Source organism: Sparus aurata, unplaced genomic scaffold (assembly GCF_900880675.1).
Source record: "Sparus aurata unplaced genomic scaffold, fSpaAur1.1, whole genome shotgun sequence".
In the NCBI taxonomy this organism is placed as follows: domain Eukaryota; kingdom Metazoa; phylum Chordata; class Actinopteri; order Spariformes; family Sparidae; genus Sparus; species Sparus aurata.
The window spans coordinates 54,898-126,986 of record NW_022045100.1 but is presented as its reverse complement, the minus strand read 5'-3'; the positions used below and the strand labels follow the sequence as shown (position 1 = coordinate 126,986).

Genomic DNA, 72,089 nt, shown 5'->3' with positions numbered 1-72,089 from the left:
ATAGTGGTGAAAATAATATTTTAGTCATCTTCAGCATTAGTTAATATTGATTTTCAAAGTGCAACTGGTCATTTATCATCTGTTAGCCAACTCAAAAAGTATCAATTAGACTTAGACCATGATAATAATAACAAGGTTAATAACCTTGATACATTTATCCCATTGAAACGTGTATTTAAATGAATACATTAGCTGGAATTTAAATCGATATACTGAATATGATATGATGTAACATCATTTTTGTACTGTAGTTTTGTTACTGTTCTGTTCTAAACAAAAACGTTTGATAATGAAGTTTTTTTTCGATTTACTTATAAACTTTGCTCAAATTCTGTCCTGGTTTTAAACTTATTAATAATTTAAAGGAACAATCACAAAAACACTTCATGAAAATTCATTCAGATTTAGCAATTTGATTTGACTTAGCAGGTAGTCCTCCACAGAAAAACTATAGGGACCAAAGGCCATGTATTATTTATGTTTTGTGGCCTTTAGTGAAGGTCTTTTTTTTTGATTAAGGTAATAAATGCCTCCCTATATTACCACAGATGAACTGTTCCTGTTGCCATATCTTTTGAAATAACAATGCAGAATACAAAGTAATCTAAAAGGAATGGGGAGATGATCAAATCAAATCAAATTCAGTGTATTGCCTAATAGAAGAAGAAAAAAGAAATGGGAACGGGAGTCATTTTACCAGGAGTGGGACGGGACAGGAATCGTTTTCAACTCTGGCCCCGGGATTGGGAAGGGACAAGATTTTTTCTGTGGGAGTGGGACGGGACAGGAGTGAAAATCTACTCCAGTGTCACCCTCTACTTTGTATTGTGTCCCGGTCGTGCCGCTAACATTATGTCCTACAGCAGGATGAACGAAATGAAAACTATGAATTATCTTTCTGACTGCTTCTCTCTGATTTCACCGAACAGTTATTTTTTCTTTTAGAAATGTGCTTATATTTCCTTTGAAACCGATTCCAATATCGCTGAAAACTCCATATTTCTTGTCCGAGCATGGCTGGCAGTGAAAGCTGTAAAATACATAGAAGTATTTTTCGTTTACGGTTGTATAAATGTGAGAATGAAATTTGGGAACTGTTATTGGACCAACCTGCTGTCAATCTTGTATTCTGGTTGCTGATTGGTAAGGGAGGACGTCCTCCCTTAGCGCGTCATTTTACGTGTCTTAGCCAATCATAGATCAGCATGAAAAAATCCTGAATGCATTAAGTGAATGGAAGGAGATCCCTCCCACGGAGGACAGAAGCCCTCCGTCCTCCTCTAGCCCCCACCTTCCTGCTCCCTGCTCCTCTCACAGACTGCTCTGTCTCCTCCGTCTGCAGCTGTCGAAATGTTTTAAGTGGATTTTCTTCCAAAGAAGAAACTTTTTTTTATGATATAATATATATATAATATTTTATAAATGATACTGAGATTTGGTAATGATTTATTTCAACCAGTTACTCTTTCTTGAAAAAAATAATTGATCTTCCTCTTGCCTCTCAAAAATAGAGGAGGACCAACCTCCTCTGCCTCTATGGACGAGCCTCCTGTATGTACATATATATATATATATATATATATATATATATATATATATATATATTATATATTAGGGCTGCATGATTCTGGAAAAAATGTGAATCACGATTTTTTTGCTTAGAATTGAGATCACGATTCTCTGGCACGATTTCTTTCACAAAATGTTTATTGCACTGATGAACTTGAACAAAACAAAAAAAAACATTGTAGTATGGCAGAGGCGTACTACAATGCCTCTGCCAAAGCAATGTTTTTTTGTTTTTTTTGTTGAAGTTCTATCATTGGATGAGAAATTATTTTTACAAAAGTAAAAAAAAAAAAGTTAGTCTCCAAGATGAGAGGGCATCCTTTAATCCCTCATGTTGTACAGTGTTTATTGGGGCTGCATCCTTGACTAGGTGATATGTGATAGCTGCTGTGGTCGGCTTTCCAAAACGGAGGCGTAATATTCCTCCTTTTCCAAAAGCCGCCTCTGAGGTCGGCGTAAACATGTGACGTGACGTGAAGCTCGAAGTTGGGCTGTGAACAATTGACAACAAATTTGTCTCAAAATAAGAGCTTTTACATTGCACCCCACTGGAGTTTAGAACTGTGTTCTTAGCGGGGGGCTTTTAATTTGAAAGTAGCGACCGTTCCTAGCTTGCGCTACAACAACAAGCTAGATATCCAGAAGACGCTAGCATCTCCCGGATCTCAGCGGCTGTCCAGTTTCCCATCTAGCAGGCGAGGTGGAAATAAGTGTACCCTCAGAGGCGGCAAATCGGCGGACCAAAACAGACCCTCAATTATCCGCCCTCTGTCTAAAACCGCGGACCTAGCCGCTAAGAGGACGGGCAGATTGGCGGCTTGCTGCCCCGTCTAAAAACGGCCTCTCAATCTCACTCCTTCCAAACACTCAACTGCAGGCGGGCTTCCTCCACTGAATCAAGGGCTGCGTTTGGGGGCGCTTCAAAAAATCCGGGAGGAAATTAGGAGCATTTGTTTGTGATTCAGCTTGAGATATAAACAGGATTCGTACGGGTGCTTGAAATCCGTGAAAGTGCTTGAATTTCAATGTTGTGTTTTCAAGGTCTGAAAAGTGCTTGGATTTTAGTTTAAGTGCTTGAAAGTGCTTGACATTATGTCTATGCTAATGTCATATACTATATGTCTTTCACAAAATTGGGATCAGACTGGATAGTTTGCTTATTACAAGGAGAAATTAAATCGGTAAGAGATCCGTATGTGGAGATGTTTCCTCCTGGGCTCCACTGAGCCTGTCTGCTCCTCTCCGCGGCCTGCCGGTCTGTGTGTGACCCCGCCCCCCTTTCGAAGAGAGACAGCAGGAGATGACAAAATGCCGGGAAGCTATTGTTTTAACAAGCGTTGACTTGAAAATGATAACTACAAACTATGGTTAAGATGAGGACCGAATCAAAGAGTGGCATCATGCAAGGGCTGCAAAAAAGATTTGCAGATGTGTGCAATGGGAGAGTCTGCGCTCCAGTCACATGAAATGTAAGTTAAGACTTTTAGAGTAACTTAGGCCAACACTGCACATTAACAATTTATGTAAACTGCTAATGTTAGCTAAACCATAACACGCTAAATAATAATTAACCCGCCATTAATCACGTTAAGTGACCTCGTTAAGTTAGCGCCTGATTGTCCGTGTGTCGTTACACATGCAGACTGGTAGCAATAGAGAAGGATGGCTGAAGAGAAGGTCGAATTTGATGCACCAGAGCTGAAAGTGCCAGAGTCAGAAACGGGACTGTTCAGTTTATCTCTGTAACGTCACACCAGGCACTAACATACGTAAGAGCTTTAAGTGTGAAAAGGAAATGTTCACTTTTCTCCCATTTTCATGACTTACTTCTAATAAAGTAAGATTAGCCTACATTGTAAAGGCCCTTTAGCTAATGTTTATGAAGTTTGTTTTATCTGGATACAGACTGACGTGAAACAGATTGACGTTATGTCGCTGTTCTATTGGCTGATATATTATAGTCAGTAGCCCAGCAGAACTAAGCTGTTGAGGCAATGATAGCTTACCTTGTCATTGCTAGCCTGGAAGCGAATCTTGCTCACAATTTTTCTAAAAGACGGAGAATCCACTGTTGAAAGTGGCAGCGTATCTTTTGGTTTTGCACACAAAGTGCACGTAACTATAATGTTCTTATAGTTAGGATGTGCCTTGTCTCTGAGGAACTGAAAATAATGAGCGTATGTCCATCTCTCAAGTGTAGATTCCAACTTGTTTGCTGCTGCAGTCATCTTCTCCTCAATCAATAGTTTTGTAATGCCTTGCATTACTGCGTTACAGCAAAAAGTAATGCATTACAGTAATTGCATTACTTTTGTAATGCGTTACTCCCAACACTGCATTTTGAAACATACAAATTTGAAGAACGCCAAGTGGCTTCCATTTTTTTTAGATAAAACTTTGTGTTCTCCTTTAATTTCTAAACTTTTTGCTATTATGAAACATAATTTTAGATGTTTACAGCATAATACAATGTACATAATTGTGATAAAAAGTGAAAAAATGAATAAAAATGAGTGTATATATTCCTGTAGATATGTATTTTACCCCAGCGATAAGGTGCTGGAAAAATTTGAAAAAGACCGTTAAAAGTGCTTGAAAAGTACTTGAATTTGACCTTGAAAAATGTGTACGAACCCTGTATAAAATGCTTCAGAATCGCTGTGTGTAGAAATGAGATCACGTGTATGTGTGAATTGAGATCGCGATTTTTTAACGATTTTTCGTGCAGCCCTAATATATATTATATATGTATATGTGTGTGTGTGTATATGTGTGTGTGTGTATATATATATATATATATATATATATATATATATATATATATATATATAAATCCTGAAATGCGTCACAAAACATAAACAGATTTCTGTAACATTAGTTATTTGTAGTTGCTTATGAGTCCTCACTGAAATAATATGATAATGCAGTTTGAAAATAAACTTGTTTGTTTTATTGTCACACCAGAACAGAGGACCATCAAAATATATCATAGGGTTTGTGGTGTTGTAGAGCAGGGTGCACACACTGTTTTAACTTGTGAGCTACTTCAAAAATGACCAGGTCGAAATGATCTACCTACATAAAAAATACTAAACATCTCTTAATTTATACATACACTGAGTATACTTTATATAACACCATGCATAACTGATATTGAGAGAGTAATGTAACCCTTGGTGCTGCACATAAACATTGACAGCAGTAATGCACATAGGTGACAAACAGCCGTCAATACTGCACAGTTTACACACCAGGAGCTGCTGCTGGTTTTCTCCTGAAAGTTTTTGAATGACTGAAAAATGTTCTCTCCCCACGTGTGTTCTTTCATGAGCAGTAATGTTAACAGCTCCTCTTTTACAGTCATATCTGTAAACATCATCCCAATAAAAATGCACATCTGGGCTGTATCGCTGGTGTCTGTAGACACAGGCGGTGAATAACCCGAGGTTTGTTACCCTTTACCATTTACAATAACTTCAGCAAAATAAATGAATCTATTAAACATTTTTTTACTGTCTTACTGAGTAAAGCTTTAAGCTTCTTGGGGTCCAGAGGCTGCGTCTCTCTGCAGATGGACCGACCTTGTTGACCCCTCCCGTCAGGTTGGACTTCAGTAGGACATCAGTGCTGAACAGGCCCAGCAGAAGGGTGCGGGCCTTTCCTTTCACTGTGGGTTGTGCTTTTGCAGTCTCCCAACAATGAGCAGACACTCCGGTGGAGTCTCATTCCCTAGTTGCACTTAATTAATTGTAGGAAGGAAAGAAACACAGGAATAAAAACAAAGAAAATCACCAGTGACAGAATGTTTTATGTTTTTAATTGATCATTACAAAAATGTACTTTGTTGGTTTGGGAGATGTGGGTTAAGGAGGTGGTGATTGTAGAGCAACACTGGCCTCATATTCACTTTCACCTTCATAGCCTGAGCTCTCTGTGACCTTATCTGAAATGAGGGTCTTCACAGCTGCAAAGAGTGATGGAATTTCTGGAAAATATGGCCCACCGAATTTACCACAACAGGACTCCAAACAAGTTGTAAACACATAACATGTAAACAAAAATAGACAAAATACACCTGCACTCATTTTTGGTGTTTCAAAGTGTAACAAAATGTGTGAGGGGTTCTGAAGTAGCTAGCTAGCTAACGGCCGTTAGTCACTTGACTCCTGCTTCATTAGCTAACGCTAACGTTAGCTAGCTAGCTAAAAGTTCAAATGAAGAAGGACTCGTGTGACTCATGTTAGCTAGCCAGCTAACGTTAGCGGCCTTTTGCGCGCTAGCTAACGGTCGCTAACGTTAACTACGTTAGCGGCCGTTAGCGCGCTAGCTAAGGGTCGCTAACGATAGCTAGCTGGCTAAACGCGGATAACATAGCTAACATTAGCGACCGTTAGCTAGCGCGCTTAACGGCCGCTGATGTTAGCCAACAGCCGTTAGTCACGTGAGTCCCCCTTCATTTGAACTTTTAGCTAGCTAGCTAACGTTAGCTAACATGTCTGGAGACCTGTGAACCACAGACAGACAGAAAGAAAGACAGATTCCTGGCTTCATAGTCAGATGTTCCTCTGGTCACATCTGGACACATCATGTTCACCACAGCAGATTTCGGACTAAGAGACATTTTCTGTCATTGTTTCTGCTTTTAATGGCATCAAACATGACATGAAGTTCTCCTCACAGTAACTATTACTGCTGTAATATACATCAGATATCAATCCAGCACCAAACTATAGTAACATGAACATGTCAACACATGAAACCATGAAACTGTTTCTATCACAAACAGCTTCAGTGACACTTGTGAGGTTCTGGAGGGAAACAGTCTGGGAGTCTCTGTCACTTGGTTCTGTGGCAGAGGTCGGGAACCAACGTCCAATGTTTTCTGATTGATTTATTACGTGTAAATTGTATTTGTTTCTTTGCACAGTAAAACAAAGCAGCAGAAACACAGCAAGAACAAAAAGCAGACTGTGCAGCTGAGATTCAGAAAAGCCCTCCAAGCTTCAAACAGGAATCGGACCTCAAAAGTTCTGACGTCCAAATACAAAAGTTCTATAATATAGAAACATAAGTACAAGTTGACATTGGATCAAACAGCAAGCGTAAGGTCGCCCACAGGAAACAGCAACAACATCCAATAAAATAAAGATGAAGTGATAAATCCAACAGGAGGTTTGTGTGTGTTCTCAGATGTTGTCGTCCTCTTTCACACACACCAACATCCTGTGGCTCACTCTCAGTGTGTGAGGAGAGTGGCAGAGGTGAAGAGGTTCAGGGAGAACAGGGAGAAGCAGCCTGATGGACAGATTGTGTTTCTGTGTATGAGAGTCATGTCATGTCCATGTTTGCATGCTGAAAGAGGATGTGCTGCTCTGACCCCCCTCCTCCTTTCAGGGTGGAGCCTGCTGGAGTCCGATGGTTGACACCAGGTCCGTGGAGATGTGAGTGTCTTTTTACTTTCAGTCATGAAAACACTGTGACATCACTCATTCACATCTGTGATGTCATCATCACACTGATGACACATTAATAACTGCAGCTGTGTTGTGTCTTTTTCTCTCCATCAGATTCCTGTGAGCTCACAGTCGACACAAACACAGTCAGCAGATACATCAAACTGTCTGACAACAACAGGAAGATGACACGTGTGAAGGAGGATCAGTCATATCCTGATCATCCAGAGAGGTTTGAGTGGTGTCCTCAGCTGCTGTGTAGAACTGGTCTGACTGGTCGCTGTTACTGGGAGGTCGAGTGGAGAGGAAGAGTTTCTATATCAGTGAGTTACAGAAGAATCAGAAGGAAAGGAGGCAGTGAAGACTGTTGGTTTGGATGGAATGATCAGTCCTGGAGTCTGTGGTGCTTTGATGATGGTTGTTACTCTGTCTGGCACAATAACAGACGAACAGACATCTCCTCCTCCTCCTCCTCCTCCTCCTCCTCCTCCATCTCCCCCTCCTCCTCCTCCCCCTCCTCCTCCTCCTCCTCCTCCTCCTCCTCTGGTAGAGTAGCAGTGTATGTGGACTGTCCTGCTGGCACTCTGTCCTTCTACAGAGTCTCCTCTGACTCACTGATCCACCTCCACACCTTCAACACCACATTCACTGAACCTCTTTATCCTGGATTTGGGCTCTGGTCCAGTTCTGGTTCCTCAGTGTGTCTGTGTGGTGTTTAGTGTGCAGAGTCTCCTCCTGTCACAGAAACATTGTCAGTGCTGAACAGTTGAGTCTGTACAGGATCACAGTCACATCAATCTTTCAGCTTCTTGTAATAAATTCATCAGTCAACTTTGTACAAAATGATTCAAACTGATTGAAAAGATTCTTCATTTACATTTTAAACTTCTTCCATTAAATTGTGTAAATTGCGTTGACTTGTACTTTCTGTCATGTGTTGTTTTGAATTCTGGCTCTTGTTCCAATAAAATCCACAACTATTAGTGAAATGTAAGAAACAGAAAACATTGACTCGTCTGCAGCTTTAATTGTAAAGAATCATTGTGAACAAAGTTGTGAATGGACAGTAAAATCTGATCAAATGTACTCGACACTCCGCCTGAAACACTCTGACTTGTTTCATGTGTTTCTAATGATGAAACTAAAAGTTTGATGGTGTTGGTTAACACATGTAATTATGTCCGTAGTGACGTGATAAACTGCACAACATCTGTTCATTTCTGTCTGATTATTATATGAGAAGAAAACACATTTGAATGACAATCATTGTGTTTCTCTCAGTGTTTTGTGGCTGTTGAAGTCCGGCTGTATTTTCAGGATGTTTGTTGGATTTGAATCTGGTCCGTCAAACTAAACAGCTGTGAGAAAAGTCTTTCTCTGTCTGAGCCGGTTGGCTGAAGATGTTTGGAAGTCTGAGAGCCGGATGAAATACTGAAACACTTTCAGAGATCACAAACTAAACTGTCCTGATGACGTTTTTAAACAAGTGCTGAAGAGATTTGAGCTCATGTTTGATGCTTCTGAACGTTGATGTTCAGAGCAAAGAGTCCAAAACTTGTACAAATTGTTCCTTTTTGTTTAAATCTGACTTTGTTTGTGAAACGATCAGCTGACGAGTTTATAATCAGACTGAAAGATGTCGCACAGCATCACTGAAATGTTTCTCCTCTGCTAAAGTAGCTCAATGTAAGAAAATCAAATATTTACAATATTAATGAGGTAATAAGACATTTTTTTCCAACAGAACACTGTTTGAAGCCAGAGAGGTGGCAGGGTCCGCCACATATAAACACAGTGAAACAGTATAAAGTTTATTTAGTTTGTTGATCAGCTGATGAAGATCTTTGTCTGCTTGTTGTTGTTTCTTCAACTAAACTACAGACTGCTCCTTTAAACTTTCTTTCCTGGCATCAGAAATCGAGTGAAGAACAAAAACTTTGACTTGATTTTAGAAAATATCTGAAACAAGTATTATTCTGTCTGATTGCAGCACAGCGAGCACAACTTAAACTCCTCTTTTTATTTTATTATTCTGACTTGTTTCAGGATAAAAGATGTTTTTAAAAACAGATTTTTAATATTCTTAAAGCTTAAACATGTTTTCTTTTAGAGAAGGAACAAATCAATAATAAAAGCAAAACAGAATGAGTGTAAAAGTTTGCTGAGACATGAATTGATGATGAAATGAAAGCAGGTGGCAGCACAGAATCAGTGGGACTCAGAGATCTTCTGTCCTGACGACTCTCATCAATCTGTATGTGACTCATTTGTTTAACACTCACATTCAATCATTCATTTTCTCTTCAGTTCTTTTGTTAAACGCTTTAAGTTCTCACCAAATATGTTCAATGCTTCAACATGTGTGTGAATCAATAAGTCATGTAGTGATTATGGGTCGTTCCAACCAGCCAACTCACCCACAATCCAGAACTTTTCCTGCTTCTCCAGAACACTTCATGTAGAAACTTAAATGAACTGAATGTGATCATGCAGCTGAACTCCAAATACTTTTTAACTTGTGGATTTTTCAACTTTGACTCTCTAAACTCAATTTCAGGATTTTGGTGAATTTGAGACAAAACAACTATTTGGATTTTACAAGTTGTCATGAATTGAACAAAAGTTTCAACACAAATGTCTTTAAAAAGAATGTGTGACATGAGCTGGCAGGTCCTGGGTCAGTCGGTGTGGAGCGACCCGTATCTACAGAACATCTAAATATCTTATTTCACTCTGTCGTTTACTGATGTTCTGAAAATAACACGTGTCATACTTTCCATACGACTTCAGTTTTTATATTTCAACACTTTCACCTGAAAAACATTCAGGACGTAAAATCAAACGTCTCTAAAGCTTTATTTAACAAGATGTGTGTCACTCACATGTTGATGTTTCTGCTTGTTTTATGTGTTTTTATAATGATGAGAAGAAAAAAAAACCTGTGATCGTGTTCATAAACTCATCTGATGGTTTCCATGGTGACATAATAAACAGATGGATGTAAAAACAGGTTGTTTATCAGGATGTTTTATTACAAAAACAGAATATTAACAGTTGATTAGAATACAACACAAACAAACAAGTCTGTATTATTATGTATATTCATTAAAATGTCTCATTGTGCTGACGTGGTGTTTTTCTACTGTTAACTTCCTGTTATTTATTGTTTTAAGTGTTTTTTACCGTTCTGACAACAGATGTGACATGTTAAACCAGAGTTTGATCACTTTTACTTTGAAAATACTCACGATGGAAGACTGAAAGAGGTGGAAACCTTTTAGAAACAGGTGAGCATCATCAAAGATTGTATAGTCTGAGGGTCTTAGCAGGAAGTAGACGGAGCCGGAATGATCTCCTCTGTCAGTAGAAACCCCTGGTTTCACCTTTTAGAAACAGGTGAGCATCATCAAAGATCGTCTAGAGTCTAGACAATCTTTGATGATACTCACCTGACGGTTGCTGTGTCGGCTGACATCACATCACACCTTCATGAGCTCAAGTTAAAGCTGCAGGACCGGAAACATTCAGTGGTTCATTGGATGAAAGCTGTCAGATGTTTCCACAGGAAGCTGCACATTTTCACAGCAGATGTTGAAGGAGAGTGAACACACTTCCCAAAGCTGCAGAACACACTCAGTCTGAGAGAGATGTTCCTCCCCGTGTTGACTTCATACACAAGCTGAGTGGAAACTTCAGTAAAAGCTTTGACAGCTTCAGCCTCGGGCAGCAGCTCCTCCTGCTGACCCACAATCCTCTCCTCATCACAGAACTTTTCACAGGAGGTGACACAGACGTTGAGGTGGGCTCATGTGGGATCTCTGCAGCTGGAGCTCATTGATCTGTGAGGAAGTGATGCATGAAGAGCATTTAGAGGCCACTGACCTGCTGCTTTCTGGCTGCTGCACAATGTTTTCATGGTCTAACCAAAGCAGCACTGCACACCTGGACCACGTTTGGACCCGCTGACGGCTGTGAGTCGGCTTTTTCCACCGTCAACAACATGAAAAACAAGTCTGGTTCCAGGCTCACAGGTGAACACCTACAGATCTGCATGAGAACGGCACCGACTCCATTCAGCCAAGATTGAAATCAGTGGCAGGACCATCACATGCCCATTCCTCTCAGGAAGACAAGTCAAAGAAAAGAAGCAGATATTCAAAGAGAAAAGGCTGTTTGCACTTTTTATTGACTGTTTTCTGAATACGTTGACGTGTTTTCTCTTGAAATGTCTAATTGAAGCGTAAAAAAGGTTATTCTGAGCTCTGTTTGCACTTTTTATTGCTTTTATACTGAGGCCTCTGTTTTCTTTAACTTGAAATAAAGGTCTTAAATTCATTCGCCTGTGACAACTTTTATTTTTGGTAAAATATCTGGTTAATGACTGTACAAGTGTTGAACATTGAATGTGGGGAAGACTGTAAGACACAAGCTGGACTTTGTGAGGTTCAGACCTTTTACTGGGAGGAAATTTTAGTAACTTTAAAATCTTTGATTGATTTATTGAATCAATGAATTGAGGCATTGGAACTGGATTTGTTCAAAGAGAATCAGACTCCCCCACAGAAATGGTACATTCCGGGGGCGGGGCCACTGCAGTGCACCTGATCAGCCACCTGTAGCCTATAAAGCTGAGCTGCTGCCACACAGACGGTCTTTTGTTCCTCAGTGTGACATTCGTAGTGATGTGTCTTCTGTGTCGAGTAGTCCAGGAAGATATTTGTGAAGCGCGTATCGAGGTTTGTTCGAAGCCTCACGAGCCGGCCGTACCACGTGACTGATTCAGGAACTGTTTTGTGGTTTTGGCGTTCAATTCGAAATTTAAGGGGCAACAAAATGCAATGGAGGTCCCCCGTTACCTCACATTTTGTGTAGTTTCTGTTTTTTCTTTGTGATCTATTCGAGTGTCATTTGACTTTACGATGGAACCTGCGAGAAAGAAAAGATTTTCCCTGTCTGGGAACAATTTGAGCTGATCTCCCATAATAATGTATACACATAGTAATTACTAGTGTGACATAAATGTGGCAACACAGCATATCCCTTGTTCTGATTTCTTTCTTCTTATGTCTGGTATTTTAAAAGGTGAAGTGTCTGTGTTCCAGAGAACTTGGATACAACAACACCTCCTCTATGCTGAGGCATTATAGGGCCTTACATGGGAACAAGGAGACCAACCAAGGTGGACCAAGCTCAGGTAAGACATTTTAGGATGCAATGATAAGACAGCATACAAACATACAACTACAACATTAATCTATCTTTTAAATGTGACTAATGGCAACTGTAATTGAATACTGCATTTTTTTGTCATCAGGAGGGAAGACTGATGTGGATGAGGCATGGTCACCATGGTTACTGAGGATTCCCAGCCCTTCACTAATGTGGAAGACAAATGGTTCAGAAAGCTTGTGAAATCTTTGAACTCTCCCCATGTTCTCCCCACAAGGCAGGTGCTTATGTGAGCACATGAAGCATTTTTCCCCATTTCCAAATATTTGCCATTACAAGAATGTTCTCTTTTCTTTAGACTTTGAAAGCTGTGGTGGAGGACAGATATAAGGAATCCAGGGACAAAGCCAAAGTCCTTGTGTCCCAGGCATCTGCAGTCAGCCTGACTTCAGATTTGTGGACCTCAATTAATACTGATGCGTATCTGGCTGTGATTTGCTATTTTGTAGATGCAAGCACCTCATTACAATCCATTGTTTTGGGGGTGCTGCATTTCCCTGAGGCCCACACTGTCGAGGATCTGGCTAGGATGAAAGCAGCACCTTTGTCAGAGTGGAGAATCACCCACAAAGTCACGTGCCTCGTGACTGATGGTGCAGCAAATAGGGGTGCTTGTGCCAAGGAGCTCTGTTTGCATCACACAGTTTGTGTGGCACATATGTTAAATCTATTGATTAAAAAGGCTCTTGGACAAAACACTGTGCTGTCTGACATCAGGGTAAAAGCAAGAAAGATGGTGGGCTATTTCAAGAGCAGCACCACTGCAAAGGTGAGTTCCTTTATTTCATTGCAATATTCTAAATCACTCTGTTTTCTTTAAGTTGCTGCTGCAGTAGTGACACTTGAATTAATCACTTTTTGTTGGCAAATTTTATAGGAGAGGCTGACAAAGGTTCAGGAGCAAATGGGACGACCTTCTCTAAAGCTCATTCAAGAGGTGGAAACACGTTGGAACACATTTCCTCCAGCGGGTTCACAAACTAAGGGAACCTGTAGGAGCGGCTCTGGCAGGTCTGGTGGAAACTGACACGTTTTACAAATAAACATCCTGATGTTTTGCATTTTAAAGCCGAATTTACAAGAAGTCACCAATGATTAAGGATTTGTCGTAGCTGTTTCACAAAGTCTATAAAGTTTCTTCTCACTCAACAACTCTTATATGTGCCGTATTTAATAATGAATCATGTCCACATCAGCTGTGAAAACATTCTGCCAAGACTTCTGATGTGATCTTTACTTTTCTTTACTTCCACACTGAATATTCAGCATTATTTCACATCAGTAACAGTTTGGCTGTGGAAGAAGAAACGCCTTGTTTCAGCTCAGTGTCTTCTCTTTGTCTCACAGGACACTCACAGATCAACGACCAACACATTCTACTCTTGATTGGAACTTCAATACCCAGAAATCCTCTGTGGTGACCACACCAACAGTGTGAACATGTCAACCCCCAGACTCCCTGATGAAATGTCTCCATTTAGTGAGTTTTTGAGTTAGGAGACACTTTATAACCTCCTGAAACACTTTTTGTGACGGATTCTTCATTATCTGGGCTTTCTTGTAAATTCGGCATGTGTTCGGCTCCTTGTGGGTCGTGTTGCAGCTAGTGTTGTGACGTTCACTAACGAACCGATTCTATTGAACTGCTCGTTAACATGAACGATGGGAACCGAGTCGCAGCTGGGAACCGTTCTTTTTTCTTTCTTTTTTTTTTTTATATCACTGTGTGCTCCTCCTTTGCTCCTCCCCTGAGTGGGACAGAGAAGTTACATGGGGAGGAGCGCAGCCCAGCTGCACAGTGCTTAATAGATATGCAAATGTAGCATGATGCCATCTGAGTTGTGCACGCTGCCTTTGCATAAAAAGACAAACAAAAAAAATAGAAACACGTCACTGGCCTGCCTCGGAGAGTGCATTGCAGAGTTTATATTAGTAGTAATAGTGGGCTTTATGTTCATATTTTCCTCTTATTTATTCTAGTTTTATCTATTTTTCTAATTATTGAAATATTTTTTGTAATTGAAGTACCATGTTGCAAGTTGTTTTCTAACTTTTTCGAACAAAAATAATAACTGTATAGAATTTGCACTGATGCTCAGGTATAGGCTGCTACTCACCCAAGGACAGTTCAGGAGTCCTCCTCAGGGTTTCACTTTTTTTTTTTTTTTTTTTTTACAACGCAGCAAAATGCACCCCAGGACAGTCCACCAGTATATGCAGATTTTATATTTATAGTAATAGTGGGCTGTATGTAAATATTTTCCTCTTATTTGTTGTAGTTTTATCTATTTTTCTAATAGGCCTACTTGAAGTATTTTGTTGTAAAATGCTTTTTTGTTTTTCTATCAAAATATTCTTGTGTGAAATGTTTAATCTTATAATAAGCCTTTGTTAAAGTAGTGTAAAATTGTGTGGAAATGTTTGCGCTAAAAGCTGCTTTGCACGATTCATTGTAGCCTGCTTTGTTTTTTAATGTTTTTTTTGTGAGTGTTAAGGTCACAGTGTTGCATGAATAACAAGTCATGGTAGCTTTACACACATACAAACAATTTGTACAAAGGGTAAATCCAAAATAGTGATGTCACTGTGAAGGCAGAGTGATATGGCGCAACCTTGTGGAATATTTACAATGAATCCAGATCAGACTTTGAAATCTAGTCCACACATGTCAAATGAGTTTATAATCAATATTTAAGTATAATTCAAACTCAGATATTGGTGGGATATCTAATTTTGTATTATTTTGTTACAAATCTCACCCCATCATACCTCCCAGTGATTATTTCCAAGATAAAATGAGTTGCCACCAGGCACGCCTCTCTGGCTGTTTCCTCCTCAGAGTTTACTTTCACTTTCTCTGATAGATGTGTTGCGCACCCGTATTGGCCGTATGAACCTCCAGCTGAAGGTAATGTAATGAATCTGACATGTTCGACTCGCGAACACAAGCTCTACTTTTCATTGTTACACCGGAAACAGCACAAAAAGTGAAGCTCGGTTGTTTATTTCTCGACGAACTCGTTTAAGTTTAAACTCGGGACGACGGAGGAGAAACAACTGCCGATAAGAATATCCACCATTTTGTGCCGATACCTGCTTACTTACTGAAACACAGCCAACACAGACTGACGACAGTTTAACTACCCTGGTTAAGCATCTTTGATCATTTAGAGTTTCACTGTAGAAGCTTAACTTCTTATCATTATTCATATTATTACTCCACGGTGTGTTACGTCATGTGACGTCAGACCTCAGTTACGTCACACGGGTGAAGCACACTCGCAACCATAAAGTAAACAAGTGTAATGTTCGTGACATAGGTCTATATTATATATTATGTTATATTGTTGAGCTTGTAACACATTTAGTCACACACGAGACAGTTTCTTAGAGCCAAACGTTGTTTAGAATAATATTTTCAACCACAGTTTGTAGAAACTGTCAGCTGACTGTATTTGTCTTTAGTCACTGTTGGTGTGTGTGTGTGTGTGTGTGTGTGTGTGTTGCTGAGTAATTTTTGCTTCACGCCTCTTGAATTTAGTCCATTAAACCAGCAATAACATTACTGACACAGACACAACATTACAACATGTAAAATGCTGTTTACTGACATTTGCAGTGCAAATCAATCAACTTGTGAGCAAAAGATATTTTCAGCTGCTGCAGAAACTGTTTGACCAATCAGGAGCTGCGCTGTGTAATTCTGCTGCTCATCTTAGTTTTTAATGTTTTCATTTTATTTGTTGACTGTGTCAAACATTTTGTCCTTTCTCTCTTTTTCAAAGGTCACTTTATGCTTCTTGTTGTGAAATAATTGTTTTATGTTCAAATGTTCATGGTTGAAATGAATAATAGTCAATTAATGTTCAGTTGATGTGCAGATGAATGATTTGTGTTTCCTCTCCAGATGAAAGTGTGTGTGAGATGAGCAGCATGAATCAGTGTGAGGACAGAGAGGAGGGAGGCCCTCCCTCTAAAACCACTGGACCTGGATCTGGACCTGGACCTGGACCTGGACCTGAGCCCAGCTGTGTTTCCTTCAAGAGTGACTGGTCAAATGATCGTTTAATTGATTTTAAAGAACAACCAGCTCCTGCTGTAAAGAGGTGAGCTGTTAATAACATTAATATGTGACTGATTCATGTTTTAACTGTGGAGAAAGATGTTTTTTGAAACCTGATGTATATTTTCAGCTTCGTTCTTCTTCACTTAAATTTATCTTCTCACTTTAGAAAGCTGCTCAATAGAACCAGTCTTCAACTCTTCATTTCACTTTATTGAATTAGTTTGGTCCAATATTCTCTGAAGGTTTATTCCTGATGTTTTCCACTATTTTATGGACAGAAGCTTCTGTGTCTGAAGACTAGAAAGTGAACTAACATCTCTGGTGGTCTTCTTCTCTGTCCAACAGGAGACCAGCCTCTACTGGACCTGAACCTGGACCTGGACCTGGACCTGAGCCCAGCTGTGTTTCCCTCAAGAGTGTCTGGTCAAAGGATGCAGACATTAATTTCAAACAAGCACATTCCTCAGACAGACAGTAAGTTGTCGTCCTGTTGCTCTCTGTTGATGTTTGTCCTCATTAAATCCAGTCTGACCAGTTGTCCTGATGGTCTTCATGTTCTCAGAGTGATGATGGAGGTCAGAGCAGGATTAGTATTAAAGGACAGGTTCACATTTCTTCATGTCCGTCCCTAAACAACTCTGACAGGACAGTGTTCCTCCTGTGGACAAACAGCAGTGACTCACCTCCTGCTGAAATCTGAGCCTGCTGCTGAGGAGAGGAAGGGCTGTGTGTTATATCTGATGTTACAAAGGCCCGACCCAACCGGACTTCATGGGGCCGGTACTGAAACCCATATGAAGAGTAAAAAACTGTTATAACTGATACATCGGCTAATTAGATATAAAATATATAAAAACAAATAACCTGTTTTCTGATCTCTTAAATATAGTTCAAACACTTGAGACAAAGATATGAACTGAAGATGGAACATTTTACTGTTTTACAATATTTATTAAATATGCAAAAATAATGAAGTTATACAAACAGGTCTAAAATCACATGGAGCATTTTTAAACTCAGAATTTAAGTATTTTTTCTTACTACAAGTCATGTCTCCATGAATATTGCTTATATTTACAAATGATGAATTCATTAGTTTCTTTATATTTAGGCGGTTGTGTCATTAATCACCCAAAAGCAACACACAAAATATTCAATAAATGACTTTCGGGTCACAAATCAGACAAATTAAACATCAAAATCAAGTTTGTACGAAAAACAAACCAGTAATTTAGTTTTTTGGTATCAGATTCAAAGTTTTACAGACACAATGTGACTGATTCTTCATGATTCCTCCACAGAGTCGACCAGGAGAGCTCAGAGGTTCCCAGAGGTCCGTCTGTCCAGCAGCATCAGACACACCTGGACTCCATATTTATGGTCTGTACATGAACAACAACTACTTTTACATCCAGTCTGTTCACAATAATCTCCATGCTGCACTTTACAGACCAGTGGTGAATCTGTCCAACATGGATCTGATGTTAAATGTTGTCATTCACATAATATTCTGTTTCAGCTGCTGGAGGAGAACATTGTGACTTTTGTGAAGAACGAGCTGAAGAAGGTCCAGAAGGTTCTGAGTTCAGATCACTCTGAATCCTCAGAAAGTCAATGTGATGATGAGGAGGTGTTGGGTGGTGAGGATGAAGAACAGAGGAGGAGCAGCAGAAAGGCATTTCTGAAGATCACACTTCACTTCCTGAGGAGAATGAAGCAGGAGGAGCTGGCTGACCGTCTGCAGAGCAGTAAGAGGATTTCACTAAATGTTGGATCAATGAGACAATTTGTAATATCTCAACAGATGAAGGAAAAACATGGAAAACATGTTTATATGTGCTATTTTAGGGGAAGGAAATTGTCATATTTTCTTTATAAATGTCTTGATCTTTTTTGTTGTGTGTTCATTTAGAACATCTTGCTGCAGTTTGTCGGTGTGAACTTAAATCTAACCTTCAGAAGAAGTTCCAGTGTGTGTTTGAGGGGATCGCTAAAGCAGGAAACCCAACCCTTCTGAATCAGATCTACACAGAGCTCTACATCACAGAGGGAGGGACTGCAGAGGTCAATCATGAACATGAGGTCAGACAGATTGAAACAGCATCCAGGAAACCACACAGACCAGAAACAACAATCAGACAAGAAGACATCTTTAAAGCCTCACCTGGAAGAGATGAACCAATCAGAACAGTGATGACAAAGGGAGTGGCTGGCATCGGGAAAACAGTCTTGACACAGAAGTTCACTCTGGACTGGGCTGAAGACAAAGACAACCAGGACATACAGTTCACATTTCCATTCACTTTCAGAGAGCTGAATGTGCTGAAAGAGAAAAAGTTCAGCTTGGTGGAACTTGTTCATCACTTCTTCACTGAAACCAAAGAAATCTGCAGCTTTGAAGAGTTCCAGGTTGTTTTCATCTTTGACGGTCTGGATGAGTGTCGACTTCCTCTGGACTTCCACAACACTGAGATCCTGACTGATGTTACAGAGTCCACCTCAGTGGATGTGCTGCTGACAAACCTCATCAGGGGGAAACTGCTTCCCTCTGCTCGCCTCTGGATAACCACACGACCTGCAGCAGCCAATCAGATCCCTCCTGGGTGTGTTGACATGGTGACAGAGGTCAGAGGGTTCACTGACCCACAGAAGGAGGAGTACTTCAGGAAGAGATTCAGAGATGAGGAGCAGGCCAGCAGAATCATCTCCCACATCAAGACATCACGAAGCCTCCACATCATGTGCCACATCCCAGTCTTCTGCTGGATCACTGCTACAGTTCTGGAGGATGTGTTGAAGACCAGAGAAGGAGGAGAGCTGCCCAAGACCCTGACTGAGATGTACATCCACTTCCTGGTGGTTCAGGCCAAAGTGAAGAAGGTCAAGTATGATGGAGGAGCTGAGACAGATCCACACTGGACTCCAGAGAGCAGGAAGATGATTGAGTCTCTGGGAAAACTGGCTTTTGATCAGCTGCAGAAAGGAAACCTGATCTTCTATGAATCAGACCTGACAGAGTGTGGCATCGATATCAGAGCAGCCTCAGTGTACTCAGGTGTGTTCACACAGATCTTTAAAGAGGAGAGAGGACTGTACCAGGACAAGGTGTTCTGCTTCATCCATCTGAGTGTTCAGGAGTTTCTGGCTGCTCTTCATGTCCATCTGACATTCATCAACTCTAGAGTCAATCTACTGGCAGAGGAACAAACAACAGACCATCAAACTGCAGAGACACATTTCTACCAGAGTGCTGTGGACGAGGCCTTACAGAGTCCAAATGGACATCTGGACTTGTTCCTCCGCTTCCTCCTCGGTCTTTCACTGCAGACCAATCAGTCTCTCCTACGAGGTCTGCAGACACAGACAGGAAGTATCTCACAGACAAATCAGGAAACAGTCGGTTACATCAAGAAGAAGTTCGAAGGGACTCTGTCTCCAGAGAGAAACATCAATCTGTTCCACTGTCTGAATGAACTGAACGATTGTTCTCTAGTGGAGGAGATCCAACAGTACCTGAGATCAGGACGTCTCTCCACAGATGAACTGTCTCCTGCTCAGTGGTCAGCTCTGGTCTTCATCTTACTGTCATCAGATGAAGATCTGGACGTGTTTGACCTGAAGAAATACTCTGCTTCAGAGGAGGCTCTTCTGAGGCTGCTGCCAGTGGTCAAAGCCTCCAACAAAGCTCTGTAAGTGTGGAGAAGGTTCTTTAGAATGCAGTAAATGTGCTGTGATTGACCCACATAGAAATAATTGTCTTGTTCTGCTTATTATTCTTTATCCAGACTGAGTGGCTGTAACCTCTCAGAGAGAAGCTGTGAAGCTCTGTCCTCAGTTCTCAGCTCCCAGTCCTCTAGTCTGAGAGAACTGGACCTGAGTAACAACAACCTGCAGGATTCAGGAGTGAAGCTACTTTCTGCTGAACTGAAGAGTCCACACTGTGTCCTTGAAACTCTCAGGTCAGGATTCATCTTTTATTTCATTATTTCATGTAATTTTACAATTGGAGCAGGTCTTGATCATACTCCTAATATAATTCAATTGATTTGAGAGGCCCAACATTTCCCCCATGGGCAAGCACTTGACACAGAGGTCAGAAAAAAAAGCCACACTACACTGCCTCTTCAAGGCAGGAATCTCGCGTCCATATTCCACCTCACTGTAGGTGTGAAAGTTACAAAGGTGGAATGAAGGTACGTTTTCATTCTGCCTTTGATCCTCGAACAGAGCCACAACAGGAGTGTGATGTATTGATAGTGTTCACAGTCTGACAACTTTTCAGATCCTTCACTCATCAAAGTAATAATACAAAACCAATTTTCATCTAATGCCATCATCAGGACATCATTTTAATCTGTACAATATGTTGGTTCATGACCAAATAATTACAAAACTAATGGAATTTCCATCAGCTTCAGTTAGACTCTGTGTTCATTGCTGATTAGTAAATTATTGAAAACTAAGATGATGAATATGATAAACATTAAATCCCTTAAAAACAGATGTGCACTGAATTATCAGGACCCTCAGCTGATGTGTGATGTGTGTTGTTTTGTGTGTCTGCAGGCTGTCAGGCTGTCTGATCACAGAGGAAGGCTGTACTTCTCTGGCCTCAGCTCTGGACTCCAACCCCTCCCATCTGAGAGAGCTGGGCCTGAGCTACAATCATCCAGGAGACTCAGGAGTGAAGCAGCTATCTGCTCGACTGGAGGATCCAGGCTGGAGACTGGACACTCTCAGGTATGTAGAGTCCTGCTGCAGCCACAGACAGTCAGTAGCCCAATTCACACCGCCTCCGCTTCTGTTTGAATTTCTCAGAGGCGGCGAGAGGTGAAATTTCGCTCTGGCACTGATCTGCCTCTGGAGGTAGTATCAGGGGCGCACTACTGGCAAACTGAACCAGTGTGAATAAATAAGCCAGCTGTGCGTATTGAGGGCGTGTCATTCTTACAGTCTGATAACAACATCGGTCCTTCACTCAATCAAATAAAGAGAAATGTCCCACAAACCAAAGTTACAGGACCAAACAAAAGCTTATATGAGGAAAAAAATACAGCAGATACACGTGAAGCATTTGTCCTTCCGTCTGTCCTCCCGTCCATCCCCTCCGGACTATATCACATTTCTGCCCAAAAAACAGCGTCTGTCACAGACAAAAACTTTAACTCACCAAGTGTTTGTGTTGAAAAATAAATCTCCGTGACGGTCAGCCCTCCAGACTGAGACTTAAGTGAATTTTTTCCCCCCAGAAAACAGTCTCCGTCCCCCTGAGTGAGTCAGACAGCATCGAGTTTACTGATGGTAATTATATAATTAAGATCCTGACCCACCAAACATTCTTGAAAGTGACAAAGTTGCGTTTTTAGCTCTAAATCACTACACATTATAACAGCATCCATATGATTATAAACTATTCAAGGGTTTAGATTGACAGAATGAAAACGGGGAAACACCTTAAAAACACACGGACGTCATCATCATGATGTGTAGGTCACGCCTCTATAGGAGCCGCAGCGTCGGCTTTCTGTGTGAATTACAGGTCAGTTTGTAATCAAGGCGGAGCTGCTTGACTCTGTGTGAGCGACCAACAGCAGAGAATTGGTGAACCGCTGCTGCGTTTGGGTAGTTATCATTATAACAGCCTGCAGGGGCAGGAAAGTTTCAGTGTTTTGCACCACCAGCTAAATCAAATGACAGAAGAAAACATTCAGTGATCAATCATCTGCTTCATTGATTAACATGATATGTGACCTGTGCAGAGCTGCAGCTCTCTACAGTAGTTGGTGGACCTCTGGTTTAATGCTGCTGTAATTTACTTCAGCCTGGCTCGTAGCTGCTGACTCAGTTTCACTCTCAGCTGTTCTGGAGTCTGTTAAAGTGCAGCTGGTGGAAATCCAATTTTTCCTGATATTTTTTTTGCTAAAATAAAAGTTTTAAAATAACTGCATCATGCAGGACTTTTATTGTGAATGATTTATAGGAAGTGTTAAATGCAGGAAGATGGCGTGACGACATTTCATGAATGGACTTTTAATTTCTCTTCTGTGGCAGCAAACAACACATGGTTTCAGTCACTAACTGAGTCTATCCACACACTTTATGTCCGACTACAGTAATAACAGCAACACTTTACTGTGACTGCAGCAACGTGCTCGTAGCTCTGTCACATACCAGAGAGACTCACTCCCTACCAACACAACACAGAGTAGTGTTTGTTGTCACAAGTTATAGAGCTGCAACTAACAACTATTTTCATAACCCATTAATCACATCAAATCACAAAAGCAGACTTTTAGTTTTTTACATTTCCAGCATTTTATTAAAAGAATAAAAAAAATCTCTTACATTTTTTTCTTTAGTGTTGTTCAGTTCAACTTCAAATTGTAAAAGCAACATAAATGTATTAGAGGTGATGAAATGTCTCCATTATAAGATGCATCATGATGCAGAGACAGAGCATCATCAAGAATCTGCAGCTCATGTTGATTTTTGATTTTTCGGCCTCAGCTGGACAATAAAGTATCATCACAATGTTGCTCCCATGCTTTGAACTGTGGGAGGACTTCCGGCTGAAGTTACTGATGTAGGAGGGATGTCTGAGGGAGGCAGAGATCATCTGAGAGAGATTAAAAAAGAGTGTCTGAGGAGGTGCTGTCAACTCTGCTGTCCAACTCTGAGAGAGGTGTGTGCAGCAGAGTCAGTAAATGTTGGATCTTAAAGCTGCCATGTGAAAACTAGATTATTGTAGACAAACATGAAAGACGCTGCAGATGGATACAGGTTTTGTTTGATGATTGAAAAAATGCAGCTTTTATTTTGTAGACTGCTGTAGTCTGCAAAATGCATTGGAGGGACTTTCAGAATAAAAGATGAATTTAAATGATGAACAGTAGCCGTGTGCAGTGATATAGATCATTGAGGATGACGAACACTGAGATGCATCGAGAATCGTTGACAGCTGAATCGTAATGGAATCGTGAGGCCAGTGAAGATTCACACCTCTAAAATGTTTGTTACATGAAAAATGCAAAAGTAAAATCTAGTTTGTTTTCTAAAGTGCACATAGCACTCCTTCATCCTCCACCATTGATAGTGGCCTCATGTGTGTAAGCAGCATACTGAGGATACCATCAGTCAGAACAGCTGCTGGCTGTGGTGTCATGGGGCGTCCTTCCTCACAACGTAGTCACCACGTTGACTTGTTTCTTTGTCAGGTGACAGACACAATATTATATGATATCAGTTTGCATAGTAGCACAATTCACATGAAGCTCAGTGAACTCAGTACACGCCTTGTTGTTTTAGTTCATATCTGCTGATGTAAAGAGCAAATACAGATCAGGCCTGTACAATAAAACACAACAACAACAGAGCAGCACTTCCTCACAACATGTGAAAAGTATAAACATATTAGAGAAACACATGTTAAACATGTAATAGATTACATGTTAAACATGTAATAGATTACAAAGGGTTTGTTGAGCCAGTAGATGCAGAAACATGAACAGTCCTACTAGGGGAGAACCCAAAGAGCTGTGATCCAGCAGCAGTCTATGTTCTGCTGCCACAAACTGAGGGACAGTGAGTGACAGTCAGCTGACAGTTGTTCATCTTATATGTGATGACACGTATTATTTAGTGTTGTGCTGTTATTGTCAGCTTTGGTTACAGTTATATCTATGTTGTGTTTGATCTACTGTACTAATTTTTCCACTACAATGTTCTTCTTCTTTTCTTGCTTTGGCCACATGTTTGTGTTACATCGTGCCAATAAAGACATTTGGAATTTGGATTTGAATTTAGAAAAAGAAATAAAAAGATAAATGTATGTTTTGAATGCAGCCTGAGCCATGCACTGAGAATAAAAAGACATGTAATATATATTTTAACACAACAGATGTGCTCAAGTTTCTATGTGAAGAAATAAAGACTTCACTTCAGGTGATCTCTGACTATGACATGAAATATTCTAAAACCTCCTCTGATGTCCTCCAGTGTCTCTGACCGTACTGCAGCTAATTACCCACCAGGGGGCGACACTGATCCATCACAGACCTGAGAGCACAGACGGAAGCTGTTTCTGTCTTAAACGTTGGTTGTTAAACTGAAACCTGTAATGTAGCTGGGCCCTAATCTTGTGTTTGCAGGAACAACAGGTTTACTAATGGATGAAGTGGATCAGGTCCAAAAGTTCATCCTGTCCAAACTTTTGTCAGTCAGCCTGTCCAACAAACAAATCCTGCTGCTCATTAACACACTGAACAATAAGTGACTAAAGGGACAGACACTACGGATCAGTGAGACAGGTTCTGGGTTTGAAACCTTTACTAAGTCACTGTGCCGAGTCACCTTCACTCGTAGTGGCTCCGACCTGCTTTCTCTTCAGGTCTCAGTGATGTGGTGCTACCGGGCCATGTGAGATCAGCTCTGCACATTTGTAGCTGTTTTCTTTCAACACTTTAATATGAAGTGCTGCCACACTTTTGATGACTTGGCTCGTACACTTTTCTCTTCTATAATGTTTGTAGTTTCTGTTGCCTCAGTGGCCTCCACTATGTTGCAAATGTGGAACTGAGCCGATTCAGAAAGGAGACGGCAGAACTCAGAGCAGCTTCCTGTTTAATCACCTGAGCTACACGAGGTGTGCCATTGGCTGGCTTGCTGCTCCCCACCGTAGGAGACAAGAATTGCAGCACTGAATTGTTTTCCAGATGTAATTTCCGCTCTACGTCTTTGACTATGAAGTAGGGCTGGACGAAATGGCTGAAAAATGTATCACAATATAAGTGTTTCATATCAGTCGATATCAATAATTATTGATATTTTTTTTTTACCCATTTGAAATAAGACAAATTTGAAAAATAAACATTTAAATGGTGACTACAGGTGACATTTTTGAAGAAGAATTTTATTTCAAGATTTCAGAATCAGAATCTAAGACAAAATAGTGTAGAAACTGACATTGCTGCTTGACAATATGTTAAAGGGATAGTTCGGGTTTTTTGAAGTGGGGTCATATGAAGTACATAGCTGTAGTCGATCTGTTCCCTTCCGTAATCACCAATCAGCGCAGCCACAGTTTGGAGGAGCAGAGAGCCGCTCCTGCCCAGACGCTCAGCTTTGTACTGCAGTGAACGGAGTCCAGATGCAAAGCGAATTTTAACCACCTAAAACAAGGCCCACCTAAAAAAGTCTATATTATTGCATTGTACGTTGTATAGAGAAAATTCACAACGCTTTACATCGCCGTCAGACCGCCCTTTCTTTTGGCACTACATTTTCTCAACCCTAGAACCTCCGTATCCATATATATATATATATATATATATATATATATATATATATATATATATATATATATATATATATATATATATATATATATATATATATATATATATATATATATATATATATATATAGAGGCTCCACGGTCTGTGTCTGAAATTGTCAAGTTTGTTTTCATCGAAAGTAAAGACAGTTGCATGCATAATCCTCTTGTCCACCAACTGGGCCTGACACTGTATTTCGCTGCTCGCAGATCACCTGTTTCTAACGGAGTTCAGTTAAATTATCGAACGTTCTATCGAACATATTTTCTATTGATCACTTGTTTATCGCGTAGATATCATTATTGTTTTATCGCCCAGCCCTACTATGAAGTGAAGTAGCTCGCTCCGTGTCAAAGCATCTGCATCACAACATAAACCAACTAATCCGCGATGAAACTGGTTGGCAACTATTTTTATAATTGATTTAATGGGTTAGTTGATGCAGCCCTAAAAACTTCTACTATTGAATTCAAGTTGAACACTGCACTTCTTTGAGTCCTCAGCAACAAACCTGCCAAGTATAAAGTAGATTGGATGAACGGTTCTGGAGACATGTGAACCACAGACAGACAGAAAGAAGGACAGATTCCTGGCTTCATATTCAGTTGTTCCTCTGGTCACATCTGGCAGTGTTTCCCATTAATTACTTAGACTGTGGCGGCCCGCCATGGTCTAATTTGTCCCGCCACAGTCTCAGAGTGAACCGAAAAAATTCTTACACTTCTCATAATAACATAAAAGATCTGTAACTTGGGTTTCGCGCTTCAGCAAAGCATCTCTCACTCCAGGTCAGTCGGCTCTGCCCGTTACCGTTACCGACTATAAAATGTAACGCGCTACAAATTGAAGTTTCTCATTGAAGTCATCCGACTCGGCTCTCAGCCACCGGAGCAGCAGGGCTGCTTTATTTTTCTCCGGTGAGGCAGGAGGGAGGGGCGGGACAAGGTGGAGGTGATGATTGGCTCTTTAAGGTAGAGTGAGAGTTCGTAAGCCAATCCCAGGCTGTGTTCGGTTTACACACAAACCACACAGCCTCGCACACACAAACTAGCAGAGGTGAGCTGCAGAAATGGCGAGTCCAGAGGGAAAGTTTACGTTTTCAAAGTGGAAGTACAGACACTACTTTAATCTCCTTTGTCCACGTCCGTTTTAAGCAACTCTGATCTAATGAAGCATCTCTCAACTGCACACGCTTCTACAACACTAGTGGCCAAAAACTCTGTTGTTGACACTGTTGATGATGACAGCAGGTGTGGCTAACGTGAGCTCCGCTAACACAGAAGGACACGGAGCCCTACGAGCAGCTACAGCTGGATGTTTCTGCTCCAGCTTCACTGAAACTTGTGACACAGACTGAACTGAATGCAATGATAGGCAGGTATGTTGTTGAGAACATGCTCCCGTTATCAACAGCTGACCCAGACTCCTTCATTGGCTAAATACCAGGGAGAGCAGGAGCCGGTCCGCCATCCAGAAAGACATTTTCTAAATACGTAGATGCAGAGTACATTAAAATCAATGTCGAGCTCAAAAGGGGAAGAAAAGAAAGTAACGCAAGAGTTATTTTTCCTGGTAACTAATTACATTTATATTGGAGTAATTCCATTACTAACTCAGTTACTTTTTGGGAGAAGTAACTAGTAACTATAACTAATTACTATTTAAAAGTAACGTGACCAACACTGCTCAGGGATATGGTGCTACCGGGCCATGTCAGATCAACTCTGCACATCTTGTAGCTGTTTTCTTTGAAGACTTTAATATAAAGTGCTGCCACACTTGCTCGTACACTTTTCTCTTCAGTAACATTTGTAGTTTCCGTGGCCTCCGCTATGTTGCAAATGCGTAACGGAGCCGATTCAGAAAGGAGACAGCGAAACTCTGAGTGGCTTCCTGTTTCACCACCTAAGCTACATGAGGCGCCATCTGGCTTACTGCTCCCACCGTAGGAGGCAAGAACTGCTGCACTGAATGTGTTTTCCTGACATATCTTCCGCTCTACGTCTTTGACTACGAAGTGAAGCAGCTCGCTCTGTGCCACAGCGCCTGCATCGTAAAGTAAACCAACTAATCCATGAAGAAACTGGTCGGCAACTATTTTTATAATTGATTTATTGGGTTAGTTGTCATGGCCCTACAAAGTTCAGATATTGATTTCAAATTGAACACTGCACTTCTTTGAGTCCTCAACAACAAACCTGCCAAGTATAAAGTAGACTAGATGAACGGTTCAGGAGACATGTGAACCACAGACAGACAGAAAGAAAGACAGATTCCTGGCTTCATAGTCAGATGTTCCTCTGGTCACATCTGCACACATCATGTTCACCACAGCAGATTTCAGACTGAGAGACATTTTCTGTCATTGTTTCTGCTTTTAATGGCATCAAACATGACATGAAGTTCTCCTCACAGTAACTATTACTGCTGTAATATACATCAAATATCAATCCAGCACCAAACTATAGTAACATGAACACGTCAACACATGAAACCATGAAACTGTTTCTATCACAAACAGGTTCAGTGACACTTGTGAGGTTCTGGAGGGAAACAGTCTGGGAGTCTCTGTCACTTGGTTTTGTGGCAGAGGTCGGGAACCAACGTCCAATGTTTTCTGATTGATTTATTACGTATAAATTGTATTTGTTTCTTTGCACAGTAAAACAAAGCAGCAGAAACACAGCAAGAACAAAAAGCAGACTGTGCAGCTGAGATTCAGAAAAGCCCTCCAAGCTTCAAACAGGAATCGGACCTCAAAAGTTCTGACGTCCAAATACAAAAGTCCTATAATATAGAAACATAAGCACAAGTTGACATTGGATCAAACAGCAAGCGTAAGGTCGCCCACAGGAAACAGCAACAACATCCAATAAAATAAAGATGAAGTGATAAATCCAACAGGAGGTTTGTGTGTGTTCTCAGATGTTGTGGTCCTCTTTCACACACACCAACATCCTGTGGCTCACTCTCAGTGTGTGAGGAGAGTGGCAGAGGTGAAGAGGTTCAGGGAGAACAGGGAGAAGCAGCCTGATGGACAGATTGTGTTTCTGTGTATGAGAGTCATGTCATGTCCATGTTTGCATGCTGAAAGAGGATGTGCTGCTCTGACCCCCCTCCTCCTTTCAGGGTGGAGCCTGCTGGAGTCCGATGGTTGACACCAGGTCTGAGGAAGTGTGAGTGTCTTTTTACTTTCATTCATGAAAACACTGTGACATCACTCATTCACATCTGTGATGTCATCATCACACTGATGACACATTAATAACTGCAGCTGTGTTGTGTCTTTTTCTCTCCGTCAGATTCCTGTGAGCTCACAGTCGACACAAACACAGTTGACAGAAGGATTAAACTGTCTGACAACAACAGGAAGATGACACGTGTGGAGGAGGATCAGTCATATCCTGATCATCCAGAGAGGTTTGAGTCCTACTGGTGTCAGCTGCTGTGTAGAACTGGTCTGACTGGTCGCTGTTACTGGGAGGTCGAGTGGAGAGGAAGAGTTTCTATATCAGTGAGTTACAGAAGAATCAGAAGGAGAGGAGACAGTGAAGACTGTGTGTTTGGATTCAATGATCAGTCCTGGAGACTGTGGTGCTCTGATGATGGTCGTTACTCTGTCTGTCACAATAACAGACACACATTCATCTCCTCCTCCTCCTCCTCCTCCTCCTCCTCCTCCTCCTCCTCCTCTGGTAGAGTAGCAGTGTATGTGGACTGTCCTGCTGGCACTCTGTCCTTCTACAGAGTCTCCTCTGACTCACTGATCCACCTCCACACCTTCAACACCACATTCACTGAACCTCTTTATCCTGGATTTGGGTTCTTCAGGTCCAGTTCTGGTTCCTCAGTGAGTCTGTGTGATGTTTAGTGTGCAGAGTCTCCTCCTGTCACAGAAACATTGTCAGTGCTGAACAGTTGAGTCTGTACAGGATCACAGTCACATCAATCTTTCAGCTTCTTGGAATAAATTCATCAGTCAACTTTGTACAAAATGATTCAAACTGATTGAAAAGATTCTTCATTTACATTTTAAACTTCTTCCATTAAATTGTGTAAATTGCGTTGACTTGTACTTTCTGTCATGTGTTGTTTTGAATTCTGGCTCTTGTTCCAATAAAATCCAGAACTATTAGTGAAATGTAAGAAACAGAAAACATTGACTCATCTGCAGCTTTAATTGTAAAGAATCATTGTGAACAAAGTTGTGAATGGACAGTAAAATCTGATCAAATGTACTCGACACTCCACCTGAAACACTCTGACTTGTTTCATGTGTTTCTAATGATGAAACTAAAAGTTTGATGGTGTTGGTTAACACATGTAATTATGTCTGTAGTGACGTGATAAACTGCACAACATCTGTTCATTTCTGTCTGATTATTATATGAGAAGAAAACACATTTGAATGACAATCATTGTGTTTCTCTCAGTGTTTTGTGGCTGTTGAAGTCCGGCTGTATTTTCAGGACGTTTGTTGGATTTGAATCTCGTCCGTCAAACTAAACAGCTGTGAGAAAAGTCTTTCTCTGTCTGAGCCGGTTGGCTGAAGATGTTTGGAAGTCTGAGAGCCGGATGAAATACTGAAACACTTTCAGAGATCACAAACTAAACTGTCCTGATGAAGTTTTTAAACAAGTGCTGAAGAGATTTGAGCTCATGTTTGATGCTTCTGAACGTTGATGTTCAGAGCAAAGAGTCCAAAACTTGTACAAATTGTTCCTTTTTGTTTAAATCTGACTGTTTGTGAAACGATCAGCTGACGAGTTTATAATCAGACTGAAAGATGTCGCACAGCATCACTGAAATGTTTCTCCTCTGCTAAAGTAGCTCAATATAAAAACATCAAATATTTACAATATTAATGAGGTAATAAGACATATTTTTCCAACAGAACACTGTTTGAAGCCATAGAGGTGGCAGGGTCCGCCACATATAAACACAGTGAAACAGTATAAAGTTTGTTTATTTAGTTTGTTGATCAGCTGATGAAGATCTTTGTCTGCTCGTTGTCGTTTCTTCCACTAAACTACAAACTGCTCCTTTAAACTTTCTTTCCTGGCATCAGAAATCGAGTGAAGAACAAAAACTTTGACTTGATTTTAGAAAATATCTGAAACAAGTATTATTCTGTCTGATTGCAGCACAGCGAGCACAACTTAAACTCCTCTTTTTATTTTATTATTCTGACTTGTTTCAGGATAAAAGACGTTTTTTAAAACAGATTTTTAATAGTCTTAAAGCTTAAACATGTTTTTTTTTAGCGAAGGAACAAATAAATAATAAAAGCAAAACAGAATGAGTGTAAAAGTTTGCTGAGACATGAATTGATGATGAAATGAAAGCAGGTGGCAGCACAGAATCAGTGGGACTCAGAGATCTTCTGTCCTGACGACTCTCATCAATCTGTATGTGACTCATTTGTTTAACACTCACATTCAATCATTCATTTTCTCTTCAGTTCTTTTGTTCAACGCTTTAAGTTCTCACCAAATCTGTTCAATGCTTCAACATGTGTGTGAATCAATAAGTCATGTAGTGATTATGGGTCGTTCCAACCAGCCAACTCACCCACAATCCAGAACTTTTCCCGCTTCTCCAGAACACTTCATGTAGAAACTTAAATGAACTGAATGTGATCGTGCAGCTGAACTCCAAATACTTTTTAACTTGTGGATTTTTCAACTTTGACTCTTTAAACTCAATTTCAGGATTTTGGTGAAATTTGAGACAAAACAACTATTTGGATTTTACAAGTTGTCATGAATTGAACCAAAGTTTCAACACAAATGTCTTTAAAAAGAATGTGTGACATGAGCTGGCAGGTCCTGGGTCAGTCGGTGTGGAGCGACCCGTATCTACAGAACATCTAAATATCTTATTTTACTCTGTCGTTTACTGATGTTCTGAAAATAACACACGTGTCATACTTTCCATACAACTTCAGTTTTTATATTTCAACACTTTCACCTGAAAAACATTGAGGACGTAAAATCAAACGTCTCTGAAGCTTTATTTATCAAGATGTGTGTCACTCAGATGTTGATGTTTCTGGTTGTTTTATGTGTTTTTATAATGGTGAGAAGAAAAAAAAACCTGTGATGGTGTTCATAAACTCATCTGATGGTTTCCATGGTGACACAATAAACAGATGGATGTAAAAACAGGTTGTTTATCAGGATGTTTTATTACAAAAACTGAATATTAACAGCTGATTAGAATACAAAACAAACAAACAAGTCTGTATTATCATGTATATATTCATTAAAATGTCTAATTTTGCTGATGTGGTGTTTTTCTGCTGTTAACTTCATGTTATTTATTGTTTTAAGTGTTACTACCGTTCTGACAACAGATGTGACATGTTTAACCAGAGTTTGATCACTTTTACTTTGAAAATACTCAGGATGGAAGAATGAAAGAGGTGGAAACCTTTTAGAAACAGACCTGAGAGCACAGATGGAAGCTGTTTCTGTCTTAAACGTTGGTTGTTACATTGAAACCTGTAATGTAGCCGGGCCCTAATCTTGTGTTTGCAGGAACAACAGGTTTGCTAATGGATGAAGTGGATCAGGTCCAAAAGTTCATCCTGTCCAAACTCTTGTCAGTCAGCCTGTCCAACAAACAAATCCTGCTGCTCATTAAAACACTGAACAATAAGTGACTAAAGGGACAGACACTACAGATCAGTGGAGACAGGTTCTGGGTTTGAAACCTTTACTAAGTCACCGTGCGGAGTCTCCTTCACCTGTAGTGGCTCCGACCTGCTTTCTCTTCAGGTCTCAGTGATGTGGTGCTACCGGGCCATGTGAGATGAGCTCTGCATATCTTGTAGCTGTTTTCTTTGAAGACTTTAATATAAAGTGCTGCCACACTTTTGATGACTTGGTTCGTACACTTTTCTCCTCTGTAACGTTTGTAGTTTTTGTTCCTCCGTGGCCTCCACTATGTTGCAAATGTGGAACGGAGCCGATTCAGAAAGGAGACGGCAGAACTCTGAGGGCCTGATTTACTAAAGGTTTGCGTGTGTAAAATCGTGTGCAAACTTGATTGCACGCGCAAACACGTGTTAAAGCTGATCTACTAACCGGACGCAAGTTGGATTGCGTCCCTCAAACGGGCAAAATAGCACGCGCAATCCATTTAGCGTGTTTGCCTTAATGAATATGTAAATATGGGCGTCTCTGCCAGAACACGCAAAATATTGGGAGGAGTAGATGCAAATAGATTAATTTAGCGCACGCAATGTGATTTACCAAACCTAGAACTAATTGCGTTCGCTGATTTTGCGTCTTTATTTAGCACGTTTGAAAGTCATGTATTAACTGGCACAGCTTTACGCACACATGGCTGCGGTCGTTGTAGCAAGGAGGAGGCATAGGCACAACGAACAAACTATCTCTAACAAACAAAACAAACAATAACAGCCACCAAAAAACGACGACCCAGCCTAAATTTAAACAAAATGAATGTTGAATTTGCCATTATCTATTTTCTTTCCGTTTTCGCAGGCTGCGCTGGTGTCTACTGATGCCTAACGCGCGTCCATCTCCTCCTGCGATCTCCCCTCCCTCTCCCGGCTGCTCAGATGAAACACCACTGATGTTTAATGACCTCCCGGCTCCCTGTACGCCACCCTCGATCCCCTTTGCCAGGGCATTGATGGCCATCGTCAGCCCAGATACAGCACTGACTAGCTGCCTGGTGTGCGTAACGATGGCACGAGTGTCCCGCCTGAGCGCGCGCGTCACAGAGGCCACAGCTCGCACCTCCTGTGCCATGAAATGTAACGCGTCCTCAAGTGCCACAGACTGTTTCATCATAGGGAAAAACATCTTGTGATGCTGTAAAATGAAACACACACACTTCTGCGTCACTGTTGGAAAATAAAATTCTCTGAGAAATGCAGAAGCAAAAATACTTTTGTAGCCTAAATTATGAAATTACGCGTTTTCAGTGCATATTCAACTCAACGTTAACACAGGAAGCACATTCTTTTTCTTTTCTTTTTTTGGCTCATAGCTGAATAAATTAAATGTATCCAATAAAAGAAATGCGTGTTTGTGCTATTATGGGCATACCTTGCTCTGCAGTTATTGGCTCAAGGGTGTCAAATCTGTTCATCGGAGAAGGTCAGCAGCACCTGCTGCTCAATTGAAGACAGGGGATGTCCTCTGTCGGTCCACCACCTGTTTTATTTGCCGAGGTTTTATCATATGCCATTTTTTCTTTTGCTCTTCTTCTTACATCTTGCCATCCCCTCTTAATTTCATCGGCCGTTCTTCTTGTTTTGCTGACAGCATTGACTTTGTCACAGATATCCTCCCATATTTCCTCCCGTTTCTCCTGGATATATTAATGATTCTTTGTTGTAACTCGTGAATATGTTTGTTTGCCTCCTCCACTAACACCTCCAATTAAATAGCTTCAAATTTCATCTTTCGTTTGCGCCCACTCTCTCCCACGTTCTCCATGGTGAAAACTAGTAACACACGCAAAAACCTCATTTAAATAGGGCGGTTTCCAACACGTTTGCCCCTGTTATTCATTGCGCGAGGAATCTTAGTTGATCACCCACAACACGCAAACCAACAGCGCGTGCAATCTTTTAGCGCACGCAAGCAATTTAGCGCCCCTTATCTGGGATCTTAGTAAATCAGGCCTGATTTACTGAGAGTGTGAGAGCTCACCTGGGCTCCTCCTCCTGTGATGAAGCACACCTGAGAGTCCGTCCGCAGCTGAGGACGGACTTTGTTTGCTCTCACCTGCTGCATTCAGTCCTTTAAAGGTAAGATATTATTTAACTTTACAATAACATTCAGTAACCAGCTAACATTCAGCTAACCAGCTAACATTCAGCTAACCAGCTAACATTCAGCTAACCAGCTAACATTGTGAGCAGAGTGAAGAACAACAGTGTTGACGTCCTGTCAAAGACGTCTCTGTGTGTCCGTCCTGTCTCCTAACAGCACTCTGTAGCTCAGAGGTGACAGTCTGACAGCCTGTAGCTTCAGCTGGAGATGGAAAAGCAGCCAGTTCACTACTGAGTCTAATAAGTCAACAACATAAACTCACTAAATGTCAAGAAAGGAAATATTTTGACTCCTATTTTCATTATAAACAGAAAAATCCACAGTTTGAACTCAGTTTTCTGTCTCTGACTGAACTGAGATCAGTTTAATCTGCTCGTTAACTCGTCGTCAAACTCACTTCATTCAAACTGGACCTGAACTGAATCACAGTCACAAACACTAACATGTAACTTTACTGTGTGTTTGACGAAGAGCTCGTGTGGATCAACAGCACAGCTCCATGTGTTGTTATCTGATGAACACTGTTTACATATAACTTTGACTGTGACTTTATAGGATTTGATGTAAAATGGCAGATGAGCTGTTTGGACATGTTAATGTGGTTTAAAGGGTGAAGTGAACATAAATCTGATGAGAAATTACATCATTTTCCATTCAATGTGCTGTAAAGAACACAAACTAAAAGCAGGATTCTATTTTGTTTAAAGTCCACAAAGGTTCTTTCTCATGAAAACTGATTCTTTCCATCCAAACTTTGCACACAGCTGTCATATAAATATGTGACAGCATCATTTAGACTCTGGTGTGATGGATTTTAAACAGCAGCATCAAAATACTTGTGTCTTCTTTAAATAGGCGACAGACAGTGTAAATGTACATATTAGCTAAATATTTAGTTTCACCCGCGACATTTATATTTAACATTTATATTTAGATTTAACAATTGACATTTTATTTTCACAAGAGAAGTAAATATCACAAAATTCACAAATATTGCTGTACGTCTGATCAAAAGTAATCACATATGTTTTTTAACGTGATTTGTCGCTAAATGTGGTGAAAAGTTGCTGTTTATTTTAGCATGTGCATCTTTACAGTCGGCGCCCCGTACACTGAGCCTCTCCATGTTTACTGTGATTTAATCGGTTTGTCCTTGTGTGTTTTGAGTCGACCGTCACTGTGAAAACAACCAAAGTTAAAGCTGAACTGGTGCCAACAAACCAACCCAACCTGTTTGTTCAGATGAAGGTTTGTTAACTTGTCATCAGTTGTGAAATGCAGGAAAACCAGTTTTCAGTCTATGTGTGCTGCCAGCTGCTGGTTTGAGGCGGTGTTGTTGAACGTAGCTTCCTCTTCTCTTCTTCCTCTGCCTGTCTGCTCTGATGCAGCATTTCATCTGTGATGTAACTAAAGTTATCACACAGATGTAGTTGAGTAGAAAGTAGAATATTTGCCTCCAAAATGTTGAAAAACAAAGTTGGAGTGCGAGAGAGAAGCTGCAGGCTGGAACATGAACATGAACTGTTTACAGCTCACTGTCATGGTGCTTCTTCCTCTGAGATTAGAGGACGAAGCAAAACCTCCATCATAGTTTTATACAATTACACCTGCATTCACTCGAGGGGAAGACGTGTTGCATCATTTCTGGGGCCCGACGCAACTTGAATAGTCAGAATGCAGCGTTGTTATTAGATCGCTGTGGGAGTGTAGCCGGTGACATGAGAGTAGAAGTGGAGTTAGTTGGTCAGTGTGTGAACACAGAGTGGTTGTCACTGTGTAGCTCCACTTACTGATGACTGAAGGCAGCTTCTCCTGCCTGAATCAGCCTGTGGAGGAGGCCGAGACGAGCCGCCGCTCTCCCGCTGTGTGACGCACTAAACGCGGCTGGAGAGCAGCTGTTGGTGTCGGTGAACAGTGTTGGGGAGTAACGAATTACATGTAACGACGTTACGTAATTTAATTACAAAATTTACGTAATTGTAATCCGTTAAATTACTGGGAGAAAATATGTAATTAAATTACAGTTGCTTTTGGAAATTTCAATGATTACAACTTAAGTTACATTTGAAAAATCGCCGCAAAAGCTCGGATTTATCAAATAGTTTTTCGCCCCCCTGGATTCATGTTTGTTTTTAGTTATTTTCATATCAACATCCTCCTTCCAAAACTGACGCTTGTGATTGGCTCTCTCTGGTCATGTGCCATTCGACTCAACCGACAAACCGCACGGCGGCAGTCAGACTCAGCAGCAACAGTGTCGGCGGCGCACAAGATGTTCCTGTGCTGGAAATACAAAAAACACTTAATACAGACAGAAGCCAGGCTTCCCCTTATTACAAAGGTGGCTCTCTTTTAACCCGACTAGATCACCATGGTAACTTATACTTAGCTCATAACCTGGTCCCGACCAGGTTCTGTTCATTGTTTAATCATAAAATCAACTGTTTCACTATTTAACTCATTTACAGCTGGCGTCACCTTTACTTTGACAGTCCAGTGGAGCTGGATCAGAACATTTGTACGGAGGGAGAGATCGCGCTGATCCGCTGCTGTTTACTTTCTCTCTGAGGTCTCCGCCTACAGATGTTCAGCTGAGGGGATACGCTGCTCAGCTGATGATCCGACTCGCGTCAGGAGGTCATTTATTAGGCTATAGCCTATTTACTTTTATATACAGTCAGTCACCACTGAAAGAAGTTGTGCGCTCGCAGCAGGACAGATAATTTAACTTAATGTGGCCATGAATAAATTAATTGTTTCGCCTGTTATGTGTTGTCCAAACGCAAATTTTGAGTAGGTCTACTCTGTTTTCTGACATTTAAGAAGGTCTTTGTACAGAGACAACATGAGATTTGCTTGTGGCTACAGCACCTAAAAAACCCACTGTAACCTATTTTCATAGCACACCAGCCTCGCTTTCAATAGAACACACACTGGCATTTTATAATTGCGATCAGTGAAATATATGAAAACAATCTAAAACACAGTTTAAAACAACAGTTGTTGTTGCTCTAAAGCGTCATATTTAAAAGCAGCTCAATGTAGAGCTGTCAGAAATTAAAATCAGCCTCCTCTTGTCATATTTGCAGCAACACTGTTGCTTCAGGCTGTGATCAGGCTTTTTTGTATCGCTCATACTCTCTCCATTAAAACAATCTGCTCCTCTTGGCTGAAATCAGCCCGTTGTCGCTCCATTTAGTGAGGAAGTGAGCCTCCTTTGCAGCACAGGCCTAAGGTTAGACTCATAATATATGGTTAAACCTTTGAACTGAAAGGTTTATCACACTATTGGTCTTAAAATGTGAAAATGGTTAGCAGTTGAGAGATTTCATTCAAAATTAAGAAAAGTAATCATAATGTAATCAAATGTAATTAGTTACATTACTTTGAAAAAGTAATTGAAATAGTTGCACTACTATTACATTTTCAACAGGGTAACTTGTAATTGTAACCAACTACATTTCCAAAGTAATCTTCCCAACACTGTCGGTGAATAATCTGTGGTTGTATTTACAGTCCAGGACTGATGAGGAGGCAGTAAGAGGACATCCAGGAGTCTGAAGGTTTATTTAATTAATACAAATATAACTTCATCACTGAACAGCAGTCAGCAGGAACACGTCGGCTCTCAGTGTCAGTACTTAAAGTGCCCGTTACGTTACTTGAGGATTTCTGCTCCTGATTACTTCTCAGAGGAAGAGATTCTAATTTTTACTCTGCAGATAAATGTTTTCAATGAACAACAGATGACCAGATTGACTCTTTTAGATTAAAAGATATCAGAGCAACGTGTGTGTTGACTCCACCACAGCGTCATGACATCATCTGGTGGACTGATCCAAGTCCAGCAGCTGATGTTCTGACAGGAGACATGACGTCAGTGAGAGACGTCATAGCCTCTACAGACTAAAACCCACCTGAACACACCTGTGACTTTCATATTTTATAATAACACAACAGGTTATTAGAACAATTTCTGCCTCTTGGTTAAATCAACTTGTCAGTATTTGTTTTTAATCAGTTATTTAACACTCCAAGCTGCACAGAAAGTCTCCACAGTCATGTACAGAAGGACAGTGACTGTTTTTATACCCTTTAAAATGTGATAATGTGTACATAGAAATGACATAAATAAAATCCAAAGTAAATATTATAAAACATGTAAGAGATCGTCCTCTGGAGTCACTGGTGTTACTGTGTGACAAAAGTCTTTTGTTTTTAAATGAACCTCACACTGATGACATCACTCTCCTTCCTGCAGATCAGTGAAGACAGGACTTAGTGTTAGTACTTAAAGTGCCGGTTACGTTACTTGAGTATTTCTGCTCCTGATTACTTCTCAGGGGAAGAGATTCTAAAAGATATCAGAGAAACGTGTGTTGACTCCACCACAGCGTCATGACGTCATCTAGTGGACTGATCCAAGTCCAGCAGCTGATGTTCTGACAGGAGACGTGACGTCAGTGAGAGACGTCATAGCCTCTACAGACAAAACTGTGGCTGTTTTTATAACCTTTAAAATGTGATAATGTTTATGTAGAAATGACGTGAACAAATTTCTCTTACTATGTGACAAAAGTCTTTTATTTTGAAATAAAACTCAGACTGATGACATCACTTTCCTTCCTGCAGATCAGTGAAGACAGGTCCTGGATCAGTCCACTGTCTCTTTTCTGTCATAAGACATTTTCACATTTGTCTCCAGATTTCACGTCACTGCTGTGAGTGACTTTATTAGTAGAGAACAATAAAAAACAGAATACAAACTGATTTAATGACATGATTTAGTTTTGGTTTGATGTCCTGTAGCAGCCATTTAGTGAAATATGTATTAATAGAGTCAGTGAGTTGTGGAATAATGTGCTCTGAGTTTAAATGTTAGAAGAGGAAGTCGACTTTCAGACATTTTGTCCTTCAAGAATGTTTCTGACCCAAAGGCTGATTTCAGTTGATGTGCAGATGAATGATTTGTGTTTCCTCTCCAGATGAAAGTGTGTGTGAGATGAGCAGCATGAATCAGTGTGAGGACAGAGAGGAGGGAGGCCCTCCCTCTAAAACCACTGGACCTGGACCTGGACCTGAACCAGGACCTGGACCTGGACCTGGACCTGAGCCCAGCTGTGTGTCCTTCAAGAGTGACCTGTCAAATGATCGTTTCATTGATTTTAAAGGACAACCACCTCCTGCTGTAAAGAGGTGAGCTGTTAATTATTACATTAATATGTGACTGATTCATGTTTTAACTGTGGAGAAAGATGTTTTTTGAAACCTGATGTTTATTTTCAGCTTCGTTCTTCTTCACTGAAATGTATCTTCTCACTTTAGAAAGCTGCCCAATAGAACTTCATTTCACTTTATTGAATTAGTTTGGTCCAATATTCTCTGAAGGTTTATTCCTGATGTTTTCCACTATTTTATGGACGTCTGAAGAATAGAAAGTGAATTAACATCTCTGGTGGTATTCTTCTCTGTCCAACAGGAGACCAGCCTCTACTGGACCTGGACCTGAACCAGGACCTGGACCTGAGCCCAGCTGTGTTTCCTTCAAGAGTCACGGGTCAAAGGACGTTATTATTGAATTCAAACAAGAACATTCCTCAGACAGACAGTAAGTTGTTGTCATGTTGCTCTCTGTTGATGTTTGTCCTCATTAAATCCAGTCTGACCAGTTGTCCTGATAGTCTTCATGTTCTCAGAGTGATGATGGAGGTCAGAGCAGGATTAGTATTAAAGGACAGGTTCACATTTCTTCATGTCCGTCCCTAAACAACTCTGACAGGACAGTGTTCTTCCTGTAGACAAACAGCAGTGACTCACCTCCTGCTGAAATCTGAGTCCTGCTGCTGAGGAGAGGAAGGGCTGTGTGTTATATCTGATGTTACAAGGGCCCGACCCAACTGGACTTCATGGGGCCGGTACCAAAACCCATATGAAGAGTAAAAAACTGTGATAACTGATACATCGGCTAATTAGATATAAAATATATAAAAACAAATAACTCATTTTCTGATCTCTTAAATATAGTTTGGACACTTGAGAAAAAGTTATGAATGAAGGCAGAACATTTTACTGTTTTACAATATTTATTAGATATCCAAAATAATAAACTGTTACAAATATGTCTCAAGTTACGTGGAGCATTTTTAAACTCAGACATAAGTATTACAAGTCATATCTACATGAGTATAGCTTGTTTTTACAAATTATGAATTCATTATTATCTTTATAATTAGGTCATTGTGTCGTTAATCGCCATAAAGTGACACACAAAATAGTCAAAATCAAGTTTGTACGACAGTCGGATTCAAATTTATTGCAGAAATAATATAAATGAAAACGAAAAGACATAATGAATCATTTTTTCATTCTCCAATGTTGGAATCTAGATTGAATACAAGTTTATTGAGACGCTTCACCAATTTACACTGAACAGTTAGCATCCAGCTAGCTTGGGTTAGCTATGTGTTGCTGTCCTCAGTATTAAAACAGGTCAAGAGTTGGAGGGACTAAACCAGACAAGCTGCTGAACCAACCCAGTAAACTGACTGACTGTTGATTCACAGTGGGATCAGCAGTACGACCAACACTGTGATGTCAGAGGAAACCATCTGATTCAATGATGTCATCAACACTTTAACTCAAAGGATCTTCAGCTTGTGTTTGTCTCTGAGTGGACAGACACAATGTGACTGATTCTTCATGATTCCTCCACAGAGTCGACCAGGAGAGCTCAGAGGTTCCCAGAGGTCCGTCTGTCCAGCAGCATCAGACACACCTGGACTCCATATTTATGGTCTGTACATGAACAACAACTACTTTTACATCCAGTCTGTTCATAATAATCTCCATGTTGCACTTTACAGACCAGTGGTGTATCTGTCCAACATGGATCTGATGTTAAATGTTGTCATTCACATAATATTCTGTTTCAGCTGCTGGAGGAGAACATTGCCACTTTTGTGAAGAACGAGCTGAAGAAGGTCCGGAAGCTTCTGAGTTCAGATTACCCAGAATGCTCAGAGAATCAGAGGGAGGATGAGGAGGTGTTGGATGGTGAGGATGAAGAACAGAGGAGGAGCAGCAGAGAGGCATTTCTGAAGATCACACTTCACTTCCTGAGGAGAATGAAGCAGGAGGAGCTGGCTGACCGTCTGCAGAGCAGTAAGAGGATTTCACTAAAGGTTTAACATCCTGGATCAATGAGACGTTTACTGAAGTCTGATGATGAATCTGTTCATATATACAATCTTTGGGGGGGATTGACATATTTTCTTCATAAATAACTTAATGATCTTTTTTGTTGTGTGTTAATTTAGAACATCTTGCTGCAGTTTGTCAGCGTAAAGTTAAATCTAACCTTCAGAAGAAGTTCCAGTGTGTGTTTGAGGGGATCGCTAAAGCAGGAAACCCAACCCTTCTGAATCAGATCTACACAGAGCTCTACATCACAGAGGGAGGGACTGCAGACGTCAATGATGAACATGAGGTCAGACAGATTGAAACAGCATCCAGGAAACCACACAGAACAGAAACAACAATCAGACAAGAAGACATCTTTAAAGCCTCATCTGGAAGAGATGAACAAATCAGAACAGTGATGACAAAGGGAGTGGCTGGCATCGGGAAAACAGTCTTAACACAGAAGTTCACTCTGGACTGGGCTGAAGACAAAGCCAACCAGCATATACAGTTCGCATTTCCATTCACTTTCAGAGAGCTGAATGTGCTGAGAGAGAAAAAGTTCAGCTTGGTGGAACTTGTTCATCACTTCTTCACTGAAACCAAAGAAATCTGCAGCTTTGAAGAGTTCCAGGTTGTGTTCATCTTTGACGGTCTGGATGAGTGTCGACTTCCTCTGGACTTCCACAACACTGAGATCCTGACTGATGTTAGAGAGTCCACCTCAGTGGATGTGCTGCTGACAAACCTCATCAGGGGGAAACTGCTTCCCTCTGCTCGCCTCTGGATAACCACACGACCTGCAGCAGCCAATCAGATCCCTCCTGGGTGTGTTGACATGGTGACAGAGGTCAGAGGGTTCACTGACCCACAGAAGGAGGAGTACTTCAGGAAGAGATTCAGAGATGAGGAGCAGACCAGCAGAATCATCTTCCACATCAAAACATCACGAAGCCTTCACATCATGTGCCACATCCCAGTCTTCTGCTGGATCACTGCTACAGTTCTGGAGGATGTGTTGAAGACCAGAGAGGGAGGAGAGCTGCCCAAGACCCTGACTGAGATGTACATCCACTTCCTGGTGGTTCAGGCCAAAGTGAAGAAAGTCAAGTATGATGGAGGAGCTGAGACAGATCCACACTGGACTCCAGAGAGCAGGAAGATGATTGAGTCTCTGGGAAAACTGGCTTTTGATCAGCTGCAGAAAGGAACCTGATCTTCTATGAATCAGACCTGACAGAGTGTGGCATCGATATCACAGCAGCCTCAGTGTACTCAGGAGTGTTCACACAGATCTTAAAGAGGAGAGAGGACTGTACCAGGACAAGGTGTTCTGCTTCATCCATCTGAGTGTTCAGAGTTTCTGGCTGCTCTTCATGTCCATCTGACATTCATGAACTCTAGAGTCAATCTGCTGGCAGAGAAGAGCAGTCAACATCCGGTTGTCTAAGGTGTTCGGCGGAAAATCAACACGTTTCTACCAGAGTGCTGTGGACAAGGCATTACAGAGTCCAAATGGACATCTGGACTTGTTCCTCCGCTTCCTCCTCGGTCTTTCACTGCAGACCAATCAGAATCTCCTCCGCGGTCTGCTGACACAGACAGGAAGTAGCTCAAAAAACAATCAGGACACAGTCAAGTACATGAAGAAGAAGATCAGTGAGAATCTGTCTCCAGAGAGAAGCATCAATGTGTTCCATTGTCTGAATGAACTGAACGATCGTTCTCTAGTGGAGGAGATCCAACAGTACCTGAGATCAGGACGTCTCTCCACAAATAAACTGTCTCCTGCTCAGTGGTCAGCTCTGGTCTTCATCTTACTGTCATCAGAAAAAGATCTGGACGTGTTTGACCTGAAGAAATACTCTGCTTCAGAGGAGGCTCTTCTGAGGCTGCTGCCAGTGGTCAAAGCCGCCAACAAAGCTCTGTAAGTGTGGAGAAGTTTTTTCAGAATGCAGTTATTGTGCTGTTGTTGACCTAAATAGAAATAATTTACTTTATTATTCTTTGTCCAGACTGAGTGGCTGTAACCTCTCAGAGAGAAGCTGTGAAGCTCTGTCCTCAGTTCTCAGCTCCCAGTCCTCTAGTCTGAGAGAACTGGACCTGAGTAACAACAACCTGCAGGATTCAGGAGTGAAGCATCTGTCTGTTGGACTGAAGAGTCCACAATTTGGACTTGAAACTCTCAGGTCAGATAGTTCATAGTTCGTCTCAAATTATTTATGTTTTTCTTTAATGTTTGAATTCAATTCTCTCTCTCATGTCAGAACTCTTGTGTTTTGAAAGTATGCTGCTTATTATTGTTTCATGTCTGTTTAGTCCAGATTTAGTCTTGGTGATTTTTCATATCTCTGACATTTTAGAGTAAAACAGAAAGCAAGTTCACATGTGGTACAATGTTATCATAAATAATGTAAATGTCTTTTTTTTTTACTGTTCACACTTCAGGCTGAGTGTCTGTGACCTCTCAGAGAGAAGCTGTGAAGCTCTGTCCTCAGTTCTCAGCTCCCAGTCCTATAGTCTGAGAGAGCTGGACCTGAGCAACAACAACCTGCAGGATTCAGGAGTGAAGCTACTTTCTGCTGAACTGAAGAGTCCACACTGTGTCCTTGAAACTCTCAGGTCAGGATTCTTTATTTTATTTCATTGTTTTATGTATCTTAACAATTGGAGCAGGTCTTGATCACATTCCTAATATAATTCAATTTATTTAAAAGACCCAACATTTCCCCCACAGTGTTGAGAAAGTACTGCCTTTTAACAGGCAGAAACCTTGAGCAAAACCGGACTTAGTGGTTGTCCGCCATCTGTCTCAACTGGTTGGGTTGAGAGATAGAGACATAGAAGCCCAATTCACACTGCCTCTTCAAGGCAGGATTCTTGATATCTCGATATTCCAACTCACTGTAGGTGTGAAAGTTACAAAGGTGGAATGGGGGGACGGTTTCATTCCACCTCTGACCCTCAAACAGAGGTAGAAACAGAGGTGAGACGACATCTGTGTGGACAGGAGTGTGATGTTCTGACAGTGTTCACAGTCTGACAACTTTTCAGATCCTTCACTCATCAAAGTAAGAAAACAAAACCAATGACACCCCTAATCTATGTATATATTTAAAATATTGGTCAGTCAGTCTATTCTGCACTAATCCTGACTTGCATTTATCAAAAACAATTGGATGGATTGTCATGTGGATTCTGACATTCATGCTCCCCTCAGGATGAACTGTAATTGCTTCGGTGATCGTCTGACTTTTCATCTGATGTCATCATCAGGACATCATTTTAATCCGTACAATATGTTGGTTCATGACCAGATATCTGCAAAACTAACGGCATATCCATCAGCTTCAGTTATACTCTGTGTTCAGTGCTAATTATTAATTTATTGAAAACTAAGACGATGTATATAATAAACGTTGAATCCCTTAAACACAGATGTGCACTGAATCATCAGGACTCTCAGCTGATGTGTGATGTGTGTTGTTTTGTGTGTCTGCAGGCTGTCAGGCTGTCTGATCACAGAGGAAGGCTGTACTTCTCTGGTCTCAGCTCTGGACTCCAACCCCTCCCATCTGAGAGAGCTGGACCTGAGCTACAATCATCCAGGAGACTCAGGAGTGAAGCAGCTTTCTGCTCAACTGGAGGATCCAGGCTGGAGACTGGACACTCTCAGGTATGTAGAGTCCTGCTGCAGCCACAGAAAGTCAGTAGCCCAATTCACACTGCACACTGCCAATTCTCCGCCTCCACCTCTGAGAATTTTTTCAGAGGCGGCGAGGGGTGAAATTTCACTCCGGTGCTGATCGGCAACATTTCGGTCCTTCATTCAACTAACTCAGGTCCTTCACGCAACTAAATAAATAGAAATGTCTCACAAAGCAACATTACAGGAACAAGCAAAAGTAATGTAGTAACTGTAACTGTCTTTGGCAGCTAATATGAGGAAAAAAATACTGCAGTTATAGGTGGAGAAGCATCTGTCCTCCCGTCTGTCGTCTCGTCCGTCCTTCCGACTCTAATCACATCTCTGCTGAAAAACAGCGTCTGTCACTGACAAAAAACTTTAAGCAACAACTTAAACTTACCAAGTGTTTGTGTTGAAAAATAAATCACCACGACAATCAGGCCTCCAGACCAGGGCATGTGAGTGGAGCGCAGAGCGAGCGGGGAGCAGAGTGTGCGAAATGGTCGGAGCGCAGAGCGTGTTTTAATTCAAAGGCCAGAGCGATGGTTCCGTTTCGCTCCAGTTCTGTTCCGATACCTCTCTTCAAGAGTCGAGGGCATGCACAAGTCCAGACTCACGTCTGCCTTCAAGGGCTAGCCTACATCAGAGGTCATTCGTTGAGAGATGGAGTTTGTAAAATATTTCGAAAAGCAAGCAGACCTCTCTGCTTGCTTTTCGAAATATTTTACAAACTCCATCTCTCAACGATATTGGTGCAACGTCAGGAATTGCTCCCTCTTTTAAATATGAGCGAGTGTGGAGTGATTTCACTGGAGCTGAATGAAATTTTAGGTGAGCGGAGCTGTCTGGTATAACTTTGAGCGATGGAGCGAAGGAGTGAAGGAGTGAACACCCACGTAAGCCGGGAGCGGAAATTGTCGCCGCTCAGCTCCATTCACATGCTTTGCTCCAGACCGAGACTTCAGTGAACTTTCCCCCAGAAAACAGCCTCTTTTCCCATGAGTCAGAATCAGACAGCATCGAGTTTATTGATGGTAATTATCTAATTATGTACTTAAGAGCAAAAAATTTAACTTTGTCACTTTCAAGGATGTTTGGTAGGTCAGGATCTCATTCACTACACATTATAACAGCATCCATATGATGATAAACTATCCGCGGGTTTAGATTGACAGAAGGACATCGGGGAAACACCTTGAAAACACACAGACCTCATCGTCATAACGTGTACCCTCACACCTCTTTAGAAGCCGCAGCGCCGGCTTATGTGTTAGTTTTTAGGCGGAGGGGGCTTTACTCCTCCTGTGAATGACCAACAGCGGAGAATTGGCGAACTGCCGCTGTGGCGTTCATGCGATTTCTCTGTGTGAAAGGGGCGAGCATGAGACTCTGTTTCTTCGACTGTAGATGTTCAGTTTCGGGAAGTCTGCTTCGTTTACTCCACCTCCAGTTGTTCAGTTCAGTTCAGGAGAAAGAAGGCAGCATAGCTTAAAGCCAAGAGTGACTATTGAAGAGAGGAAAAAAGGAGAGAAGAGACCAAGATCAGCAGCTAGGAGAGCCTTGGCGAACACTAAAGTTACACCTCTTTTTCAGACTAATTGAGTGCTCATTCATAATGTCCCTGTTTAATTTTCTTGTCCTCTGGTTTTGCTGCTTGATGAATCACTCGTCCAAACTACTTCACACTCCACACTGATTGCAAAGGATTATCAAAACTTTAACAATAAGTCGAATTTCCACCACTTCACTGCAGTGTTAGGATATTATGATAACAAATAACAATAGGCTCGCTGTCTGATCAGAAAATACTGAACCTCAAATTCAAAATATTTCTGTGACACATTAATTTAATCATTGAATGTCCTAGAAACTCTTTCCCTGAACTGGAGAATCAGTGTTCTGGCCAAAGTGCTTGACTTTGAACTTTAAATGGTTCTGACATGGATCTTTATCAACACTGGAGTAATTACATTCTAGATCATCACTGACAGTGTATTTGTGCCTCAGTGTGAAAAGATTTACAGACTGTAACAACTGTCTGTGGCATCAGTTTAAAGTGAACAGAAGATATAAAACAGTCCAAGAAGAACTTTAGATGACACGAGGTGGAACCTTCCCGTCGCATTACCATAACAACAGCAGTGATGGGCTCAGTGAAATCAAAAGACATAAGAAAACATTCAGGTAATCAATCATCTGCTCAATTGATTAACATGATATGTGACCTGTGCAGAGCTGCAGCTCTCTACAGTAGTTGGTGGACCTCTGGTTTAATGCTGTTGTATTTACTTCAGCCTGGCTCGTAGCTGCTGACTCAGTTTCACTCTCAGCTGTTCTGGAGGTGTGTTAAGGTTCTGCTGCTGGAAATCCAATGTTTCCTGATTTGCTGCTTCAAAATAAAATTTTTCAAATAAATACATAATGCAGGGACTTTTATATTGTGAAGTATTTAAAGGAAGTGTTAAATGCAAGAAGATGCATGTTTCGTGCCAATAAAGACATTTTGAATTTGGATTTGAATTAGAAAAAGAAATAAAAGATAATGTATGTTTTGAATGCAGCCTGAGCCATGCACTGAGAATAAAAGACATTTAATATATATTTTAACAGAACAGATGTGCTCAAGTTTCTACTGTGAAGAAATTAAGAACTTCACTTCCGACGATCTCTTATTATGAAATATTCTAAAACCTCCTCTGATGTCCTCCAGTGTCTCTGAGCGTACTTCAGCTAATTACCCACCAGGGGGCGACACTGATCCATCACAGACCTGAGAGCACAGACGGAAGCTGTTTCTGTCTTAAACGTTGGTTAGTTTAAATTGAAACCTGTAATGTAGCCGGGCCCTAATCTTGTGTTTGCAGGAACAACAGGTTTAATAATGGATGAAGTGGATCAGGTCCAAAAGTTCATCCTGTCCAAACTTTTGTCAGTCCGCCTGTCCAACAAACAAATCCTGCTGCTCATTAAAACTCTGAACAATAAGTGACTAAAGGGACAGACCACTACGATCAGTGGAGACAGGTTCTGGGTTTTGAAACCTTTTACTAAGTCACCGTGCCGAGTCACCTGTAGTGGCTCCGACCTGCTTTCTCTTCAGGTCTCAGTGATGTGGTGCTACCGGGCCATGTGAGATCAGCTCTGCACATCTTGTAGCTGTTTTCTTTGAAGACTTTAATATAAAGTGCTGCCACACTTTTGATGACTTGGTTTCGTACACTTTTCTCTTCTATAATGTTTGTAGTTTTTGTTCCTCCGTGGCCTCCACTATGTTGCAAATGTGGAACGGAGCCGATTCCAGAAAGGAGACAGCAGAACTCTGAGTAGCTTCCTGTTTAATCACCTGAGCTACACGAAGGCTTGCCATTGGCTGGCTTGCTGCTCCCCAATGTAGGAGACAAGAACTGCAGCACTGAATTGTTTCCAGATGTATTTTCCGCTCTACGTCTTTGACTATGACGTAGGCTGGACGAAATGGGCTGAAAAATGTATCACAATATAAGTGTTTCATATCAGTCGATATCGATAATTATTGATATATTTTTTTTACCCATTTCAAATGAGATAAATTTGAAAAATAAACATTTAAATGGTGACTACAGGTGAGTAGAAAAAAAAAAAGCGACAGAATAGTGTAGAAGCTGACATTGCTGCTTGACAATATGTTAAAGGGATAGTTTGGGTTTTTTGAAGTGGGGTCATATGAAGTACATAGCTGTAGTCGATCTGTTCCCTTCCGTAACCGATCAGCGCAGCCACAGTTTGGAGGAGCAGAGAGCCGCTCCAGCCCGGATGCTCAGCTCAGTACTGCAGTGAACGGAGTCCAGATGCAAAGCGAATTTTAACCACCTAAAACAAGGCCCACCTAAAAAAAGTCTATATTATTGCATTGTACGTTGTATAGAGAAAATTCACACCGCTTTACATCGCCGTCAGACCACCCTTTCTTTTGGCACTACATTTTCTCAACCGTAGAAACCTCCGTATATATATGGATACGGAGGTTCTACGGTTGTGTCTGAAATTGTCAAGTTTGTTTTCATCGAAAGTAAAGAGAGTTGCATGCATAATCCTCTTGTCCGGCCTCACACTGTATTTCGCTGCTCGCAGATCACCTGTTTCTAACAGAGTTCAGTGAAATTATCGAACGTTCTATCGAATGTATTTTCTATTGATATTGATCACTTGTCTATCGCGATAGATATCATTATTGTTTTATCGCCCAGCCCTACTATGAAGTGAAGTAGCTCGCTCCGTGTCAAAGCGTCTGCATCACAACATAAAGCAACTAATCCGCGATGAAACTGGTCGGCAACTATTTTTAAAATCGATTTAATGGGTTAGTTGATGCAGCCCTAAAAACTTCTACTATTGAATTCAAGTTGAACACTGCACTTCTTTGAGTCCCTCAGCAACAAACCTGCCAAGTATAAAGTAGATTGGATGAACGGTTCTAGGAGACATGTGAACCACAGACAGACAGAAAGACAGACAGATTCCTGGCTTCATATTCAAGTTGTTCCTCTGGTCACATCTGGCAGTGTTTCCCATTAATTACTTAGACTGTGGCGGCCCGCCACGGGTCTAATTTGTCCCGCCACAGTCTCAGAGTGAACTGAAAAAAATTCGTACACTTCTCATAATAACATAAAAGATCTGTTAACTTGGGTGCTCGCGCTTCAGCAAAGCATCTCTCACTCCAGGTCAGTCGGCTCTGCCCGTTACCGTTACCGACTATAAAATGTAGCGCGTTACAAATTGAAGTTTCTCATTGAAGTCATCCGACTCGGCTCTCAGCCACCGGAGCAGCAGGGCTGCTTTATTTTCTCCGGTGAGGCAGGAGGGAGGGGCGGGACAAGGTGGAGGTGATGATTGGCTCTTTAAGGTAGAGTGAGAGTTCGTAAGCCAATCCCAAGGCTGTGTTCGGTTTACACACAAACCACACAGCCTCGCACACACAAACTAGCAGAGGTGAGCTGCAGAAATGGCGAGTCCAGAGGGAAAGTTTACGTTTTTCAAAGTGGAAGTACAGACACTACTTTAACCTCCTTTGTCCACGTCCGTTTTAAGCAACTCTAATCTGATGAAGCATCTCTCAACTGCACACACTTCTACAACACTAGTGGCCAAAAACTCCGTTGTTGACACTGTTGATGATGACAGCAGGTGTGGCTAACGTGAGCTCCGCTAACACAGAAGGACACGGAGCCGTCCGAGCAGCTAAAGCTGGATGTTTCTGCTCCAGCTTCACTGAAACTTGTGACACAGACTGAACTGAATGCAATGATAGGCAGGTATGTTGTTGAGAACATGCTCCCGTTATCAACAGCTGACCAGACTCCTTCATTGGCTAAATACCAGGGAGAGCAGGCCGGTCCACCATGCAGAAAGACATTTTCTAAATACATAGATGCAGAGTACATTAAAATCAATGCGAGCTCAAAAGGGGAAGAAAAGAAAGTAACGCAAGAGTTACTTTTCCTGGTAACTAATTACTTTTATATTGGAGTAATTCCGTTACTAACTCAGTTACTTTTTGGAAGAAGTAACTAGTAACTATAACTAATTACTATTTAAAAGTAACGTGACCAACACTGGCTGTCTGTGTATCGTTGCCATGAATGGAATGTAGGGAGAGTTGTATAAATGTGTATTTTGGATGTTTTCTTTCCACTAGTCTGAAAGAAGACATGTTATGGAAACAAAATAGCCCAAAATGTTTTTGCCTGCCATTTCTCCCCTTAAGGCTGCAACTAATGATGAACTGATGATGTACCCTCCGAATCCATTTAGTTTTTTATTACAATTTAGCTTACAGTTTAATTATTTATTAAAAAATAAACAAAAAAATGAACTAATTCAACACAGGTCACCACTTTTGCTTTATTTCTTTGATGGCTCAGATGTATGCTGTAGTTGATTTTGTGTTTTCACCATTTGTGTCTATACAACCAATGTGTTTGTGATTAAATTGTGTACAAGAGCACACAGTTCTCATAGATCTAGCCTCTTGATTTTGCTTTCAAATTGCACCAGATTGATGCATTTAACTTTAAAATGTTAAAAATCTTCCGGGGGAACATGGACCCCCGTACATCCACCCACCACAGTCTCACAAAATCCTGTGGGAAACACTGACTGGACACATCATGTTCACCACAGCAGATTTCAGACTAAGAGACATTTTCTGTCATATTTTCTGCTTTTAATGGCATCAAACATGACATGAAGTTCTCCTCACAGTAACTATTACTGCTGTAATATACATCAGATATCAATCCAGCACCAAACTATAGTAACATGAACATGTCAACACATGAAACCATGAAACTGTTTCTATCACAAACAGGTTCAGTGACACTTGTGAGGTTCTGGAGGGAAACAGTCTGGGAGTCTCTGTCACTTGGTTTTGTGGCAGAGGTCGGGAACCAACGTCCAATGTTTTCTGATTGATTTATTACGTATAAATTGTATTTGTTTCTTTGCGCAGTAAAACAAAGCAGCAGAAACACAGCAAGAACAAAAAGCAGACTGTGCAGCTGAGATTCAGAAAAGCCCTCCAAGCTTCAAACAGGAATCGGACCTCAAAAGTTCTGACGTCCAAATACAAAAGTCCTATAATATAGAAACATAAGCACAAGTTGACATTGGATCAAACAGCAAGCGTAAGGTCGCCCACAGGAAACAGCAACAACATCCAATAAAATAAAGATGAAGTGATAAATCCAACAGGAGGTTTGTGTGTTCTCAGATGTTGTGGTCCTCTTTCACACACACCAACATCCTGTGGCTCACTCTCAGTGTGTGAGGAGAGTGGCAGAGGTGAAGAGGTTCAGGGAGAACAGGGAGAAAGCAGCCTGATGGACAGATTGTGTTTCTGTGTATGAGAGTCATGTCATGTCCATGTTTGCATGCTGAAAGAGGATGTGCTGCTCTGACCCCCCTCCTCCTTTCAGGTGGAGCCTGCTGGAGTCCGATGGTTGACACCAGGTCTGAGGAGAGTGTGAGTGTCTTTTTACTTTCATTCGTGAAAACAGCTGTGACATCACTCATTCACATCTGTGATGTCATCATCACACTGATGACACCTTACTAACTGCAGCTGTGTTGTGTCTTTTCTCTCCATCAGATTCCTGTGAGCTCATAGTCGACACAAACACAGTCAACAGAAACATCAAACTGTCTGACAACAACAGGAAGATGACAATATGTGAGGAGGAGGATCAGTCATATCCTGATCATCCAGAAGAGGTTGAGGTCCTCATGGTGGGCCTCCGACTGCGTGTCAGACTGGTCTGACTGGTCGCTGTTACTGGGAGGGTCCGAGTTGGGAGGGAGAGTGTTATATATCAGTGTGAGTTACAGAAGAATCAGAAGGAAGGAGGGCTAGTGATGACTGTGTGTTTGGATTCAATGATCAGTCCTGGAGTCTGAGGTGCTCTGAGGAATGGTCGTTACTATGTCTGGCACCAATAAAGACGGAACAGACATGCTACAGAAGCCTCCGCCTCCGCCTCCGCCTCCACCTCCTCCTCCTCCTCCCTCCTCCCATCCTCCTCTGGTAGAGGTAGCAGTGTATGTGGACTGTCCTGCTGGCACTCTGTCCTTCTACAGAGTCTCCTCTGACTCACTGATCCTCCTCCACACCTTCAACACCACATTCACTGAACCTCTTTATCCTGGATTTGGACTCTCCTGGCCCAGTTCTGGTTCCTCCTCAGTGTGTCTGTGTGGTGTTTAGTGTGCAGAGTCTCCTCCTGTCACAGAAACATTGTCAGTGCTGAACAGTTGAGTCTGTACAGGATCACAGTCACATCAATCTTTCAGCTTCTTGTAATAAATTCATCAGCCAACTTTGTACAAAATTATTCAAACTGATTGAAAAGATTCTTCATTTACATTTTAAACTTCTTCCATTAAATTGTGTAAATTGTGTTGACTTGTACTTTCTGTCATGTGTTGTTTTGAATTCCGGCTCTTGTTCCAATAAAATCCAGAACTATTAGTGAAATGTAAGAAACAGAAAACATTGACTCGTCTGCAGCTTTAATTGTAAAGAACCATTGTGAACAAAGTTGTGAATGGACAGTAAAATCTGATCAAATGTACTCGACACTCCACCTGACACACTCTGACTTGTTTCATGTGTTTCTAATGATGAAACTAAAAGTTTGATGGTGTTGGTTAACACATGTAATTATGTCCGTAGTGACGTGATAAACTGCACAACATCTGTTCATTTCTGTGTGATTATTATGAGAAGAAAACACATTTTAATGACAATCATTGTGTTTCTCTCAGTGTTTTGTGGCTGTTGAAGTCCGGCTGTATTTTCAGGGATGTTTGTTTCTCGTCTGTTTCTCGTGATTTGAATCTCGTCTGTGAAACTAAACAGCTGTGAGAAAAGTCTTTCTCTGTCTGACCCGTGGCTCCACTTGTTACAGACCAGTTTTAAAGTCCAACAAGAACCACTTGATTATCATGTATATAGAGGGTTTTGTAGGTAAAGAGGAATAAAGTAGAGCAGGTATAGAAGATCCCCTACAGGATGATAGTTCCAATTTACACCAAGAGGATTCAGGAGATTTGAACCAGTAGCAAAGTTTATGGATGTGAGCAGCCCAATAGTAAGTTAGAAAATGAGGTAATGCAAGTCCTCCACTAAGTCTGCATCTCTGCAGTAAAGTTTAATGAACCCTCGGTGATTTCCCACCACAAATAAAAGAACAAATGATCTTATCCAGTGAGTCAAGAAATATTTTGGCAGACAAAGAGGAACTGACTGGAATAAAAATAGAAATGTTGGTAAAATATTCATTTTAACAACATTGATCTTGCCAATTAATGAAAGGGGGAGGTTACCCCATCTTTGAATATCAGATGTAATCTTTGAGATAAGGGGAGTGAAATTAGCAGATGCAAGGCTCGATAAAGAACGAGTCACGTTAATACCTCAGTATTTAAACCCTGATGGACTAAATTGAAATGGTGAATCTGACTGTTGAAGATGACGTGCTGCAGTATTAATGGGAAAACACTCACTTTTCCCCAAATTTAATTAATAAGGTGCCGAAGTTCTCCAGAATACTTCAAAGAAATACTTAAAGCTGAGGCTTCACACAAATATATGATTTTTACTACAATAAACTTTATTCATACAGCAGCTTTAAACACAGAGTTTACAAAGTGCTCTGACAATCAAGCAGAATCAGAACATTACAGAATAAACACTGAACAGAAAAAGGTAATGCAAATAAAGAGATGAATGAAAGAATGAGATCAATAAAGGACGATAAGACGACGACATCACATCACAGAAATGAAGAGCAGATTAAAAGATTCAGAGCAGTGTTGGGACCAGCAGATGAAGTCGTTCATTGTGCATTTCAAAATGGACTCTAATACACACATAAAGGAGTTGTTAAGGCTTTGGGTCAGAACGTCTTTCTCCACCACAGTCGTTGAGCCGATGTGATTCTGGTTCCTCTGGTTCACACTCCTCCCTTGATGGAAGGTTAACTCCCTCTCCACTCAGACCATGTGAACACTTCCTGACTGACCTCCTTAGTCCTTGGGAATGAAGTCAGCTCCTCAACCTCCATCCAGACACAGAGATAAGTTACATGACTTCCATCTTTCTGAAACACACAGTGAGGTCACAGGTAGTTTTTCCCCCAGAAGATATTCTAGCCACTGTTCCCAGTCTCTGATGCATGACACCTTCATCAGTGCCCATCCCTCTGAAAGGGAGACCAGATCAGTCCAGGAGTGCCCCGCCTCCTCTCTGCACCTCCATGACAGTGATAACAGCTGTCCTGCCCCTGACACATTTGTGACGCCCTTCAGCAGCAAAACCTGCCTGAAGGACCACATTTTAAATCTGCCAAAATAAGTCTGACTACCACTTAATGAGCATTGTAATCCAAGGAGTGAACACAAACACTGTTGGACACTCCAGAAATGACTCTATCATTGTAGGTGCCACTCTCTGCATCTCACCCTAACAAACTGATATCACTAACTTTCCTGTTCTCACTAACCCAGAGATTAACTGAGAAACACAGTATTTAGTGAATTCAATGTCATAACTATAGTGTTTATCTGGATTTTTCTTTTCTTTGTGTAACTTCTGATCTTGATGTTCTGTTCATGATTCTTGCTGAGCCAAGATAGAGACTAAGCCGATGCCCAGCTGGTTACTGAACTGCCCAGATGTTACCAATATTAATGAACTGACAGATGAACTCCTTAAAACTCTGGATTATACAAGTAGATTTGTGCTCTCAGGATCACATGTGAAGCAACATCCTGAGACCTGAGGGGGGATTTGTGGATTTCAAAACTGTGACTGACCAGGTCGTCAAATCTCAGAGAACTTATCCTCACAGCAGCGATGCAAGATCCTGCTAGTATTCCAGATCAGTCAGCGGCAGAGCTTCGACGCAGAGCTGACCAGCTAACTACACAATCCAAAGAACAAGTTAGCACCGAGCTGCTATCCCTGCAAAGGAAAGGACGGCCAGTTTCCTCCACCTGCTGTTTTTCATCAGACTGCTGCTTTATCTTCACTGTTTCACTTCAGTTTCAGAACAAATGAACAATAAATCATAAATATTATATATATATATATATGACAACACGAAGTTGCTTAAGGCCTGTACTGCTTTCACACACAAACATCAGCTGGGAAACTGCCTGGTCTTTGAGCCAAGATGGCTGCCTGACGGCAGAGAGAAGCTGTGGTTTGTCATGGTGCTTTGAATGATGACACTGTGATAAGAAGGTGAGTTCAGTCTGATCTGAGGTCTGATGTGTTTCACAACAGTCAGGACTCTTATTGATGTGGAAGGGAAGGCAGCACTGGGTTGAGCACTAGGACCCAGCAGGCATCAGGGCGTGTACACAGAGTGTGAGAGCTCACCTGGTCTCCTCCTCCTGTGATGAAGCACACCTGAGAGACCGTCAGCAGCTGAGGAGGGACTGTGTTTGCTCTCACCTGCTGCTTTCAGTTCTTTAAAGGTAAGATATGATTTAACTTTACAATAACATTCAGCTAACCAGCTAACATTCAGCTAACCAGCTAACATTCAGCTAACCAGCTAACATTCTGAGCAGAGTGAAGAACAACAGTGTTGACGTCCTGTCAAAGACGTCTCTGTGTGTCCGTCCTGTCTCCTAACAGCACTCTGTAGCTCAGAGGTGACAGTCTGACAGCCTGTAGCTTCAGCTGGAGATGTAAAAGCAGCCAGTTCACTACTGAGTCTAATAAGTCAACAACATAAACTCACGAAATGTCAAGACAGGAAATATTTTCACTCCTAAATTCTTTATAATCAGAAAAATCCAACCGTCCACCGTCTGAACTCAAGTTTCTGTCTCAGACTGTACAAATGTACAAATATTTTAAACACCTTCAAACTGTTAAAAGAACATTAATTCTGGTAGATTTCTAGTTAAAACTCCAAACTCAGAGTATTTGCAGTGCAGCTGTTGGATTTTATAGAGCCCATCAGTTTAATACTAGTTTTTACTTATATTTTCTTTCTTCATGAAAATCCAAGAAACAAGTGAAGAAACGACAGTGTGGTTTTTGAGTCTCTGAGTCGACCGTCACTGTTAAAAGTGAAGTCGTGCCAACAAACCAAGCCGACCTGTTTGTTATCTTGTCATCAGATGTGGAGGGCAGAGAACTTAAAACTATTCCAGCCTCTCCTCTTTGTTTAAACACTTCCTTCACTCAAACACAAACTGAAAGCAGGACGCCATTTTGTTTAAAGTCCACAAAAATTCTTTCTCATGAAAACTGATTCTCTCCATCCAAACTTTACACACAGCTGTCATATAAATATGTGACAGCATCATTTAGACTCTGGTGTGATGGATTTTAAACAGCAACATCAAAATACTTGTGTCTTCATGAGCTCATGTCACATATTCACCTGTATAAAAACTGAGCTGCTGTTTTATTGTCACAGTCACTGTAGGTTGGTTTTGTCTCTAAATAGGCGACAGGCAGAGTAAATTTATTAGCTAAATATTTAGTTTCACCCACAACATTTATATTTAACATTTAGATTTAGATTTAACATTTAGATATAGATTTAACTTTTAGATTTAGATTTAACATACCAACCAACCAATCAACCTGTTTGTTCAGATGAAAGTTTGTTAACTTGTCATCAGTTGTGAAATGCAGGAAAACCAGTTTTCAGTCTCTGTGTGCTGCCAGCTGCTGGTTTGAGGCGGTGTTGTTGAACGTAGCCTCCTCTTCTCTTCTTCCTCTGCCTGTCTGCTCTGATGCAGCATTCAATCTGTAATGTAACTAAAGTTATCACACAGATGTAGTTGAGTAAAAAGTAGAATATTTGACTCCAAAATGTGGTAGACAGTCTATAAAGTGTTGATGAACGTATTGATCCTTCTTCATGTTGCTTATTTTACTGGATGACTTACATGTGATGACACGTGAAGTTCTGACTGCTGAAACAAAGACAGCAGAACATCACATGTATCTGTAACCATGGCAACTGCTCAGCATCGCTCTCATGTTTACTGCATTTTCTCCTTTTTAGCTCCTCGTCGTGTTTCACATCAACTTTGTGCTGCGTTTAAAACAAGTAAAGCATTTTAACATGTTCATCAGATGTTAACGTTTAATCACTTTTAACATATTTATTGTTTTTTAAACATTTTTTCTTCACAACTTTAACATATTTGTCAGATTAATTACACTTTAATAATAATAATAATAATAAAAATAATAATAATAATAATTAAAACTGCAAGCAGTGATGAACGGGCCCTCGCAGTCCGCGAACGTCGGGGAATGCTGCCGTCCAAACGCGCTGCAGCTTAAGCCCCATTGCTTGATCGTTGTTTACGGAGGCGGCAGCCGCCTGTGTTTGGGACAGTGCACGCCGGGGGTGAATACCAGCGTCTTCTCCCAACGTGTGTTTGTAACGTGGTATGTTGCCCCTGCCAGTATTAAGCGCTTTCAGGTGAAGTCAGAACAACTCCTTCAATCCACAGAAATCCAAAGTGGACAACAGGTGAATGATTTCTAAAACATTCAGTAATCAGATATGTTTTGATAAGTGATTCTGCACTGTTATGTTGTGTTAAGTGTTACGGCCTTCTCTTTGCCTTTGTATGGAATTCAGGCATAGACACCTGTGTTTTTGCAGGGAATAAATTGGAATTGGGACGGGGGGGGGGGGGGGGGGGGGGGTTGTGGCTTGCAGTAAACTTTGTTCGCCCTAAATTCGAACCTGGGTCCACTGCATGCACTCTAACCACTCGACTACCGGCGCAGCTAAGACACTGCCTTCTGTTGTCATTGTGAAGGCAGGTAGGCAGCGCATCATAGGGAGGGATGGAAGTGGAATGCCACAGATTTAGAGGTAAAGGAGTGCAGCCAGATATGATACTTCCTTTTGGAAAGGGACAGAGGTCAAGTGACCAAGTTTTTACGAGCACCATGCAGTAGCTGTGTTTAACCAAAGAACTAACTCAGTTGTTTCAAATCGCAGGGGAAGCCACTGCGTTCATCGCGGAAAAGTTGGGCAGAATCACAACTACACACATCTTTTTTTGTGCCACATTGACAGGGCAGACACAACACGCAAATGGCATTCTTAGCAAATTGGCTTATTTGAAAATTGTGTGCTGTGGCTTACTACCACTGACTTATCCATTATGTGGCTCAACCCATTACCCTTCAATTATGCCATGATGTAATGTGCAATTTGGACAAAACTACCTGTACATGCCATTTACATCTGATTATGTTTGTCATCAATGCACATAAATGAGTGTAAAATAATGCTTCACTTGCCTTCTTTCAAAAATTTATTTATGGCTGTCTATCAATGTCAAGCTTTTGATCTAATTTCTGCTTTGTTTGCTAGTTTGCATTCTATAAAGTGCATGCTGCCACACTTTGAAGTTTCAATAAAATCTGATAAATATGAGGCTGACTTCCTGGAATGGAATGGGATTATTCAGAGGTTATTCTGAGGTTCGATACACGTGACTTGAAAGACAACAATGCCATCTAGTGGCAACTTGTATCACTTACACCACACAATATGTGCTTCTAACCAAAATTGACCACTTCCTGTTGGACTTAGAGTATGGGTCTAAATGAGTTATTTGTGCGTCTTGTCACAACACACATGCGTGCCAAATTTCATTCATGTACATGCATGTAGGAAGCCCAAATTGACTGAGATAAAACTTACTTCATGTGTCCAGTGGGTGGCACTATGGATATGACACAGTATTGATGCACAGATCTATTCATGGCGACTCCCTCTACATTCCTGAGAGATTTAGCTGAGATAGGAAATAGTATGAAGGAGTTATTAGGACTCGATGCATCATGACGAAGGATTTTAATTGCGGGCTCCGCCACTGCCAGCAGGTATGACGTAGGATAAAGATTTTCCTAGCGTGTCTTTGGCATGGTCCGAGGAGTATCCTGACTGACTGTGAAGTCTGTGGTGTCCAATCTGTAGGAGAAAGACGTGAAAGTATGATGTCGGGCAATATTTCATAAAGGCCGCCAAATTCAAAATGCTGACTTTGAAGGGATGTGTAGGTGTATTCAGGGCGAGGCTGTCTACATTTATGGGGAATTTTGTGGAGATGGGGTATTGTATGTGGAAGTTATAAGGACTTGATGCTTGACAGCAAAGGGGAAAAATGGCATCCACCGTCACGCCCACCAGGTTTGACACAGCTGAATGATTTCCATAACTTTTGTTCTTCAAGGCATGAAGATGATACTGAGTGAATGTGAAGACTGTGGTGTTTAAGCTGTAGGACAAGATAGTTTTCAAAGTAGGCATGAATTTGTCAAAAACGCCGCCACACATCAAAATGGCTGACTTCCTGTTGGACTAAGAGTATGGGTCAAAATGGGTTTTTTGTGCGTCTGGTCATGATGAATGTGTGTACCAATTTTCGTCCTTCTACGTGCATGTAGGAGGCGGGGCATCACAATAGCGGGCGCTACAGAGCAAGCAGGTCACGACCATGCCCCATGACAACACAGATCTCATCAGGGTGTCTCCCTCTGCATTCCTGAGAGATTTGGCCGAGATAGGAAATTGTATGAAAAAGTTATGAGGACATGATGCTTTACGGCGAAGGATTTGAATTGACCGCTCCACTGCGGCCAGCAGGTATGTTGTAGGATAAAGATTTCCATAACTTTTCATCCTCAAGGTCAGAGGATAATACTGAGTGACTATGAAGTCGGTGGTGTTACATCTGTAGGAGGAGATAATTTAAGTACGAAGATTGGCAATATTTTAAAATGGCGGCCTTAGTATTGATGCTGAGATTTGTTCGGGGAGACAGCCTCTACATTCAGGAGCAGTTTGGTGTGGATAGGAAATTGTATGTTGAAGTTATAAAGCCTTGATGCTTGACCGCGAGGGGAAAAAATGGTGTCCACCGCCCTGCCCACTAAAGTTTGACGCAGCTGAATGATTTCCATAACTTTTGTTCTTCAAGGCATGAAGAAGATAATTGAGTTAATTTGAAGACTGTGGTGTTTAAGCTCTAGGACAAGATAGTTTTCAAAGTAGGCATGAATTGGACAAAAATGCCGCCACACATCAAAATGGCTGTCTTCCTGTTGGAGTGACAGTATGGTCCCCCCAGACTTTTTTGTGCATCTGCTCATGATGAATCTGCGTACCGAATTTCGTTCGTCTACGCGCATGTAGAAGGCAGGGAAGAACATTAGGGGGCGCTACAGAGCCTGCAGGTCATGACCACGCCCAGTGACAATGCAGGATCGTAATTTTCGCCGGATGTGACATATATTCCAAATTTGGTGAGTTTTTAGGTATGTTCAGGCATCCAAAACTGCAGACAAACTTGGAGAATAAAATTTCTTTCCTTCCAATTACAATAGGGACCTCGCAGGTCTACCTGCTCGGGCCCTAATAATGATAATGATAATAATAATGACACATACAATTTTTATGGCGCCTCTCAGGGTACCCAAGGACACTTAACAAAGTGGAACAAACTAATGGATAAACAAAAAATATATATAAGATAAAGAAATAGAAAAGTTTATAGATGTGGCTGGATCTAGAGCTGATAGGCCTTATTTGAAAAAATGGGGGTTTAAGTCTCTTTTCCCCCAGACTCCCTTATGAAATCTCTCCATTTAGTGAGTTTTTGAGTTAGGAGACACTTTATTTAAACTCCGTGAAGCTGTTTGTGACTGATTCTTCATTATTTGGGCCTTCTTGTAAATTCGGCATGTGTTCGGCTCGTTGTGGGTCGTGCTGCAGCCCCCTCAGTCTAACAGGAAGACTCCCAGTCAGTCACACGCCTCTCTGGGTGTTTCCTCCTCAGAGTTTAGTTTCACTTTCTCTGACAGGTGTGTTGCGCACCTGGATTGGCCGTCTGAACCTCCAGCTGAAGGTAATGTAATGAATCTGACATGTTAGACTCTCTAACACAAGCTCTACTTTTCGTTGTTACACCGGAAACAGCACAAAAAGTGAAGCTCGCTCGTTTATTTCTCCAAAACTCACGAGTTTAAACTCGGAGCGTCCGGACGCACATCCGCCATTTTGTGTCTGCCTGAATCAGCCTGTGGAGGAGGCCGAGACGAGCCGCCGCTCTCCCGCTGTGTCACGCACTAAACGCGGCTGGAGAGCAGCTGTTGGTGTCGGTGAATAATCTGTGGTTGTATTTACAGTCCAGGACTGATGAGGAGGCAGTAAGAGGACATCCAGGAGTCTGAAGGTTTATTTAATTAATACAAATATAACTTCATCACTGAGCAACAGTCAGCAGGAACACGTCGGCTCTCAGTGTTAGTACTTAAACTCCACCACAGCGTCATGACGTCATCTAGTGGACTGATCCAAGTCCAGCAGCTGATGTTCTGACAGGAGACATGACGTCAGTGAGAGACGTCATAGCCTCTACAGACAAAACCCACCTGAACACACCTGAGACGTTCATATTTTATAATAACACAACAGGTTATTAGAACAATTTCTGCCTCTTGGTTAAATCAACTTGTCAGTATTTGTTTATAATCAGTTATTTAACACTCCAAGCTCCACAGAAAGTCTCCACAGTCATGTACAGAAGGAAAGTGACTGTTTTTATACCCTTTAAAATGTGATGATGTTTACGTAGAAATGAAATAAGTAAAATTCAAAGTAAATATTATAAAACATATAATGAGAGATCGTCCTCTGGAGTCACTGGTGTTACTGTGTGACAAAAGCCGTTTATTTTATTTTGAAATAAACCTCACATTGATAACATCACTTTCCTTCCTGCAGATCAGTGAAGACAGGTCCTGGATCAGTCCACTGTCTCTTTTCTGTCAGAAGACATTTTCACATTTGTCTCCAGATTTCACGTCACTGCTGTGAGCGACTTTATTAGTAGAGAACAGTAAAAAAACAGAATACAAACAGATTTAATGACATGATTTAGTTTTGGTTTGATGTCCTGTAGCAGCCATTTAGTGAAATATGTATTAATAGAGTCAGTGAGTTCTGGAATAATGTGCTCTGAGTTTAAATGTTAGAAGAGGAAGTCGACTTTCAGACGTTTTGTCCTTCAAGAGTGTTTCTGACTCAAAGGCTGATTTCAGTTGATGTGCAGATGAATGATTTGTGTTTCCTCTCCAGATGAAAGTGTGTGTGAGATGAGCAGCATGAATCAGTGTGAGGACAGAGAGGAGGGAGGCCCTCCCTCTAAAACCACTGGACCTGGACCTGGACCTGAACCTGGACCTGAGCCCAGCTGTGTGTCCTTCAAGAGTGACCAGTCAAAAGGTCGTCTCTTTAATTTCAAAGAACAACCAGCTCCTGCTGTAAAGAGGTGAGCTGTTAATAACATTAATATGTGACTGATTCATGTTTTAACTGTGGAGAAAGATGTTTTTTGAAACCTGATGTTTATTTTCAGCTTCGTTCTTCTTCACTTAAATTTATATTCTCACTTTAGAAAGCTGCTCAATAGAACCAGTCTTCAACTCTTCATTTCACTTTATTGAATTAGTTTGGTCCAATATTCTCTGAAGGTTTATTCCTGATGTTTTCCACTATTTTATGGACAGAAGCTTCTGTGTCTGAAGACTAGACAGTGAATTAATATCTCTGGTGGTCTTCTTCTCTGTCCAACAGGAGACCAGCCTCTACTGGACCTGGACCTGGACCTGGACCTGGACCTGAGCCCAGCTGTGTGTCCTTCAAGAGTGACAAGTCAATAGATCGCCTCATTGAGTTTAAAGATAAAGAACCTCCTGCTGTAAAAAGGTGAGCTGTTAATAACATCAATATGTGACTGATTCATGTTTTATGTTATTCATTCAGAGAAATTTGTTTAAACTTTTTGTTTTTTTTCAGCATCGTTCTTCTTTAGCACATTCATATGCTCACATGTGAAAGCTGCCCAGTAGAACCAGTCTTCATCTCTTCAGTCCAGTTTAACATTTGTCTGATGATTAAACCTCTTCATTATGTTTGACTTCATATAGTGTTTGTTTGTGAAACGTGCAGTAAAACAGTTTGTAGTTGTTATTCTCACTTTGATTCAGTTGATCTGAGCTCAGTCTCAGTCTTTGACAGTATGTGTTAGCAGCCGACTCCTCCTGTCTTTTCTTAAAGTTTCCTCAACTGTTAAATCAGCTGCTGTAGTTGATCTGAAGTTCACAGACTTTCACAGATTTAAATACCTGTTTGCAGCGAGTGTCCATGTTTCTCTGATCAGATCCACTGGGATGTTTTTAGATTGGAAGACGGGATTACTGACCTTCAGCTTGCAGAGGAACACACCATGAAGCCAGTGTTTTCCTCACTGTTCTCTGGTGTGTTAGTTTTGCTCCAGCCTCCAGACTGTCCAGTTCCATCCCCACCACAGAGCTGGCCTTCCTGTCCAGCTTATTCAGTTTGTTTGTACCGCAGCTGTTGATGACACCTCCCCATCCACCTCAACACAGACGACACTGAACCACAGACTGATAGAACATCCGTAGAAGACTAGTGAAAACATTGAAGGACCTGAGCCTCCTCAGAAAGAACAGTCTGCTCTGTCCTTTCCTGTCGAAGGCTTCAGTGTTGTCTGACCAGTTCAGCTTGTTATCCAGTTGCACCCCTATGTTGGGCCTCGCCTTACACAAGGCCCGGTTGTTTAACAACAATAAAAGGGGGATTTAGGTTACAATTGGCTATCAATGATAATTAATGATTATTTGGTATAATTATTAATTATGATAAATTATATGATCCATTTTGCATTCGATCACTTCGGGGCACCACCCTTGAAGAAGCGTAAAGATAGCAATTTTACTAAATCAGTGTCATAAAAATGTACTGAACTGTTTTTAACTCTGGTTAATAATTAACTTAATAACTACAACCAAATTTACCATAACAGCTAGTAATGGTTGAAGGATTTTGGAGTTCTTGACAGTGTAGAGGTTGGCAACATTCACTCTTGTACAATATTAAATAGACAGCAAGAAGGTTCAAGGTCTTTTATTTAACACAAGATGGAAACACACAATCTAACTAACATGTGCTATATACAAGTGTGTGTGTGTGTGTGTGTGTGTGTGTGTGTGTGTGTGTGTGTGTGTGTGTGTGTGTGTGTGTGTGTGAGTGCCTGGCAGAACAAAGAAACAATGGCGGTCATGATATCACATGTGGGTGTGATATGCTCTAGCCTCAAGGAATGTGTGTGTCTGTGAGTATGTGTGTGTGTGTGACGTGGTGCCAGGTTATAGAAGATGGTTAGTTGCATGCAGAGACTCTGAGTCTGTGTGAAGCATAATTTGACTAATGTCGAATTAGCCGTCTAGGAAAGCAAACCACCAATAACTTGACTTGAGGTCACAGTGACACCAAAACATTGAACAAAGACATAAATTGAACACATTACATCAACCAGAGTTTAAAGTCCTGTGCTTAGCCGTGCTATGGTTTGCTATCTGAGCCCAGTTCAACGTTACCAGTCTTTGAAGAGAAGGTGCTGGCGGTTGCAGGAGAAAGTTGGGGCTCCAGTGTTGAACAAGCTGTTCTTGCTGTGCAAGGTTTGATGAAAGTCGGCAGAGGAGGAAACTGGTCGCTCCTTCCATTTGTAAGGATAGCAGCTTGATGCAAACCTGCTTGGTGTTCCTTAGATCCTCAGATTGGCAGGACCTCGTGTCGCTGCAGTGAGGAGAAGTTCTTTGGGCCTGCTGCCAATGCATCTTGCAGCTCTCCACAGCTTGTTGGGCCCAGAAGAAGGGATCTTGAAGGCAGGCAGCCCCGTGGGGCGGAGGTGGAGAGGAGCCCTTGAAGATCCGAAGTTGAAGAAGTAGAGGGCGTTGAGTGAGAGAGAGAGAACAATGTATGCTCTAGAGTTTTGACTACCTGATAAGCAGGGGGTCTGTCACCCTGACCAATAGCAGCTCAAACCTGAATTCTGCACCTAGGTGTGAAGAATGGGGAATTCTGGGACACTGAGTTCAGTTCAGGAGTGGAGTTGAAATCCACAATGAATGACTTCCTCTGTGGGTCCCAACACCTACAAAACATGGAGGTGTCAAGTATCTCCACCCCCTCACTACGTATTACAACAGGGATGTGGGGCTTCTTCCACATGACCTTCAGCCTGAGTTTGTTTTTGAGTGGACAGACACAATGTGACTGATTATTCATGATTCCTCCACAGAGTCGACCAGGAGAGCTCAGAGGTTCCCAGAGGTCCGTCTGTCCAGCAGCATCAGACACACCTGGACTCCATATTTATGGTCTGTACATGAACAGCAATTACTTTTACATCCAGTCTGTTCACAATAATCTCCATGCTGCACTTTACAGACCAGTGGTGAATCTGTCCAACATGGATCTGATGTTAAATGTTGTCATTCACATAATATTCTTTTTCAGCTGCTGGAGGAGAACATTGTGACTTTTGTGAAGAACGAGCTGAAGAAGATCCAGAAGGTTCTGAGTTCAGATTACCCAGAATACGTAGAGAGTCAGAGGGAGGATGAGGAGGTGTTGGACGGTGAGGATGAAGAGCAGAGGAGGAGCAGCAGAGAGGCATTTCTGAAGATCACACTTCACTTCCTGAGGAGAATGAAGCAGGAGGAGCTGGCTGACTGTCTGCAGAGCAGTAAGATTTAACATGATGGATCAATGAGACATACTTTAAGGGAAGGAAATTGTCTTATTTTATTTAGGAATAACTTCATGATGTTTGTTGTTCTGTGTTCATTTAGAACATCTTGCAGCAGTTTGTCAGCGTGAACTCAAATCTAACCTTCAGAAGAAGTTCCAGTGTGTGTTTGAGGGGATCGCTAAAGCAGGAAACCCAACCCTTCTGAATCAGATTTACACAGAGCTCTACATCACAGAGGGAGGGACTGCAGAGGTCAATGATGAACATGAGGTCAGACAGATTGAAACAGCATCCAGGAAACCACACAGACCAGAAACAACAGTCAGACAAGAAGACATCTTTAAAGCCTCACCAGGAAGAGATGAACCAATCAGAACAGTGATGACAAAGGGAGTGGCTGGCATCGGGAAAACAGTCTTAACACAGAAGTTCACTCTGGACTGGGCTGAAGACAAAGCCAACCAGGACATACAGTTCACATTTCCATTCACTTTCAGAGAGCTGAATGTGCTGAAAGAGAAAAAGTTCAGCTTGGTGGAACTTGTTCATCACTTCTTCACTGAAACCAAAGAAATCTGCAGCTTTGAAGAGTTCCAGGTTGTGTTCATCTTTGACGGTCTGGATGAGTGTCGACTTCCTCTGGACTTCCACAACACTGAGATCCTGACTGATGTTACAGAGTCTACCTCAGTGGATGTGCTGCTGACAAACCTCATCAGGGGGAAACTGCTTCCCTCTGCTCGCCTCTGGATAACCACACGACCTGCAGCAGCCAATCAGATCCCTCCTGGGTGTGTTGACATGGTGACAGAGGTCAGAGGGTTCACTGACCCACAGAAGGAGGAGTACTTCAGGAAGAGATTCAGAGATGATGAGCAGGCCAGCAGAATCATCTCCCACATCAAGACATCAAGAAGCCTCCACATCATGTGCCACATCCCAGTCTTCTGCTGGATCACTGCTACAGTTCTGGAGGATGTGTTGAAGACCAGAGAGGGAGGAGAGCTGCCCAAGACCCTGACTGAGATGTACATCCACTTCCTGGTGGTTCAAGCCAAAGTGAAGAAGGTCAAGTATGATGGAGGAGCTGAGACAGATCCACACTGGACTCCAGAGAGCAGGAAGATGATTAAGTCTCTGGGAAAACTGGCTTTTGATCAGCTGCAGAAAGGAAATCTGATCTTCTATGAATCCGACCTGACAGAGTGTGGCATCGATATCACAGCAGCCTCAGCGTACTCAGGAGTGTTCACACAGATCTTTAAAGAGGAGAGAGGACTGTACCAGGACAAGGTGTTCTGCTTCATCCATCTGAGTGTTCAGGAGTTTCTGGCTGCTCTTCATGTCCATCTGACGTTCATCAACTCTGGAGTCAATCTGCTGTCAGAACAAGAGCAGTCAACATCCCGGTTGTCTAAGGTGTTCGGAGGAAAATCAACACGTTTCTACCAGAGTGCTGTGGACAAGGCCTTACAGAGTCCAAATGGACATCTTGACTTGTTCCTCCGCTTCCTCCTCGGTCTTTCACTGCAGACCAATCAGAATCTCCTCCGAGGTCTGCAGACACAGACAGGAAGTAGCTCAAAAAACAATCAGGAAACAGTCGAGTACATGAAGAAGAAGATCAGTGAGAATCTGTCTCCAGAGAGAAGCATCAATCTGTTCCACTGTCTGAATGAACTGAACGATCGTTCTCTAGTGGAGGAGATCCAACAGTCCCTGAGTTCAGGACGTCTCTCCACAGATAAACTATCTCCTGCTCAGTGGTCAGCTCTGGTCTTCATCTTACTGTCATCAGAAAAAGATCTGGATGTGTTTGACCTGAAGAAATACTCTGCTTCAGAGGAGGCTCTTCTGAGGATGCTGCCAGTGGTCAAAGCCTCCAACAAAGCTCTGTAAGTGTGGGGAAGTTTTTTCATAGTGGAGTAAATGTGCTTTTATTCACCCAAGTAGAAATAATTTTCTTGTTCTGTTCATTATTCTTTATCCAGGCTGAGTGACTGTAACCTCTCAGAGAGAAGCTGTGAAGCTCTGTCCTCAGTTCTCAGCTCCCAGTCCTCTAGTCTGAGAGAACTGGACCTGAGTAACAACAACCTGCAGGATTCAGGAGTGAAGCTACTTTCTGCTGAACTGAAGAGTCCACGCTGTGTCCTTGAAACTCTCAGGTCAGGATTAATTTTATTTTATTTTAAATGTGCTGTTATTGACCCAAATAAAAAATATTTTTCTTCATTATTCTTTGTCAAGACAGAGTGTCTCTAACCTCTCAGAAAGAAATCCCGCTACTTATTATTGTTTAATGTCTGTTTAATCCAGTTTAGTTTTGATGATTTTTCATATCTCTGACATATTAGAGTAAAACAGAAAGGAAGTCTACATGTGCTACAATGATATTATGAATACTGTATCACCTAATGTCTTTTTTACTGTTCACGCTCCAGACTGAGTGGCTGTAACCTCTCAGAGAGAAGCTGTGAAGCTCTGTCCTCAGTTCTCAGCTCCCAGTCCTCTAGTCTAAGAGAACTGGACCTGAGTAACAACAACCTGCAGGATTCAGGAGTGAAGCTACTTTCTGCTGAACTGAAGAGTCCACACTGTGTCCTTAAAACTCTCAGGTCAGGATTCATTATTTTATGCCATTAGTTCATGTAACTTCACAATTGGAGCAGGTCTTGATCATACTTCTGATGTTATTCAATTTATTTAAGAGGCCCAACATTTTCCTCATGAGGAAGCGGTTGTTACAGTGGCATGAAAAAAACTGACTTTTAACAGGCAGAAATCTCAAGCACAACTGGACTAAAGCCTGGTTTATGCTTCTGTTTCGCGCCGACGGCGTGGCTACGTCGTCGACCCTACGCCGTCATTGAGCATTCAAAGTTCTGCGTCGAGGGAACGCGTTGTTTTGCAATTCACCGCCAAGCCGCTAGGGGGGTGTGGCTGTGTCTGTGTTTGGTTTCGGGGGGTTCATATCGGATTCCTTGGTTTTCTTCCGGTCAGACAGTAAACAATGGCAACTGAGATGGAGCGGGTGTTTTTGGAGTCTGCCTGGTCCATTTTTTCCGTGCTGCTTGAACCACAAAAACTTTAAACATGGCAGTGTTGTTATACTGTTGACTGGAAATGACGTTCTGAGCGGACCAATCGCAGTCCTTGCCGTTCGCGTCTCGACGCGTTGACGTGACGCGTTGTCAGGATTTTTTGGAGGCGCACGTCAGGCTACGGCGTCCACGTAGGGGTCTGCGTCGACGACGTAGCTACGCCATCGCCGAGAAGCAGAAGCATAAATCAGGCTTAAGTAGTGAGACGCCATCTGTCTCAACTGGTTGTGTTGAGAGAGAGAGAGATCATTCACACTGCCTCTTCAAGGCAGGAATCTTACATCGATATTCCACCTCACTGTAGGTGTGAAAGTTACAAAGGTGGAATGGGGGAACAGTTTCATTCCACCTCTGATCCTCCTACTGAGGTAGTAACAGAGCCACAACAGAGGTGAGACGACATCTGCGTGGACAGGAGTGTGATGTTCTGATAGTGTTCACAGTCTGACAACTTACTATAATATATATATTAAAATATATGCTTTCCTCAGGATGAACTGTAATTTCTTTTCTTGCCATCATCAGGTCATCATTTTAATCTGTACAATATGTTGATTCGTGGCCAAATATTTGCAAAACTAATGGCATTTCTATCGGCTTCAGTTATACTCAATGTTTAGTGCTGATTATTGAAAACTAAGATGATGAATATAATAAATGTTAAACCCTTAAACACAGATGTGCACTGAATTATCAGGACTCTCAGCTGATCTGTGTTGTTTTGTGTGTCTGCAGGCTGTCAGGCTGTCTGATCACAGAGGAAGGCTGTACTTCTCTGGCCTCAGCTCTGGACTCCAACCCCTCCCATCTGAGAGAGCTGGACCTGAGCTACAATCATCCAGGAGACTCAGGAGTGAAGCAGCTATCTGCTCGACTGGAGGATCCAGGCTGGAGACTGGACACTCTCAGGTATGTAGAGTCCTGCTGCAGCCACAGACAGTCAGTAGCTCCATTCACACTGCACACTGCCAATTCTCCGCCTCTGTGTGAATTTCTCGGAGGTGGCGAAGGGTGAAATTTCGCTCCGGCGCTGATCTGGCTCTGGAGGTAGCATCAGAGGCGCATTATTGACGAACTGAACCAGTGTGAATGAATAAGCCAGCTGTGCATATCGAGGGTGTGTCGGTCTGACAGTCTGATAACAACACAGGTCCTTCACTCAACTAAGTAAAGACAAATGTCCCACAAACCAAAGTTACAGGACCAAACAAAAGCTGAGCAAGAAAATACAGCAGATCCACGTGACTTCAGTGAATTTTCCCCCAGAAAACAGCCTCTGTCCCCGTTAGTGAGTCAGACAGCGTCGAGTTTACTGATGGAAATTATTTACTTATGTAATTGAGATCCTGACCCCCCAAACATCCTTGAAAGTGACAAAGTTACGTTTTTCGCTCTAAATCACTACACATTATAACAGCATCTATATGATTATAAACTATTCGTGGGTTTAGATTGACAGAGTGAAAACAGGTTAACACCTTAAAAACACACAGACGTCATCATCATGATGTGTAGGTCACGCCTCTATAGGAGCCGCAGCGTCTGCTTTCTGTGTGAATTACACGTCAGTTTGTAATCGAGGCGGAGCTGCTTCACTCTGTGTGAGCGACCAACGGCAGAGAATTGGTGAACCGCTGCTGCGTTTGGGCAGTTATCATTATAACAGCCTGCAGGGGCAGGAAAGTTTCAGTGTTTTGCACCACCAGCTAAATCAAATGACAGAAGAAGACATTCAGTGATCAATCATCTGCTCCATTGATTAACATGATATGTGACCTGTGCAGAGCTGCAGCTCTCTACAGTAGTTGGTGGACCTCTGGTTTAATGCTGTTGTAATTTACTTCAGCCTGGCTCGTAGCTGCTGACTCAGTTTCACTCTCAGTTGTTCTGGAGTCTGTTAAAGTGCAGCTGGTGGAAATCCAATGTTTCCTGATTTTGCTGCTTCAAAATAAAAGCTTTCAAATAACTACATAATGCAGGACCTTCATTTTGAAAGATTTATAGGAAGTGTTGACGGCAGGAAGATGGCGTGACAACGTTGCATGAATGGACTTTTAATTTCTCTTCTGTGGCAGCAAACAACACATGGTTTCAGTCACTAACTGAGTCTATCCACACACTTTATGTCCGACTACAGTAATAACAGCAGCACTTTACTGTGACTGCAGCAACGTGCTCGTAGCTCTGTCACATACCAGAGAGACTCACTCCCTACCAACACAACACAGAGTAGTGTTTGTTGTCACAAGTTATAGAGCTGCAACTAACAACTGTTTTCATAACCCATTAATCACATAAAATCACAAAAGCAGATGTTTTTTTTTTTTTACATGTCCAGCATTTTATTAAAAGAATAAAACATTGCTCTTACATTTTCCTCTTTAGTCTTGTTCAGTTCACTTTCAAACAACTTACAAATTGTAAAAGCAACACAAATGTATTAGAGGTGATGAAATGTCTCCATTATAAGATGCATCACGATGCAGAGACAGAGCATCAT

At 41.6% G+C, this 72,089-nt stretch overlaps 2 long non-coding RNA genes across 2 annotated transcripts; both read left to right on the top strand.

Moving 5' to 3' along the window:
• The first annotated feature begins 16,306 nt into the window (after positions 1–16,306).
• Positions 16,307–17,651, top strand: LOC115577517 (uncharacterized). Its single transcript, XR_003983168.1, has 3 exons — positions 16,307–16,357; positions 16,663–16,791; positions 17,619–17,651. It is a non-coding gene; the product is annotated as an uncharacterized LOC115577517 (long non-coding RNA).
• A 23,935-nt stretch (positions 17,652–41,586) lies between these two features.
• Positions 41,587–66,721, top strand: LOC115577518 (uncharacterized). The gene is made up of 4 exons (XR_003983169.1): positions 41,587–41,623; positions 45,345–45,351; positions 53,034–53,038; positions 66,601–66,721. It is a non-coding gene; the product is annotated as an uncharacterized LOC115577518 (long non-coding RNA).
• Positions 66,722–72,089: the final 5,368 nt, after the last annotated feature.